At 36.7% G+C, this 72,089-nt stretch overlaps 1 long non-coding RNA gene across 1 annotated transcript; it reads left to right on the forward strand.

Moving 5' to 3' along the window:
* Nucleotides 1-27,951: 27,951 nt before the first annotated feature.
* Nucleotides 27,952-44,585, forward strand: LOC106994279 (uncharacterized). The gene is made up of 5 exons (XR_003724139.2): nt 27,952-28,084; nt 36,944-37,032; nt 37,948-38,011; nt 43,453-43,633; nt 44,389-44,585. It is a non-coding gene; the product is annotated as an uncharacterized LOC106994279 (long non-coding RNA).
* Nucleotides 44,586-72,089: the final 27,504 nt, after the last annotated feature.

Below are 72,089 nucleotides of genomic sequence, written 5' to 3' on the forward strand. Positions count from 1 at the left end.
TTCCAACTGGCACAGTGCAGCATTTTGGGTTTCTAGAATACAGCATAAGACTAAAAAAATACTGTAAATAATTTCCAAGAAATAAACCTTAATAATTATAAAAAAATTCAGTGTTTTGAGGTTCTGAGTTTATTTTAAAGAACATAAGCTTACAAAAATATAAGAGAATACAATAAGATCTGAACATTTTATAAATATGTATGTAATAGAATACTATCAAATTATTTAAAAATTAGAGATAGTTACCTAAAAGGAAATAGGCATTACAGGCCAGGTGCTGTGGCTCACACCTGTAATCCCAGCACTTTGGGAGGCTGAGGTGGGTGGATCATGAGGTCAGGAGATTGAGACCATCCTAGCTAACACGATGAAACCTCATCTCTACCAAAAAAAAAAAAAAAAAAAAAAAAAAAACAACCAGAAAATTAGCTGGGCGTGGTGGCACGCGCCTGTAGTCCCAGCTACTTGGGAGGCTGAGGCAGGAGAGTTACTTGAACCTGGGAGGCAGAGGTTGCAGTGAGCTGAGATCACACTACTGTACTCCAGCCTGGGTGATGGAGCGAGACTCCATCTCAAAAAAAAAAAAAAAAGAAAGAAAGAAAATAGGCATTGCGTTTGTTCTGAGTATGATAATTTACTCATCTGATTCATGGCTGTGATTATCAGCTTTATGGGGTTCATTACAAAATCCATATCTCTAACCTAGTTTTTCTTCAAGATTCGGGTTAATGTTTCAACTATTCCTACCTAGTTTTACTGCTATTTCTCTCATCTCAAGCACAACTCATTATGTTTTTGACATCCCAATTTGATATCCTTCCCTAATTTCCTACTGCTAGAAATGACCAAACCATAGTTTGTATTACCCAGGTTTGGAATCTTGAAGATATCTTTGACTCATGAGGTATTTTCAGCCCCACCTCACAAATAACTTACTAAGTTATCTCTAGTTCTGCCTGTAAGTATCTCTTCCCTTCACTCTTTCTCTCCCAGTGTTACTTTTTCTTTTTTTTTTTTTCAGAGCTTCCAGACTGATTAACCCGGATCAAGTTTTTCCTGTCCTTGTCTACTCTCCCACTATCTTTAATAAATGTCACTGAAACATACATCTCATAAAAAATTTCCTCCCCTCAAAAACATTCAGACATTTTACCTTGCTATTGGGATTAAGCTGAATTGGTTCTTTACTGTCTTCAAAAGCCTTAACAACACGACTCCATTGCTCCTATGCAGAGAGTAAATAAATACTAATTGAATGCCAATTTTTCTATGTATTCTCAAGATACCTGGGATATGAAAAACCCTATAGACTCTGAGATATGTCTTCAAGAAAATAAAATCTAGTTCAGAAAGTACAGAAAACATGTAGAAGGTAATTATGTCAAGAAGTATAAGGGCCAAATGAAGGATTCAGATGGTAACTACATACACATTATGATTTGAAAGAATTAGAACAAAAATCTCTTGCCCTACTAATATGTTTTTCTATCCACAATAGGCTCTCTATGTATTACTTATTTCTATCTTTAATTATTTATTGTTTTGTATGGTTATCTATTTTATATACGTGTGATTTGAATCCCAGTGATACGTAAGATCTTTGACATCCTGACTGTATACTAACTAGAGATGCTCCTTGGTATAGGATGGGGTTATGCTCAGACAAATCCATCATAAGTTGAAAATATTGAAGTTGAAATGCATTTAATGCACCAAACCTACTGAACATTATAGCTTAGCCTAGCCTGCCTTAAACATTCTCAGTACTCTGTCAGTACAGTATTTGGTGAATTACATGAGCTATTCATCATTTTATTGTAAAATTGGTTTTGTGTGGCATGTTCTGATCCAGCATAATGAGAGTACTAAACCACATATTACTAGCTCAGAAGAAGATCAAAATTCAAAATTTGAAGTCTGTTTTCTACTGAATACATATTGCTCTTGTACCATTGTAAAGTCAAAAAATAATAAGTTGGGGATTGTCTGTACTTACTAGGCAGATTATGAATTGAGTTAAAGAGCAAAACATTTGTTCATTAATTATAATAATCAATAATTATAATAATGTATAACACAATACTTATTCATGAAAATTGCCATGAGTCTTCAGCACCCGACTGAAAACATTGTGTAGCCAATCATGCTGTAATTACGAATTATATATAACGCTATAAACAAGCCCAATAGCATACTTGTTAAGCCTTTTAAGGGTATATTTATACTTTTCCCAGATTGTATATGAGGGGATTTGATGATGGATAAGAGAATATTTGGGAAACATTTTGGGAAGATGATCCAAAATGGGGATTAAAAGCATAGGCTTTGGTGTCAAAACCATTCAGATACCATGTTTCTATTTCTTTGGGGAAGTCTAAACTTTTCATTTGCTCTTATGTAAAACTGGGATAAAATAGTATGTATTATTAGTGTATGTTTGCATGGTCAATGAATACACAGTATAAATAATAATTTATTATTATATTCTCTTAGATTATCATCAAAGATGTTTACAAATGAAAAAGATAAAGTAGTTGTTAAGAGAAAAGTGATTGAAAACAGGTAATTATATATACTGTTATAATTTTGTCTATGACTATTGCGTACAAAAAATGGTAGCAAAATTAATAAATTCAAATGGAAAATGACAGTCATTAAGTTTTAATAAGTTTTTATGTTATTAAAACATTATAGGAAGATTATTGCTTTGCTAGGCAGATACTGTTTTTTCATACACTTCATTCTTTCATATATATTTATACATATTCAGACATATTGATTGATTACCAACTATGCGTAAAATATCCTGAACAGTGCCTGCCTTCAGGAAGCTTATAATTAAGCAAATACTTTTTAGATAACAATTCTGGTTAATATATGAGAAGAAATGCTAGTTTCTATGAGAATGTAAATGAGCGGAACCTCTGTAGTCTGAGGGAATCAGAGAAGGCTTTTCAGAGGAACTAAAATTTAAGCCCAAAATAAAGGATTTGAAGCATTTATTAAGAGATAGGTAAGTTATCCAGGAAGAGAGATCCATGTATATGGATCCATAATATATGCAAAGTGGCCTGGGTGAGAGAGGACTTAGAACTCCAAAGCACTGCTAGCTGTGCAATGTGGCTGGAGGGGAAGCAGCAATAGGGAGGATAGACTGAAAGAGGTGAGAGACTGAGGCAGAGGCCAGTCGGAAAAAGCCTCCTCATCTAAGTCAAAGTTATTGGGCTTTGTTCTAAGAGCAGCTAGAAGACTATGAAGGGTTTTAGGCAGAAGATAGAGTAGACTCTTGTTTCAATGTTTCTAAATGAATGAATGAATCACCATGTTACTTTGGATAAGCCTGTACATTTCAGTTTTCTCATCTTTAAAGTGGAAGTTGGCCAGGCATGGTGGCTCATGTCTGTAATCCTAGTACGTTGGGAGACTGAAGTGGGAGGAACTGTTGAGGCCAAGAGTTAGAGGCCAGCCTGGGCAATATAGAGAGACTCTATCTCTGTGATCTTTTTTTAATTAGGTGGGTGTGGTGGCACATGCCTGTAGTCCTACCTACTTGAGAGGCTGAAGCAGGAGGATCACTTGAGCCCAGGAGTCTGAGGCTGCAGCAAGCAATGACTGTGGCACTGCACTCCAGTCTGGGTAAAAGAATGAGACCCATCAATAAAAATATAAAAAATAAATAAAATTGAGGTAATAACAATGAATCTTGGAGTTGTTCTAGGCAGTAAATGGTATAATTAGTGGAAGCATTTGTAAACAAACAAGTTGAGTGAGAAAAAAAAAGTGAAAGCAAGAGAGAAAGAGATAGAGAGAATGAGAATGAGAATAAGGATGTGTAAAATGCACTGTTCATAAAACCTGGCCCATGGCCTCAAAGTATTTAAAACTCTCACCTTCCACATTGACACTATTCTGTAGGGCTTGTGAGGTAAGGAGTGGGAAGACGAGTACAAAAAATCGTGAATGATAGACAGGGATTAAATTATTCTATTTATGGAAATAAGAAGAAGAACCTTTTGTGTTATTGCTGCAAAAGATTTTAGATTTCTGAGTTAGTTCATTTCAGTTACAAAGAGAGAACAAAATATAACGTTAAAAAGATAACTTTATTATTTTCTTTTTTTTTGGAGTGGCATTAAGATACTTCTTAATATATAAACCAGAATCTCTGTACAGAGTGACTATGTCAGGCCCATTGAAGGGTCCACTTAGAAAAAGCTTCTTCTAGAACGTTATGTGTAGATTTTGAAATCAGAAACTTAAAAGATTATAAGGAAAAGCAATAAAAATATGTTTACTTTGGGTATCTGACCTGCAGTAAAGACAGCACGTAACTATTTTGGTCAGATGGGGTTTTCTGTCCAGTTATAAAAGATCTCCAGGGCAAAACCTGTTTTATTGAAGAATTTTTGGAATGAACTGCCAAGTAAAAAAAAAAAAAAAAAAAAAAAAAGCACTAAGCCAAAGTTCAGAGTGATTAAGGAAACAATTCCCACTCTAAAAGCAAGAAAGACCCCAAGACAACAACGTCGAGGATCATGCTGATACATTGACTTGTCCTAAAAAGACTGTAAAGGATTTGACTGGAATAATCCTAGATGTATTTATCGAGCACCCATTAGGTGACTGGCACTGTTCCAAACAAACCTTCTGGGTGATGGAAGACTGGTCATTTTCTGCAGAGAGGAAAATTGATTTCCTACCTAGCATCACCTTTATGAGGAGCAAGCTATTTGTTTTATTTATGGCTTGAACTCAGCTCCCTGCTGTAATAATTCGAATTCTGTAGGTACAGACCTTCTTATTTAAATATTGACTGGCAAGGGAGTCACCTTAGATCTACCCCCACAGTTAGTTGCAGGGGTTTGATTTATGCTAATGAATGGGGCTGAGGCTTTCAAGGATTTGCTTTTATTATTAAATCCTCGGGACGCTACTTCCCAAGACTCTTGTTTGGGCTTTATAATAAGAGCAGAAGTCTATATGCTCCACGCTGAAGGCTGTTTATTGGGCTCAAAACGAAATTAAATAAAAGCAAACTTAATGGAAGTTCGGTTTCTTAATATAAAGTTTTGTATCAGAGTAAACAGAAACTAACAAAGATCAGGAAGCATATTCATCGAGAGGTAAGACCATGATAGTGTCTTGAGAGTCAGAAGTTCCCACTTAACCTCAACTAACTTGGAAAATTTATAAGGTTTAAAAGTTAGTGATAATTGAATTTTATAGTCCACATAGTTAGATTTAAGAAAGCACAATCTTGAAGTGTTTTGATATTTTTCTAAAGTGAAAAACTTACTTCAGCCTTTACTTTAATCATTCCTGGAGCTTATATGTTCTCTTTCCTGACAGCAGGAAGCCAAAGACCTTTGTACAAATCAATTCTCAATGGAGACAGCCACATTGCTGAATTACAATAAGGTTATGGACAAATCTACTTGGACATAAATCATAAAATTTGAGAGAAGCTACACAACTAGATGTGATATGATTGGCATGCCCCATGAACCATAAAGTCCTTCAAAAATGTAAATAATAAGTACCATTGTGATGAAAACAAGTATTTCTTTTTTTTAAGACATAAGTTGTTTATGTAATTTTTGAATGACTTTCCAATTATTTAAACAAAGCCAAATAACTGGTGATAATTGCTATAAACATACTACTCTTTCTTTCTTTCTTAAAGAATTTATTCACTTCAATTTTTTTTTTTTTTTTCATTTTTAGATAGGGTCTCCCTTGTTGCCCAGGCTGGAGTGCAGTGGTGCAATCTCAGCTCACTGCAGCCTCCACCTCCTAGGTTCAAGCCATTCTCATGCCTCGACCACCCAAGTAGCTAGGACTACAGGTGCGTGCCACTGTACTTGGCTGATTTTTGTATTTTTAATAGAGATGGGGTTTTGCCATGTTTGTCAGGCTGGTCTCAAACTCTTGGCCTCAAGTGATCCACCCGCCTTGGCCTCCTAAAGTGCTGGAATTACAGGCATGAGCCACCACGCCTGTCCTCACCTCAGTTTTAAAATCCTTTCTTGGTGTGTTTTATAAAATGGTAATTTATACCTTTAAATTTGTTTGCACATCTGCAAAACATATGCAAATTTTCCAACTTTCTAAATTTTGAGACTATTAATACCTTTAATTTACTCTCATTTTTCTCATGGGTTTTTTTGAAGAAGGCCATGATATGTTTTCTTCTAACTCTGTCCTTCATATATTTGGACCCAATTAGAAGCTGGAAATGTACCAAAACTATCTTATTCTTTTTTTTTAATCTCTATATTATTCTTGAATATTAAATTAGGAATCTCATCCATTTTATGGGGTGTTGGTTATTTAATTTTCTCACTGCCTTTAGATCGACCAACCATCTTCAACAATCTGTTGGAAGACTTACTGCTAACAGAAAGGCTAAGGAATGAGTCATCACAAACATTTATTTTTAAGACCTGGTTTTACATTTCAGTATTAAAAGTAGTGAGTGAAAAGAATGTAAATGGGCATTACCTCTGCCCCCAGAGTTTTAGTACATTAGATAGAAAATGACACCAATATCCAGCTTCTAAGAAGGCATAGACAGAGTATAATTCTTTTAAAGCTATAAGTAAATTCCAAGCAGATATTTTCAGATTTTATAATTTACACCTAATGTGATATAACAGTGGTCAGGGAACATTTCCTCTTTTTTCTTCTTTGTATTCTTTTTCTTATTTTTATAAATTTAAGGGGTATAAGTGCAGTTTTATTACATGGGTATATTGCACAGTGAAGTCTGGGGTTTTAGTGTAAGTATCACCTGAATAAAGTACATTGTACTCATTAAGTAATTTCTTCTTTCTCACCCCAATGCCCACCCTCTCACCCTGCTGAATCTCCAGTGTCTGTGCCATACTGTATATCCATGAGTACACATTATTTAGATGCCCCTTTTAAGTGACAACATGTGGCATTTGATTTTTCAGACTTCTTTCTTTTTTATGGCTGAGTGGTATTCCATTGCATACACACACACACACACGTATGTATGTGTATATATATATATATAACATTTTCTTTATTTAATCATCTGTTGACAGACACTTAGATCAATTCCAAATCTTTGCAATTGTGAGTAGTGCTGTGATGAGCTTACAAGCACAGGTTATCTTCTTGATATCGTGGATTTCTTGTCCTTTGGGTAGATACCCAGTAGTGGGATTGCTGGATCAAATGATAATTGTATTTTCAGTTATTTGAGGAATCTCCATACTGTTTTCCATTGAGGTTGTAATACTTTACCTTTCTGCCAACAGTATATAATGTTCCCTTTTCTCTGCACCCTTGCCAATGTTTATTATTTTTTGACCTTTTCATAAAAGTCATTCTGAGTGGTGTAAGATGTTGTCTTATTGTGGTTTTAATTTACATATCTCTGATGATTACTGATGTTAAGCATTTTTTTCGTATGCTTTTTGGCCATGTATGTCTTCTTTTGAAAAATTTCTGTTCATGTCCTTTGCCCATTTTTCAATGGGGTAACCTGTTTTTCGTTTTATTGTTGATTTGGCTTAGTTCTTTGTAGATTCTGGATATTAGTCCCTTGTAAGATGCATAGTTTATAAATCTTTTCTGCTATTTTACAGGTTGTCTGTTCACTCTGTGAATTATTCTTTTCCTGTTGAGAAGCTTTTTAGTTTAATTAAGTCCCATTTGTCTATTTTTGTTTTTGTTGCTTGTGCATTTGTGGTCTGAGTCATAAATTCTTTGTCTTGGCTGATGTCCAGATGAGTTTTTCATACGTTTTCTTCTGATATTTTTATAGTGTGAAGTTTAACATTTAAATCTTTTAACTATCTTGAGTTGATTTTTTAATTTTTGTATTTTTATTTATTGATTGATATATTTATTCATTTATTGAGATGGGTCTTGCTCTGTCACCCAGGCTGGAATGCAGTGTCAGTTGTAGCTTACTGCAGCCTCAAACTCCTGAACTCAAGTGATCCTTCCGCTTCAACCTTCTGAGCAGCTGAGTTTACAAATATATACCACCATACCTGGCTATTTTTTCTTCCTCTTTTTTTAAATTTTAATTTTAGAGATGAGGTCTCGCTATATTGTCCAGACTGGTCTTGAATTCCTGGCTTCAAGTGATTCTTAAAACACGGCCTCTCAAAGTGCTGGGATTACAAATGTGAGCCAGCACACCCAGCCCTTAGTTGAATGTTTTATATGGTGAGAGATGAGGGTCCAGTTTCATTATTCTGTATAAGGCAATTCAATTTTTCCAGCAGCATTTATTGAATAGGGTGCCCTTTCTTCAGTATATGTGTTTGTTGGGTTTGTCAAAGGTCAGTTGGCTGTAGGCATGTGCTTTTAGTTCTGGGTTCTCTATTCTGTTCTATTGATCTATGTGTCTATTTTGATACCAGCACATCACTGTTTTGGTACTATAGCCTTGTAATATAATTGGAAGCCAGGTAATATTATGCCTCCAACTTTGATTTTTCTGCTTAGGATTGTTTTGGCTATTCAGGTTCTTTTTAAATTTCACATAAATTTTATGATTTTTTTTCTAATTTTGTTGAAAAATGATTTTGTTATAAGCTTATTAAAGCTTTATTAAGCTTATATTAAACTTTATTAAAGCTTTGAGCTTACCTACAGATTCAATGCAATGTATAGCAATATAATAAAATTGCCACTTTATGATATGGATTATTTTATTCCATAAGCATGCGATGTTTTTCTACTTGTTTATCTACAATTACTTTCACCATTGTTTTGTAGTTTTTCCATGTAGAGTTCTTTTATCTCTATGGTTATATATATTTCTGTGTTTTTTGTAGTTATTGTAAATGAGATTAACTTTTTGATTTGATTCTCAGCTTGATCATTATTGGTATATTGAAATGTGACTGATATTTGTACACTGATTTGGTTTCCTACAATTTTACTGAATTAATTGATCAAACGTAGGAGTCTTTTGTAGAAATTTTTAGAATTTGCTAGTTATAAATATGATTATATTATCAGCAAAGAAATAGTTTGATGTCCTCTTTTCCAATTTGGAAGACTTTTATTTTGTTCTCATATCTTATTGTTCTGACTAGGACTTCCAGTACTATGTTAAACAGGAGTGGTAAAAATGGGCAACCTTGTTTAAGTTCTTATGGAGAATGTTTTCAACTTTTCCCATTTCAGTATGATGTTGGCTATTGGTTTGTCATATATGGCTTTTATTATTTTGAGGTATATTCCTTCTATGCCTAGTATGTTGAGAATTTTTATCATGAAATGATGCTGAAGTTTATCAAATGCTTTTTCTGCATCTATTGGGAGGATCATGTAGTTTTTGCTTTAAATTTTATTTATAGATCAATTACATTAATTGATTTGCATATATTGGAGCATCCTTGAATCCCTAGAATAAAACCCACTAGATCATGGTATATATATTTTTTAATGTGCTGTTGGATTCAGTTTGCTAGTGTTTTGTTAAGGATTTTAAAAATTTATGTCCATCAGGAATATTGATCTGTAGTTTTAATTTAATTTTGTTGTGTTTTGTCTGTCTTTGGTATCAGGGTGATACTGGCTTTGTATAATGGTTTAGGGATTCCTTCCTCCTCAATTTTTTAGAAGAGTTTCAGGAGGATTGTAACCGCTTCTTTGTATGTTTGATAAAATTTGGCTGTGAATACATCTGGTCCTGGACTTTTATTTTGTTGGGAGATTTTTTAAATTACTGATTTAATTTGCGACTAATTACTGGTTGTTTCAGGATTTTTATTTTCATTTATTTAAAAAAATTTAAATATCCTTCTTAATTTTATCATTGATTCCCAAATCCTTCATAATTATGCTATTTAATTTCCGTGTATTTGTATAGTTTTGAGAGCTTCTCTTGATATTGACTTCTGATTTTATTCTCCTGTGGTCTAAGAAGATACTTTATATGAATTTTATTTTAAAAAATTTGTTGAGACTTGTTTTGTAGCCTAGGATATTGTCTATCTTGGAGAATGTTCCATTTTTTGAAGAAAAGAATGTATAATCTGCTGTGTTTGGGTAGAGTGTTCTGTAAAGGTCTAGTCTATTTAGTCAAAAGTCCTAATTAAGTCCTGTGTTTTTGTTGATTTCCTGTTTTGATGATCTGTCTAGTGTTGTGAGTTGGGTGAAGTCCCCCACTATTATTGTGTTGCTATTCATCTCTTTCTTTATGTCTAGGAATATTTGTTTCATGAATCTGGGTGCTGAGGTGTTGGGTGCATAGATATTTAGGATTGTTATTTCCTCTTATTGAATGGATCCCTTTATCATTACATAATAATTTTCTTTGACTCTTTTTTACCGTTGTTGATTTAAAGTCTATTTTATTTTATATAAGTATAGCTAATTCTGCTTGCTTTTGGTTCCAATTGCATGAAATATATTTTCCCAACCCTTACCTTCACTGTGTATTTTTAGCAGTAAAGTCAGTTTCTTGTGAGCAGCATATAGTTGATTCATTTTTAAAAATTCATTCTGCCAGTTCATATCTTTTAAGTGGAGGATTTAGTTCATTTATGTTCAAGGTTAATATTGATATGTGAGGTTTCATTTGTATCATACTGTTAATTGTTATCTAGATGTTCTATGAATTCTTTGTTTCTTTTTTCTCTCTGACTTTTTTTTGGGTGACATTATGACATGTTGACCATTGATTTATTTATCTTTTACCTTTATGTAATTATTTATGAGATTTGTGAGTTTCATGCTTTCATTTGTTTTTATGATGGTGAATATTGATTTCTCATTTCCATGTTTATGACCCTTTTGAGCATTTCTTGTATGACCAGTCTAGTGGTGACAAATTCCCTCAGTGTTTGCTTGTCTGGGAAAGAGTTTATTTCTTTTACATTTATAAAATTTATTCTGACAGGATATAAAAATCATGATTAGTAGTTTTTTCTTTAAGAACTTCGAAAATAGAGACCCAATTTTTCTGGGTTGTACAGTTTCTGCTGAGAAGTCTGTTGTTAGTCTGATGGAGTTTCTTTATACACGACAAGACACTTTTCTCTTGCTGATTATAGGATTTTTTTCCTTCATATTTACTTTAGATAGACTGATGACTGTTATTGCTAAGTCCTTTTTGCAGTGCACTTCCTGGAGTTCACTGGGCCTCTTGTATCTGGATGTCCATATCTCTTGCTAGACTAGGGAAGTTTTCATCAATTATTTCCTTAAATAGGCTTTTAAGATTTTTGCTTTTTCTTATCCCTCAGGAGTGTCTATGATTTGTAAGTTTGGTTACTTTAGATTGCCTCATACTTCTCAAAGGCTTTGTTTATTCTTTTTTATTTATGTTTGTCTGACTGGATTAATTCACAAAACCTGTCTTCAAGTTCTGAGTTTCTCTTTTGTGGTCGGTCTAGTCTGGTTTTGAAACTTTCAACTGTAATTTGTATTTTTTGCTATTATTTTGTTATTTCTAGAAGTTCAGTTTGGTTTTTCTTTAAAAAATATTCTGTGTTGGTTTTGTACAGTGGCTCATACTTCTAATTCCAGCAGTTTGGGTGTTCAAGGCTGGAGAATCACTTGAGCCCAGGAGCTCTAGACCAGCCTGGGCAACATAGGGAGACCCTGTTTCTACAAAATAATACTAATAATTAGCCAGTCATGGTGATGTGCATCTGTAGTCCCAGCTACTTGGTAGCCTGAGGCAGGAGGATTGTTTGAGCCTGGTAATATTATGCTGATTTTTTAATCTTTATTTTATTTTTGTATTTGGAGAAACAGTAACTCCTTATTTTAAAATTAACTTTCTTATTGAGGTGGGGCTGTCTTTCTTTTTGAGGATGTAATTATGATGTATGTTGAGGATGGCCATTTGGCCTTCGTTCTGGGTGTCTTCAGTAGTGTAGACTTTGTATAATAACCTTGGTTATAAATAGCTTTAATGTGGTGGCTTTTTGAAATGCTGGTTGTAGCAGTGAGTGATATACCAAGCGAGTGAGCAAACTCAAAGTCTCCTGAGTAGCTGAGGTGGCATGGGCAGTGGTGGTAGCAAAAATTACTCAAAGCAAGTGGGAACCGCTCTTCTCTCACTCTGTCAACCCAGCAGAGCTCCCGTCCATGGCCTGATACTGGTAGCAAGTTGATACTATTAGCCAAGTCACATGCAGGTTGCCTTCAGATCACAAAACCATTCCAGGCCACAAAACTTGCTACCTGGGTAAAATTCAATCCTTTATGCTACCCCTTCCCAGTCTGGTCCCATGAAGGGGGGTGCCCAACTCCAACACCTGTGGCTAAAGCCTATGCCACACTTGCCTATCAGTTCTGGCCTTTGGGGTTCCTATATTGCCTGAGACCAGATCACTAATTCCCAGCCCAAGAAAGGCATGCTGGCTGGCAGGTTCTCATGTAGCTTGCTGTGAGTTAGGATCAGGAATGGTCTGTTGGCATCTATGTCTGGGAGTGCACATGGGGTATGTCCCAGTGCCCTTCCTCCTTACCGCCTCCCGACTATCTGCAAGTCAGATCCAGGAATTGAGAAGGTCAGAGAACTCCCTTGTGGCCTCAATTACCTAACTCCCCAGTGGGAATATGTATTATGGAGGCACTCACTTCCCCTCTCACACACCCGGGATTCATTGATGGGTTTCCCTATACCCCACCATGTGGGCTGCTGCCTCCTTTCTTTTTAGCAGTATTTGAAGTTTTCTTTTACGTTTCTGTTGAACTTCCATTTCCTCTTGAATTTAACTTCACAGTATGACTCTCTACACACTATTTTGCTATTTCCAAGTGTGTAAGGTATGCTGGGAGAGCCTCTATTCTACTATGTTGGAAAAAAAAATAGCAAACAGTTCCTTACAGGCTAGATAGTAAATATTTTAGGCTTAGACGACCATTTGATCTCTGTCACATCTCATTTCTGTCTCTCTAGCAGGAAAGTAGCCATAGACAATACATAAATATATGACCTTGACTGTGTTCTAATACAACTTTATTTATAAAAATAGGCATTGGAGTGGATTTGGTCTGTGGGCAGTAGGTTGCTGACCTCTTCAGAACTGACTGATGGGAGGCTGAGGCAGGAGAATTGCTTGAACTTGGGAGGTGGAGGTTGCAGTGAGCTGAGATCATGCCACTGCACTCCAGCCTGGGCAACAGTGTGAGACTGTGTCTCAAAGGAAAAAAAAAAAAAAAAAAAGGACTGAAAAAAAAAAAAAAAAGAAATATTGTCCTTAAATAGTTTCTGCTGGATCATGTTTATGAAGCATACAGATTAACCTTTAATGAATAGTTTGAGTATTGTCTTTGCCACAACTTCAGTTTCTTTATTCTTAAATAGCACTACTCCTTACCTGTTTCAAATGTGGTAGTATGTCGGAAGGGCACAGAATAATATAATTACATAAAAGACACTCAGCAAAAGTGTATCGAATGAGGAAAATGCTTATTGAAGTTGCTTGCTTTGTAAAGTTCTACTCAAATATAGTACTTCTCTACAGTATGTTTTTTATATTTTTATTATACCATTTACCATATTGTCTTATAAGTTATAATTTGACTTTCTTCTTTAAAATATGGGTTCCTCAAGGGCAAGTTCTATGTATGTTTATCTTTGTATCACTAGAAACTAGCACAATGTCTTCCCCACTTACTGCCTTTTAAATGAATGATCATAGCTCATAACTCACTGTGACAGGCTTAAGATTTTTCAGGATAGCATAAGTTCATGGGCAACATTTTGTTCCATTTTTTCCTCCAGATTTATTAAGATATATTTTTTAAATAAAAATATATGCATCTATGATCTATATGTGATGTTTTCAAATATGTACACATTGTAAAATAATTAAATCAAGCTAATTAACACATCCGTCACCTCACAAACTTATCTTTTTTTGTGGTGAGAATATTTAAGACCGAATCTCTTAGCAATTATTTTATTTTATTTTATTTTATTTTATTTTATTTTATTATTTTTTTGAGACAGAGTCTCGCTCTGTGGCCTAGGTTGGAGTGCAGTGGCGCAATCTCAACTCACTGCAAGCTCCACCTTCCTGGTTCACGCCATTCTCCTGCCTCAGCCTCCAGAGTAGCTCGGACTACAGGCATCCACCACCACGCCCAGCTAATGTTTTGCATTTTTTTTTTAGTAGAGATGGGGTTTCGCCGTGTTAGCCAGGATGGTCTCGATCTACTGACCTCGTGATCCGCCCGCCTTGGCCTCCCGAAGTGCTGGGATTACAGGTGTGAGCCACCGCGCCTGGCCCAAGTTCATTATTAACTATAGTCACTGTGCTATACAATAGATCTCTAGAATCTATTTATCCTGTCTAACTAAAAGTTTGTATCCTTTAACCAACATCTCCCCAATCTCCTCCCTTTCTCCTTCTACCAGCCCTGGGTAACTACTATTCTATTCTTTCCTTATGAGTTTCAACTTTTTATATTTTAAAGGTAAGTGAGATAATGCATTATTTATCTCTCTGTGACTGGATTATTTCACTTAAAATGATTTCCTCCAGGTTCATTTATGTTGTCTCAAGTGACATAATTTTCTTTATTTAATGGCTGAATAGTATTCTATTATGTATGTATACCACATTTTCTTTATACATTTATCCACCAATGGACATTTAGATTGATTCTATATTTTGGATATTGTTAGTAATGCTGCAGTGAATATAAGACTGCAGATATCTCTTTGACATACTGATTTTATTTACTTTGGGTATCTACCCAGATGTGGGATTACTGAATCATATGGCAGGCCTATTTTTACATACTGTTTTCCATAGTGACTATACTAAATTACATTCGGATCAGAGACGTCTTTCTCTTGTCTTCCTTCTCTGATCGCTAAAATAGTGACTGAAATTATTGGCTGTAATTCAGCCAGTTTGAGTAAATATCTTTAACAATAATTTAAAAGACTATCTAACTTGGAACATTATAAAAGATTGACTGAGAATGATGACTGTCATACCAGGATACAAGGAATGGGGTGTACTAAATGCTTTTTTTTTTTTTTTTTTTTTTTGAGATGGAGTCTCGCTCTGTTGCCCAGGCTGGAGGGCAGTGGTGCCATCTCAGCTCACTGCAAGCTCCGCCTCCCAAGTTCACACCATTCTCCTGCCTCAGCCTCCCGAGTAGCTGTGACAACAGGCGCCCACCACTACGCCTGGCTAATTTTGTTTTTTTTTGTATTTTTAGTAGAGATGGGGTTTCACCGTGTTAGCCAGGATGGTCTAGATCTCCTGACCTGGTGATCCACCTGCCTCGGCCTCCCAAAGTGCTGGGATTACAGGCGTGAGCCGCTGTGCCTGGCTGGGGTGTACTAAATATTTAACAAACAAGAAAGTGTACATAAATGTGTAACAAATATATAGCATATTTGCATATTAATTTGCAATTCTTTGTCACTTGGTGTAGTGAACAGTTACTGCTCCACTGTGATCCTCTCAGGTCCCTTCCATAGTTTGTAGGCTTCTGTCTTGATCTGTATACTTTAGCTTGTAACAGCTCACATGACAATTCTCTTTGGAGGACTGTCCTCAAAATATTAGAGCTGCTTTGTCTGAAGTTGCAGCGAGTTGCAAATGCCTGGGAGCTTATGACCCCCTTAATGTTGCCCCTAGCAAGTGACCAACTAGTAGAGGAGTATGGAAATCCAGCTCCCTTGCCCTGAGTAGAGATGAACCCTAAGGCACAATTTATACTATAGGGCTCCTCTGTGGGATCAGGCTGAGGCTGGGACTGTGCCTAAGATGGCCACCTTGCTTGAATTGCTGCCCTTCACTGTCCTATTACTCTCTTATGAATCACTTATAAATCACAACTCCCTTACTCTCTTATAAATCACTTTTACACAAATCCTGCCTCAGAGACTGTTCTGGGAAATGCTAAGACATGAGTGAATATTCAGCTAAAGAAATAATATTTCAACTTGGTCTTGATCTTATTTCTCCTTTTTCCCCCTTTTCTCCCTCCTCTTCTTTCAACCCCATCTTTCTTTCTTACACTGCTCTGCATCCTTCATTGATATTTTCTGGCCCACACACCATTCATGACCTATGCCATTTTGGGTTGAAATGGCCTTTCAGCCCCTTAGCAGCAGGGAGGGTTTCACTGCAGCTGTTTCTCTGGCAGGAAGAGTGCAGCCTCTGTGTTGAGTTCAACCTGAAAAGTGCTTCCCTACTGGGTAGAAGCCATGAATTGTATAGCACTCCCTGTTTTATACTATTAAATAGCTGCTTGGGCTGAGTCGTATCTCTGGGTTTAAATTTTTTTTTCCCTAAGTATATATTTTTATTGAAGTATAACGCACATATAGAAAAGCATACAAATCATAAAAGCACAGCCCAATAAATGTAGTAAAATAAACAGAGTTGTGCCACCACTGTCAGGCCAAGAAATAGAACATTACCAGGACCCTGGAAATGAGATCCTGCTCCTCTCTGGTTATTACATGCCCTTAAAGGTAACTGCTTTTCTGACCATCATACTGTGTAGTGAAGAATTAATATTACCCAAAGAGAGGTCTGCATGTTACCCTTGGTTACTTGAAGCTGATCTCTAGGCCTCTGAAGTGTCCCATCTGAGAGCAGGGTCTTTGCTTGCTTGGGGATTTTGGCCACCAAAAATTCTAACAATATGACTGTGATTTAAGGTGGGACTTAACAGATCAATTCTGATCTCTGGAAAAGCTGGAAACTAAAGGCATTAAGCCAAACCTATGGGACAGGCTGAAACTATTGCAAACAGTAACTAATCAAGCCCCAGTAGAAACTTTGGACCCCAAAGGCTCCAGTGAACCTCTTTGGTTGGCAATTCTCTATGTATACTGTGACACATCTCTTCCAGGACAGTAATGTGTCCCTGTGAATAAGGAAGTTTCTCATTTGCAGTCTTCCCAGATTCTTCCCTATGCTTCCTTTCCTTTGCTGGTTCCAATGGTATCCTTTCACTTAATAAGAATATAATCATAAGTAGAGTAGAATTTCCTGAGTTCTATGATTTTTTCTAGCAAATTATAGAACCTCAGGGCAGTTGTGGAGACCCACAAATTTGCAGTTAACTGGTCTGAAGTGAGGGTGGCCCTGAGGACACCAAGCTTGAGGCTGGTATCTGAAGAGAGGGCAAGCCTGAGGTGACTATGCCCTCTACCTTTACATGTTGCTTGGCTTATTGCAACCATAGGTAACTTTGAATTTATGTTTGAACTTTATAAAAATAGAATCATTATGCATGTCCACTTTCATTTTCTGGCTTTTAAAAAGCAACATGTGTTATTTGTATGTATTAGTCCATTATCACTCTGCTTTATAATAAAGGACTGCCTGAGACTGGGTATTTTATTTTTTGAGACGGAATCTCACTCTGTCACCCAGGCTGGAGTGCAGTGGTGTGATCTCGGCTCACTGTGACCTCTGCCTCCCGGGTTCAAGCGATTCTCCTGCCTCAACCTCCTGAGTAGCTGGGACCACAAGCGCATGCCACCATATCCAGCTAATTTTTGTAATTTTAGTAGCGATGGGGTTTCACCATATTGGTCAGGCTGATCTAGAGCTCCTGACCTCAGGTGATCCACCCGCCTTGGCCTCCCTAAGTGCTGGGATTACAGACATGAGCCACTGCACCCAGCCAAGACTGGGTAATTTATAAAGGAAAGAGTTTAATTGATTCACAGTTCTGCAGGGCTGGGGAGGCCTCAGGAAACTTACAATCATGGCAGAAAGGGAAGCAAACACATCCTTCGTCACATGATGGCAGGAAGGAGAAGCAGAGAGCAAAAGGGGTAAAAGCCCCTTATAAAATCATCACCCGTGAGAACTCACTCACTATCATGAGAACAGTAGCATGGGAATAATCGCCCCCATGATTCAATTCCCTCTCACTGGGTCCCTCCCATGACATGTGGGGATTATGGGAACTACACTTCAAGATGAGATTTGGGTGGGAACACAGCAAAACCATATCAGTGTACTAGTGATTCTTTCTGTCTTTCATATAGTGATTCCATAATGTGAGTATACTATACTTTACTTATTGATTTTACTGTTGAAAGATATTTGGATTGTTTCCAGTTTGTGGTTTTGTTAAAAGTAATTCTTCTCTGAACATTCTTGTGTCTTTCAGTGGACATCAACACTCATTTATCTTGGGTATCTACAAAGGAGTGAAAATGCTGGATCAGAGTAGATTAATAAGTAATTCTAGCTTTAGGAATTTCTATGAAACATTTCCAAAAACTTGTATTCATTTCCACTTTCACCAGCAGAGGACGAGACTTCCAGTTGGTGTACATTCTTGTCATCTTTGTCAATACTTAGTATTGTCTGTCTCGTAAATTATAGCCATTCTAATATGTGTGAATACACTTAAAACTGCATTAAACAAATCTTTCATTTGTTCGAATGTAAGAAGTCAAAGAAAATAGACACAGAGATGGTAATAAAATGATATGTTGCCTGAGAAAATATAGGGTGGCAACCCAGATAACTTCAACCAGTGGGTATTTGCTTGGAAATTCTTCATGAAACTGGGTTTGAAAGGCAGTCAGAGATTGCAGACAATCTCATCAGTGTTCTGTAATTGACCAAATGCTAGGATGGATGCTACTTAGAGTTATGATGCTACTTTGAGATAGCAAAGCTCTTACTTAGACATATCAATATTAATAAATATTAATATTAAATGTCAATATTTATATTTTGTATTTAATTTCTAATTAAATTGCTATTAGAATAGGGGCAGGTTACCTTGTTCAAATCAGGGATTCCAGTAATTTGAGGCAAAGTTTTGGCCTTTATGGGCACCTTTCTATCTCCTATTTACCCCTTTCCCTGCACCTAGCCCTCACTATTCTTCATTGAAAAACTGGAGTGGTTACCAGGGCTTCTTATTGGTGGTGGGTTCTGATTTCTATTTTCATTTTCCTACCATTGAGACTCCTGAAAAAGCTCTATTTTAGCTTTTCAGCATGCTAGCTACTTCTGTCTGCTTTGTTTACTGGCCTCTCAGTATCATCGACTAGGAATTTGCAGATGGCTTGAGGGAAAAATAATGATGTCCTCAATTCTCTGAGGTTATCTTTTCTCTAAGGTCTTGGTTCCTCCATTCCTGGTTGTTTTAGGCACACTGAACTGCAGTTATTTTTTTCCTCATTTCAAGACAAAGGTTAAAACTTTCAGAGCCACTGCTTTCTGCATCGAAGCCCTGTTTGCCATGGAGAAATTGGCTTATGCCTTTAGGAGAAAAAGTGGCTGAGAATTTTGGTTCAGCTCAGTGCACTTGCCCCCTCTATGACATCTCAGAACCTTTTGTCTTATCTGCCTATGTGCTCACTGATGCCCTCAAACTCTTTTGTTTTTGCTCTGTATTTTATTCAGCTTTTACAGTTGATCTCAGCAGAAGTGTGGATTGAACACACTCTCATTGTCATAGTTAGAAGTGGAAGTTGTGTCCTTTCAGGTTTATTTGTTTAACCATTTCATTTTTTTCGAAGGGCAAACTAGTATTTTTATTTCAAAGTAAGTTACTCTGCATAACACAGTGCTTATTTTTTAAGTCTCTATTCTCTAAATGATACCATCACCATTAATGAATCTTGAATTATCTCATTTTCTCCAAAATAGGCCAGAAATGAAGGCATCCAAATGAAGGCACCTCATTTCTCATCCGTTGAAGAAATGAGGTATCCAAACAAGTGACACTTTTCTGTCTTAGGATGGCCAATGATTGTGTATCTCTCTCTCTCTCTCTCTCTCTCTGTGTGTGTGTGTGTGTGTGTGTGTGTGTGTGTGTGTGTGCCCTTTTCTCTTCCTAGTTAAGATAGAGGCTTTTTGGGGAGTAGCATGTAAACCAAATAGGTGGCCAAAAAGCCAGTGTAATTTTTCACTGAAACTAATTCTTGAGTCATAACAAGATATCTTAAATACACTTATCTTTGGCTTTGTAACTTACATACATATATTAAAGCAGTATTCATTATTTTCACGTTCTGGTTGGTCTCTACTTGAAATATTGATTGCAATTAAGCCTTTGCATTAATATTCTGCTTTACAGACATAAGTTTTGCTTTACTTGTTTTAGCATTATTATTTTGCTCAAGACTAGTAATGCAACTACAAGGTCAATAATTCAAAAGATATACAACTATTAAAGTGAAAGTAACTCTTTCTCTCATCCTTGTTCCACAGACCCATGTCTCACCAGGTAACAATCACTCTTACTTGTGTCTGGTGCATTCTTCAAGAGAATACAGATATTTATACCAACTAAAAATAGTTAATACAAACTTTAGTATTCAATCACATTGTTCATCACCTTGTTTTTTCCTTTTTTTCTTTAGACTTTACAATTTATCTTGGAGAAAGTTCCATATTGATATAAATATGTGTGTATTGCCTTATTTTAACTGCTGCATAACAGTTCATTATTTCTACACACATACACATACATATATATATGATGTATTTAATCAGCTTTTTATTGAATGTTTAGATTGTTCCTAATATTTTACTGTAAAAATTGTAATAAGTATTGTTGAATTACATTTTTGTGAACACATGAAAGGACATCTGAAAGATAAATTTCTATAGGTAACTTTGCTGGGTCAAATGTTATAAATATTTATTCTTTTATTTTTATGAAGCCTTTAACTTGTTTCTCAGAGTTGAATTGCTTGATAAATATGCTGAAGTTCAGAACATGATAAAGCTGTTATTGAATTTTATTTCAAAAACTTATAATCAGGAAGTCTGTCTTATTGAGGCTTATTTTAGCAAAATCACATGTAACCTAATACTTTTTTTGCTCAAGCTTAAAATACTATAAGAAAAATGGTTGCAGAAAAAAGTAACTGTATTACATTTATTTTGTTGTTCTTTTTTAAAAAAATTATTTTAAGTTTTAGTGAATTTTAAGTTGAAATTGTACAGGCTAGTTGTATCCAGCGAGGCAACCCTGATATCTTCAAATATCTTCTCCAACTACTCGATGTTTTTCAGATCTAGTTCCACATAACCAAGACTATTCAATTTTGATCCAAATAAAGTTTTATTAGATAGGAATTGGAGAAAATAATTAGTTAGTGATTGGAAACATGGCTGAAAAGAAAATGGTTCAGCAGATCTGTATACCTCACCAAAAATTGAGGACAATTTATTTCCAAGCTCTGTGGTAGACAGAAATTCAATCAAGAAATACACCCTTGTTTAGAACCCTCTGATAGACTTTTAGCTTTCAATTGCACAAGAGCCTGCAGACAAATAACTGATTGCAATTTTTATGGTGTTAAAATGCTATGGTTCTCTCGCTAGTAGAGAGTTACCCATGGGAAAAGAGCAAGAATGGAGTTGGCTGTGTGCTAACCAGCATTTTACTGCTGGGATTTCTCTATCATAGGGAATTCCTATATCTTCACTTGAATAATAATGAAAGCAACCATGCTTCTGTGTCCCCTCAGTCACACAGTGGCTTTCATTATTATTTTCATTCATATTTTTCTGAATTTTCATTCATTCAGCAAATAATACAGTATTTTCTTGTGTGGTGATGCTTTGTCAGACTCTGCAGTTGATATGCATAGGATATAATGATGAAGAGAAAAGGCAGTTTCTGCCATCAGACAACTACCTTCTAAAGGAAGTCAGGGAGTTAAACAAAGAAATACAATACAATATGATGAGAGCCAAGGCTGAAGAATTCAAGAGTGCTATAGGGATGTATAAGAGCCTCAGGGGATTGAGTGGGGGTTTCCCAGAGAAACAGAGGAAAAGTCTAGTTAGTAAAATTAAAAGGTGCCGGAAGAGAAGATTCTAAAGAATTCTAACCCTATCCTTGCCCTGACTGCATGCAAATGCCTGCAAACCTTGAGACTTCCAAGATCTGCTGTTTTGTTTCTTTTTACAGTAGCAGTGAGACAATCGTAACAATTAGCAGATGTTGTGGACTGATTTAAAAATTACCACAATTCTTTACTCTTTTCAGTATCCATTCTCTTTGTAATGTGACTTTGCAGTTCTTCTCATCAAAAGATGGAATCTTTTCCCCCGACTTCCTGAGTCAGTGCTATGGCAGCACATCATGGTAGAAGAAAAGATGTGCCAGTACCAAGCCCATGCTTCTGTTCTCTTGAATCTGTGCCTATACCATGAGATCAAGCCTGGCCTCCTGGAGAATGAGAGATCCTGTGGAGCAGAGCCACGTCAACCCAGTTGTCCCAGACGAGGTTCTTAATTACTTTGATCCAGAGCAGTGTGGTCCTATACTGATGGGAAATAATAAATGGTTTGTTGTATTAAGGCACTAAGTTTTAAAATGGTTTGTTATGGAGCCACATGTAACATCAGAGGATGGTTATGAGGTAAATAAAATGATACACACAAAATATTTCATCTACTGTGTATCACATAGTAAATAGTGAAAATTGTGATCATTATTGTCCTATGTCTCCTGAAGTATTCTTTAATTTATAGTTCCCCTCCTTTATACACATGTACATTCCACCTCTCTTCAATTTTCATAAGAAACTTGGTTAGTTGTCTGGTAGAGTTTCCCATGGTCTATATTTTGCTGATTGCATACCTGTGGCATTGATAACATGTTTCTCTGCACCCTCTATTTTCTGTTTTATGGTGATAAAAATTATTATTTTTGAAGACCAATTTAAAGTCTGAAAGTTAGTTTCCTTCTCTTGGCTTGAATATGCACAAAAATACCTGGGAAACATATTTTACTGGATAAATTAGTGTTTTCCATCTGAAAAACTGCTGACCATAGTTTTTGTAAGAAATTTTTATTAAGGTAGTAATAATTAATAGTGAAAATAGTAGAATAATTATCCTTAGCTTCAGTTCCATGATGAGGGCCCACATGGCTCAGGGCTAGTTCACTTATTTTGTATACTGTTCTAATTGGCTAGAGTTCGCTACCATTACTACCCTACCCAAAGGGGAGGCTTGACATTGTCAAGGTAGCTGGTTGTGAATGTAAGCTTCTTACAAGCTTGAAAAATCCTTGTAAGTCCACAGCTTCCCCCTCATTGATTAGCAAAGCCTTCTCTAGACCTAGCACTGCCATGAGGGTGCTTAAATTCTATAATGTAAACTTACATAATATATTGCATTTTTATACGGTTGGCTATCCTGAAATATTGGAAGACAGAAAGAGGGGCCAGTTGCTACCAAGTTTGGAGTATTAACAGGAGTCTGGGCTGTCTCCCAGAGGAAGCATCATCATTTTGCTTTTTGCAGCTTCTTTAAGCTCCTTCAAATAATTTATGGATGCCATCTGCTGCTATCTTCAGGTCTTTGCTTGGCTTTCTTAACAGTCCAGATGACTTGTGCTTTGAATCTAGTTACCTTTTACTTTGCCCATATAACTACCTTTCTATTTGTACCAGGAAAAAGTAATAAATCTTTTTTAGTTATTTTGTGCTAGAACAATTTTTAGAGTTCTCCTAGAAACTGAAACAATCTTTAAAGTCTTAGAAAACTTATTTGCTTTAGTAGATATAATGGATTTCTCTCTTAAACATAAGTCATTAATAAAATATTTATTAAGTGCTTATTATATGAAAGATATTGTACAGAGTCGTAGTTTGGGTTCTTCCAGGAGTGTACCCTGAGATGAAGATTCAAATGCAAGTGGTTTATTCCATTTGGGTGGGTGGAGCTTAATTCTATGGGAAAATCTGAGAAAAGGAGTAAAACCCAAACCTCAGAAGTAATCCATTTAAAGGGCTAAGAAACTGAAGCATTCATGTGCAGTTTCTGAACCATTGCCTAATGGCTGCTGTGGAAGGGAGGCAGGTGTTAATTTTGCATGGGCAAAGTGACTTTTCAAGATTTTGGAGACAATGTCCTGAGGCACAAAATGAAGTTACTGGCAATTGGAAGTCTGTCAGGGAACACTGGCAGCTACAAGGCATATAGGTGGAGGACCAACAGCATCTGCTACAACTAAGCACTTTACACATATTATCTCATTTGATCCTTACAGTTCAAGGAGGAAGGGATTTTTTAATCTCTATTTGTTCAAAGGGATTAACTGAAATTCAGATTAGTTTTGTAATTTGCCCAAGATTATATACTAATAAGGGGCAGAGTCACAATTTAGACCCAGAAAGGTGATCATAATCTGTGGACCCAGAAAGAGTAATGTCTTCCCAAATGTCAAACAGCTGTTATTTAACAGAGGCAGGGCTATGACCCGGGTCCCCTGATGTGCAGCCTGGTGACCTTTCTGTAGACCTATCTGGTCATTCTCATTCCCTGTACAGCCCCAGTGCCCTGGGAGTTTGATCCCTGAGCTTAGTTCTCACATGTCCTTCTTTAAGACATTCAGTGCTACTGCTTGGTTTTGATGCTGTGGATTGTCACCAAGGGGAACTCTGTAAGTTCCCCCTTCCAACTTGTGAGATGCTTATTACCAAGCCCAGTATTATTTCTGAGATAACCTTTCTGGCTGAAGATACTTTGTTATGTTTATTGATAGCTCTATTGCCTTGAAATTGCTTTGTTTGCTCCCACAACAGCATCTTTTTACATGTTTCTCCCTCCTTCTGAATGTACTTCTTTCCCTTGGTTATGGAGCTGATTTCTACACCTTCTTCTCACAGGTATCATTTACCCAGGAATATCTCCTTTGACCTTTCTGACTACATAAAATTGAAGCACCAAGAAGCTCTTCTCTATAGCACCTGTTGTAGTTGTAATATAATTTTTATTTTTTAAGAGTTTCATTAAAGCCTGAAAACTATAAGAGGGACCATGTCTGCTTTTATCACTGCATCCTCATCACCTAAAACATAGAAAATCCTCTGTAAATACTGTTGAATCAGTGGATGAATAAACAAATGCATTTTAGTTACAAAGCACTGTCCATCTTTTTTTGTTGTTTTTTAACTTTTAGTTTCAGGGGTATATATGTGGGTTTGTTATATAGATAAATTACATGTTGCAGGGGTTGGGTGTACATGTTATTTAGTCGCCCAGGTAACATAAGCATAGTACCTGATAGGTAGTTTTTCGGTTCTCACCCTCCTCTCACCCTCCACCTTCAAGTAATGTCTATTGTTCCCTTCTTTGTGCTCATATGTACTCAGTGTTTAGCTCTCACTTATAAGTGAGAATATGCAGTATTTGGTTTTATGTTCCTGTGTTAGTTTGCTTTGGATAATGGCCTCCACCTTGTTCCATGTCGCTGCAAAGGACATGATTTCATTCGTTTTTATAATTGTGTAGTATTCCATGGTGTGTACGTACCATATTTTCTTTATCTAGTCTACCATTCATGGGCATTTAGGTTAATTCCATGTCTTTGCTGTTGTGAGTAATGTTGCAATGAATATTTGTGTACATGTGCCTTTATGGTATAATGATTTGTATTCCTTTGGGTATATACCTAGTAATGGGATTGCTGGGTCAAATGGTAGTTCCAGGTTCTTTCAGGAATTGCCAAACTTCTTTCCACAATGGCTGAACGAATTTGCCTTCCCACCAGCAGTGTATTCTTTTGTATCTGCCACTTTACCAGTATCTGTTATATTTGACTTTTTAATAATAGCCATTCTGATTGATGTGGGATGATATCTCATATAACCTTGGATCCTGCGTTAGTCCAGACTTAGCTCTTGGTCACAGTCTCTGTCTAGCACTTAAAAATACCTCCTGTTCCAGAGGCCACACCCTCATATGCCAGCTAATTAAGCTAAAAGCAGCAAACCCAGGGGAGTCTGTAAACATTTAAAGGATACTCTGCCTATTTCAGTTGCTTTGTTTATAATAATACAGGCATACACACGAGGAAAGAACATGATCATGCCATACACACCATTTAGCAGTAAAACTGCTAACCTCCATTTTCTGAAATGCTCATTCGGAAGCTAGAGGTTAGAAAGTTACTCTCTAGTATGTCTCCCCACTCTGGCAGCCACTAGTTGAAATTTTATCTCATGAAAAGCCAGTTGGGCTCTTCCCAAGCCTGTTTTTGCCACTTGCACTTGCTACAGCACTTGCATGTTTTAATATATCATTATGTAAGCCATTGAAATATAAGCTCAAAAGGAAAGACTGTGGTTTCCATAAACTAAGTTGAATGCTATAAAAGGACTCAATAAAGTCCAAATGGTTAAATGTTTAAGAAATGTTGCTGAGTTAATTAAGAATGAGATGATTATAAAAGATGGAGATAGAATCATAAATATCTTGTTGGCTTCTAATCATCATAAGTCTTTTTAGGAAATAGATACTGAGATGATGGAATGATGCATTTTGTTGTAGTTTACACAATAATCATGAGGCTAGATTTCCTTGAGGAGATGTATATTCTGTTTTCTTCATGTGTAAAATGGGAATAGAAAAACCCAACAGAGTTTTATAGATTAGGTATAGTAATGTTTTTCAAGTGTCTTGCCCAGTGCTTGGCTCACAGTAAGTGATTAGTCTATTTTGCCTCCCATTCTGTGTGTGGAAGTCCTTTGTAAATGTTGGTGCTTAAATGCCAGTTGTTGTTCCAAGGGGCCAGGGAGGAAGCAGCCAGGAAAGGAGCCAGGTTTGGAAAGTCTGGAGACGAAACTACACAAGGGAAAAAGTCGGGTTAGGCCCAGGGCTGCAGAAGGTTGATTTTTCCTTTAATCAAGGGGCTGCACTCAGAATTGAGATACTGGAAGAAGATGGGCTTGATCAGATTCATCAGAAGAAGCAAATGCTTCAGTCTCTGCTGGGTAAGGTTCTCAGCAAAGGCTATAGCCACAGTGGTTTTTATTTGGAGGGCAAAGTACAACACACAGCCCTTGATTTAAAAACAAAAAACAAAAAAACAAAATAACAACAGGAGAAGGCTAGTGATGCATCAAATGAAACAATTCTCTACAACAACAAGGAAAAAACTTTTTTAAAAATGAAGAGTTTGAAAGTAAACTTAACAAATTCCTATGGGTCAAAGGCTCATTCCCAAGCACAGATCGCTGACTGAGAGGTTTCACTTTTTGCAAACTACTTATTATTTCCGGAGTCTCAATGGGGAACAAATCCTATCCTCTCTTCCTGCTAAGAGCATTTAAGCACTCAGTGAAAGCAGAACATTCTGGCATGAACTTCGCAAAGTGTAACCTCTGGAGTATGGCAAGCAGGCTGCATTGGGGACTGAGCATTTTTTGCATAGTGCCTATTATGCAACATCAATCCTTTAAAAAACTGCCAACAGTGTTGTCTCTGAGGAGAGTATGGATTGTGGGCAGAACAGTGACAATTCAATGGTCATGCCTGGCTTGTTGGTGCAGTGAAGAGGTTAAACCCTGCAAATACACAAATATGAACAAGTCAGCTGACTCCAGCTGTCTGCTCCATGGGGTGGAAGGAGTAAGATGGGGGAGATATGTTAGGCAGATTTTGTTGAAAAATTTCTTTTGTGTCTGTTGTCTTAGAAATTTCGTGAGTACTTTCTTAATGAAATCAGGCTTTTAGTAGAAAGCAATGAGAAAAACTGAATAAATGATTTGAAAGAAAACACACCCAACTGAACTCTTATTCTTTGCCAACTTTTACATTTTTCTCTCTCTTTCATCTGGTAATTTTTGCCTTGGCAGTGAATTCCTCTGCTACCCCGTCAAGGCTTTCTGAAGGCAGGGTCTTGTTTTACTTACCCATGTATAGCCCTCATCCACTGAGGTACCCAGCACACATTAGGTTTTCAAAGAAAAATGAATGGGGAAAAATATCAAAGTAATTCTAAAGAGGAAAAACTCAACCAACACAGGAGTTATGTGCAAAATCTATGTGTGTAAATCAGTTGTTTAGAATACATACCACTCTGGACATTAATCTTTTGTCAAATATATGCTTTGAGAACATCTGCTTCACGCCTATGGCTTGTCTTGGAACACAATAGCTTGTAGAAATATTGGTGTAGGTTAATTTAGTTCTGTGTTTGGCAGCCAAAGCATCTCTAATCCTGGCATAACAGAAGGACTGATAGCAGAGCCATAAATGCCATCGCCTGCTATCAAGAGCCATGCAGTTCGGGAGGAGTCAGAAGAGAGAATGAGATAACTCCTTTTTTCCTGCATCTTTTAAACATATGATCTGAGCTTAAAGCAAGATTTGTGAGTAGATGAAGTATCTTTGGCACCTTCTCCTTTCCTTTTGTCTTTGCACCCAGTTGCCTAATTTCCCATCACTTTCATTTTCTGTGCACTCACTCCTTTCTTTTCACTTTCCAAAATTAGTACTCCCCTCACCCTCTCCCCTCTAAGCCCTCCACATATAGCAGAGAATTTCCATCAACCCTGATGTGTTCGTATATTTAGACGCTTAACCCATATGCATCTCTCACTGGTGGAATTTCAAACCATGAAATCACATGAAAATAGTGTTTGTGTGTTTGTGTCTGTATGATTCTGGGCAGAAGGATTCAGGATATTGTCAAGTCAGCCCTGCCTAGAATATTGTCCCCAAATTCATTTTCTTAAGGTGCTTCTGGTTTTTTAATATTTCATTTTTCATTGGTAAATTAATTTGAACAAATATTTACTTGCTTCAATAATATTTGTTCAAAATATTTACTTTCCTTCTTCTAATTGTGAAATTACAGATTCTCCAAATTCTCCAATGCTTTTTCCACATGGTTCCCAAAAGTGAGAGAATTGACTGTCTGAGGATGGGAGAGCTGGCAGTGGTGCACATTTTTATTTATGTGTGTGTGTGTATATATATGTATATATAAATTTTTTTTTTTTTTTTTTTGAGATGGAGTCTCGTTTATTCACCAGGCTGGAGTGCAGTGGCGTCATCTAGGCTCACTGCAACCTCTGCCTCTCAGGTTCAAGTGATTCCCCTGCCTTAGCCTCTGAGTAGCTGGTACTACAGGCGTGCACCACCACGCCCAGCTAATTTTTTTGTATTTTTTAGTAGAGACAGGGTGATCTCGATCTTTTGACTTTGTGATCTGCCTTCCTCAGCCTCCCAAAATTCTGGAATTATAGGCATGAACCACCGCACCTGGCCATGTGTGAATATTTCTATGTCCAATGTTCAGACATTCTTTATCTTCGACTATTTATTTCTTCAGCCTTGTCAAATTGGTTTTAATCTCCTTATATTTGAAACATTATGATGTGTTGTAGCCATTTTATATTGGTTCTCTTTCACTTAGCTTTTTTTTTTTTCCATCTCTTTGACAAAATTGTCTTGATGCTTTTTTCCCATTAGCTTGGAAGATTTAAATTATTTTCATTTTCTTAGAGATTACTGTTACATTTCTATCATACATATTTAATATAGTTTTTAAACCATGACTAAAGGATCTTAGAAACTCTTCCTACAAAAATAAGACAAAGAAATTAGCCTTTCTAAAATTTTGTTGTGATAGAATTCTATTTCGAGTATTTTTAAACTAACGAAGTATAGTAATAATGGCTTCTTTTAAAAAAAATGTTACTTAACAGATTTGCCAACATTTTCAAACCAATTTATTTAATTTATTGACTACATTGCTTTCTTTCTATATTCATTTTGTTTCACTGTGTATTCTGAGAAGCCTTATTCCCTTCTCTAACCCTTTCATCTTGTTCCTACTCACCAGTTCTAGGTGACCTGTTTGTTGTTATTTTTGTTTCTGTTTCAATCTGTCTTGTATTTCTTTTTGCCAAAATAAACATATGTGCATACATATTTTCAGACTTTCTAACAGAAAACACTGCATATTCTTTATATTTTTCTGTGCTTTTTTCATGTAATGACGTATCCTCTAAATCACTGTATGTGAATTCATAGTGATCTTTCTCAATCCGTTTTAGCAGCTGTATAATATTCCATTATGATGATAAATCAAGTTTATTCAATTGGCTTTCTATGGATGGGCATTGAAGTTATTCTAATATTTTGGTATAATAAAAGTTCCACCATGAATAAACTTGTGCATATATTGTTTTAGTTTATTGATGTGTATCCTTAGGATAAATTTCTAATAGAAAGATTGCTGAGTCAAATAACAAATGTATACCTTACCGTTTGCTTTTGTTTTTTGTTTTTATTTTGTAATTAACCCAAGGTTGCACTGTGTCTTTTAAATGTGAGTTTTCCTGTTTTTAATTTTTTCCTAAAAAGTTGTAGTCATTATTTCTTCAAATATTGCTTCTACTTATTCTTGAATTTATAGTTGGAGTTTCTTAATACTACAACAGGTTTTATTTCACATTTTTGTGTTCATTATAATGATTTTGGGTAAGTTTCAGTTTAATGATTCTCAATCAATTATGGGAATCGTATACCGTACTATTAATATTACTACTCTATATCATCTATTGCAAAAGTTTTTCAGTGGCTACACTTTTTTATTTTCTGAATTTCTAATTGACAGCTTTTTTCATATTTATTAATATTAGATTTATATCTGTCTCTTTTGTTTCATAATCTCTTGTTCTTTTAAGAATGGTATTTTTGTCATTAACTCTTTCAGATTCATAAAATATCTATTTTAAGTCTGGGCATGGAGGCTCCTACCTATAATGCCAATGCTTTGGGGCAACAAGGTGGGATGATCATTCGAGGGCAGGAATTCAAGGCCAACTTGGGCAATATAATGAGGCCCCATCTACCTGCATGCACACGCACACATACACACACACATACACACACACAATTAGCTGGATGTGGTGGTGTGCACCTGTAATCCCAGCTACTTTGGAGGCTGAGGTGGGAGGGTCATTTGAGCCCAGGAGTTTCAGGCAGCAGTGAGTTTCAGGCTGCAGTGAGTTTCAGGCTGCAGTGAACTAGAATTCTGCCACCAGCTCTCCAGCTTGTGCTCTCCAGCTTGGGTGACAGAGTGAGACCCTATCTAAATTAATTAATTAATTAAATTAAATATATACTTTGAAGTTATTTATGAAATCTCCAACATTTTTACATCCCAAGACATAGTCTTTCATTTCATGAGTAATTTGGTTGTTTTCTATAAAGTTAGTTTATTTCTGTGTTTTGAAATATCTGTGGTAGCTATTCCTGAGTAGAGGTTTTATTGTTATTTGTTTTCTTTCCTCGTCCCCACCCATCTTTGTCTGAAAGTTCAGAGAAGTGTCAAGTCTTTTGGGTTTTCAGTACCAAACTATGTCTTATATTGCAAATTGGGGCTTCATTATGAGAGGATATTCTAGAACCCATCTTTGAGCCAACATGCAGCAAATTGCTCAACATAAGAGTCCCTTTCGTATCTCTAGAGTATATTAATAACATATAACTCATAGGATTGTTGTGAAGATTCTATTTGTTATGATATATAAAGAACTTAGAACAATGCCTGCACATAAGAATCACTATATAAGCATTTTTTCATTGTTAGCATCATAATCATCATTGTCACAATCACTGGTATATTTCTGGCATATATCAGATGCTTCACAAATGGGTTCTGTGGTTATTGTTATAATTTTTTGTACTTCTGGTGTCTTTCTCACTTTCAGGCCACATCACAGTGCCTTTATAATTCCTATTACAACATACTTCCTCTCTTCCTTTGTGAATCTTTCCCAATGAGGCAGATTAGGTATTTTTAGAGGGCTCATCGCAGAGCAGTATTCCCTTCTCTTCTGTAAGAGAATCCCTGACTCCAGGAATGGGACAATATTCTTGACTCTACTGAATCAAAACTTCCTTACCTTCTGAGCCAGCATAAGTCAGGATCCGTGGATCAGTTGGTGGAAGAAGCCAATGATGGTAGTTAGAGATGGGTTTTTGGTTGGCTTCATGTACCTTAAAGTAATGACTGAGTGCCAATTTCATAATTAGAACTCAAAATACATTTTCACCAAGGTAATTAGGAATCAGAAGCTCAAAAGTTAAGAATCAAATATGTGACCTTACTAATAACGCCAGGCTGAGAAAACAAGGTACTGTTTCTGGAGAACAGTAAGGGTAAGAAGATGCTAAGCCTAACTTTGTGGGACTTAGTCTTCTGGAGTTCACATTAAATGCTTCCACCAGTCTATGCCTTCATTTCCTCATGAATAAAATGGAAATGGTAATAATATCATTATTTTGAGTTAAAATATATAAAGAATTTGGTAAATTGGCCAATATAAGGTAAATACTCAATTGATATTGACTATTATATTAACATGGATCTTGGACCAAAGAAGGGCCTTGAGAAAAATATATGGTTGGAAGAGGAATTCAAGGGACAATGGTTTTATTGACAAGAAAGATAACCTGTCATATTAATTTAATTGTGAGTAAGACTGTGAAGTCTTAAGATGAGAGCATAAGATGAGAAGCTGGCTGAGCACAGTACTGCTTTCTGATTATAGTGTATGATACAGATCTACCCCAGTCACAGAGAAGTTAGGGGGAACATTAACAGGTGCTGCTCACATCTGGTCAGTCTCTGGAATTTTTGTCTTCATCCCCAACTTTCTTTTCCTGGCAATGGCTCTCAAAGACTAAAGTTGGAAACCTCTTGTGTGTTGAGGCAGTGTTTCTTCTTCTTAAGTCATAAAAATAATCATGGCCAGATTATACCAGATGGTGTGAGAAAAAGAGGAACCATTGAAATCAGTGGCAAATGGGGAGATTGAAGAAAATACAGCCAGGGGAGTCCCTGCACAGTTCTTTGGAGGTCGAATCACACAACTCTTTCCCTTGGTTACAATGTCATTGGGGGCAAACAGCATTTTGCCTATTCTTTAAATTTATGGCATAGGGAAATTTGTCAAATATTTATAAATACCAATTTTCTATGCAGCTGAAATGCTTTTATAGAAAATATCTGATAAGCTGTAAATTTTAATATATAATTTGCATATCTCCAATGGCAAGTTGAATTATCTTTGGGCTTTATATTTTTGGCACTTATAAAGTTTTCAATATCAGAATTAAATTTGGCTTGTTCAACGGTTTGCTTTCCAGTTGGAAGGCATTAAGGGAGGAGATCATGTATAAATCAGTATGACAACATTATATGTGAAGAAGTATCATGAAGAATGCTTGTAAAAGTTAGGTTTAAATAATTCCCTAATTTGTAGCTAATTTTAAGGTTTCCAAGGCCAAGATGCTAAAGATATCAAGTACTTTATATGATACAAGTCCAACATCCATACTTAAATGTAAGTATGCTTGTAGCTTAGGACCAAATGTAAATACTTTTGGATTGATCGCTCAACCAGAGTTGACCAACCTTTGCAAACTTTCATGCAATTGATAATCTATTGAAATTAAGTATCCTTTCTCTAAATACTTGGAATCCCAGATTGTGTTTTTGAAATTCATTAAGTCAAATGGACTTGATAGTCAAATGGACTTGAAAATAGCAGTAATAGCCACCAAAGTTTAATGCTGAAAAATTGGAGTTAATGTTTCTTATTCAGGAGAGAGAACCAAAACAATTTCCTTTGGCAGATTTTGCTTTAGCTTGTCAACTGGAGAACCTGATGTCTTTGCCAAAGAAATATGCAAATATGTGTTTGATTAAATAAGATGAAAACTTTATTGCTGAGATATGGCTTTTCTTTCCATTTCTAACTTCATTCATTTCATGCTCACTGAACCAAGCCTAACTAAGACTCCATGACTTTCAATAGGACAGTAATCCTCTGCTTCTAAAAGAAACTTTTAGTGCTGTGAGCTCCCTATAAGTTCAAGGTAGTGTGGATGAGTGAATCTTCTGTCATTCCCTGATATGTGTGTGGGGCTTTTGGAGGTCAGATTTGGGCATGGGTCTATGCAGAAGGAGATTCTTCATGACAAACAACAACAAAAAGTCTCATCCTGTCAAAACTGCACGTGCCACTGCTTTATCACCATGATTACACTGAGGTTTTATTTCAGAGTGTTCTGGATTTTAAATTGAAAGTCAAATATAATTTGCCACGAGAAGTATGAAGTGAGTGACTAGAAAGCTGCTAGCAAGGCCCAGCATGACAAATCAGTGTCTATGATAACGAGCCTCTGCAGGAGGTGGGTCACTGTGCTGCAGTTGAGTGGTAGAAGTAGGCTGGAAGGCTCTGGGTTAATGCAAAGGCCACATATTCTAGATTGGTTCAACTGGTGTGACGGCCAAAACCAGGCAGACACCATTCACTTCTTTCATTGCTCAGGAATAGCAGCAGTATTTTAACTCCTATGATTCTGTGCAAACTTTGAGCAAATATAATGCAGTATCTACTAGTGCAGCTGAACAGAAAGTCTGCCTGGAGAAATAGCACTGGAGGGATATGAAGTAATATTTACTGAGTGCTAGACTTGTGCCTGGAATTGTGATTCGTACTTTACATATATTCTCTTGTTTAATGCTCACAAATTTTATTATTTACATTTTGCAAATCAAGAAACTGAAACTTTGAGGAACTGAGTGACTCACAGAAGGTCACACATTTAAAGCAATGTAAGGAAAATTAACCTTCACTAAGCCTCTACTACATGACTCCATGTTGTCTTCTTTGCCTGGTGTGCACATATATGATCTCTCGGGTTAGTTTTTACCACAGCCCTTGGAAGTCGGTGTTAGGATCATGTTTTATAGAGGAAGCAACTGAGTCTCACAGATGATAAACTAACCCAAGCTGAAAGAAGCCAGTCAGTCCCAGAATTAACTTTTTAATCCAACTCTGCCTGAAAGCAAACCCATGGTCCTAATCTCATCTCATGTTCAGGAAGGTGACTTCATAAGCTGAAGGATGAACTAATTTTCAGAGACAGACCTCTGCTTTCGAGGGTGTCCTGGGAATATCTATTTTCCCTCAGAAAATAACTCACTGTTAGACTTTTTCTAGTCTTTTCTTTAGGATTACCTCACCTGTATCAGGCTTTGACAGTATGCTTAACATGATCCTAATACAGTAATAAGACATGTTACAAAAACCAACTCTATTATATTTCCCTTCAGGTCACCAGGGAAGGCAGGCTGAGGCACTGTTTCTCTAATTTTTGCACACTTCCTGACCACCTTCGATTCTTTCTGGCTACTCACAAATTTAGATAGCTTGTATGCACACCGTTCATCTACTTGAGGGTCGAAAAGGATTTGCAGCTACATGTCCCAATGTTGAAGAGATGGAGTGTGTAGTTACCCTGGTTCCATGTAAGTCATTTGAAAGGCCTGGATATGAGTCAGTAAGGATGAGTGCATTCTGTTCGCTGTGTGCCTTGCAGGAGGCTATCTGGGAACACTGCACATAAACATGATTCTCTCTAATTTTGGTAGCATCTTAGTGAGATTTGTTCTGGTATGGAGAGCTACGGGGTTTATGCCTCATTTGTGGTGCTGATAATTTAGTATGGCTTTTTTTTCTAGGCATCTTAAACAAATGTATCTTTGACAGGTACAAAGCTCCAATGATAAAAGTAATGGAAAACCTGAAGTTCATCATCGGCTGTCTGTTCACTCTGTTTTTTTTTTTTTTTTTTTTTTTTTTTTTTACCAAATTGGGCTTCAGCAATTAAAGACTGAGAACATCCCCTTTCAGCCCCTTGAAGGGCCGCATGGGAAGCTGAGAACCCTATACATCAGGTTCAGAGAGCCCTGGGTTCAACTTGGACTTCTGCACTTCCTGGATTGGCTGAATTTGAATAACATAATAACTCCTCTGAAATGTTATTTCTTCATCTGTAAAGATACATCCTTACCCACTTCTCAAAGGTTAAGTATTAACATGGCATATCAAATGTGGAAACAGCTAGCAAAAGACTTCACGTATATTACAGGCTTGATAAAATCTTCTCTTGTTGGATCAAAGCTGTGTGACCTTAGGCAAGTTACTTAACCTTTCTGAGTTTCAGATTCCTCTTCTATAAAACTGTGAAAATAATACCTACTTGATAGGGTAGCTTTGAGGATAATATGGAACAACATAGGTAAAACACCTGACATTGTAGGCACTTCCTTGCGACAGCTTTTATTGTTACGAAGCCTGTGGTTGTGAAAATGAAAGGGCACAAATATTGCTAGGGTAACCATGCCTTCTTGGTTGCTCCAGACAGAATCTGTTTATTCCTGGTTCTGGCAAAATCATTAGTAACATACTCTTTACTCTCAAAAGTTTCCAAATAAATTCTGTGGTCACTGTAAATATAACTAATATGTAGGAAGGAGGCTGACCTGTTGAGGAGAGAGAGAGAGAGCATAATAGTGATTCCTTTCCCATAAGTAATGTTTATCTAGTTCTTCCAACAGGGTAGTTTAGTTCTTACTAGTTAGCTATTATTAAGTTGTTGCTTATTATTGTTAAGCAGATAAGCATTGGCAATTCAGAAACATCTAAATGTACAGAAAACACATGGGCAGAGGTTTTGATGAAGTGGTTTATTCCCTTTTTCTGGGCATTTTCCACTTACTAGTATCCAATTTTCAAGAGCACACAGCTTTCATGCTGCCATCTGGCTGCCCTCAATCACTTTTTACTGTTAGCTCTAAGGGGTGGCCCATTAAGTGTCCTGGCTGCCTGGACACCCTCCTGCACCTACTGGTGATTTTAAAAAGGCTCAGTTTCTCTTCACTCAGTGCTTTGCTCCCACAAGCGTACCTCCTCTTATTTTTGCTGTATGAGTTTTCCTGCTATGCCAGACAACCTTTGGATAGGGATAGCAACGGAGGCTAACTTATTCCTCGTGACCTCATTGAACTCCGCTGGCTCACTCTGGGCCCACACCATAGGTAAAGAAATGCATGGATCTGTGCCTTGAGCTGGGAGTAAGGGCAGGGAGGAATATATTCCTGAGTCCTGCGTCTTCCTTTGGCACTGTCTGCAGTCTGCTCTTCCCACCGCTCTGTTTTCTCCCAGTACACCCCATCCAATGTCTTTCTTGTCTATGGAGGAGTAAATGAGAAACAAAATGGTGGTCTTTTGTGTCCCAGGGAACCACCAAACTTTGAGAAGGACCTGAAAGGCACATCCTAGGAGAGCTGGAGTCATCAAGAGGAGCAAATCTTTTGTTTTCTTCTCCACAAATCCCGACCCTCTCCCTTTCCTTTTCAGTTCACTTCAACTTCCTCTTCAGGAGAGAGGAGAGAAATCAGCTGTCCTGGGACCTGCTTTTATTTCCAATGATTATTGTCTCATACCTGGTATGTAACCTTCGATCCAGTCCTTTGGAATGTAGGTCATCTTTCTTAGCAGTGAGTATGTGGAGCTGGTAAAGGAAGAAAATGGTATCCTATTATTTCAGTGTTTGCCCCAAGCAAAGATTCGCAGATCACTGTTACATAGGTAACTGACTTTTCCTTTCATTTCCTCCAGCAGAGGAGAGACTAGGCAGTCAATTTAAAAAAATATTATAAAATATATTTTAAAAATATAAAATAATGTATATGTACATTATAAATTGAAGGTTATGTTTTTCAGAAAAGGTGCAGACAATGAATATTTCAGACTTTGTAGGCCATATACACCTCTGTTGCATTGATTCTTCCTCCACTCCCTCCCTCGCCTCTTACCAAAGCTTCAAAAATGTAAAACAAACAAACGAACAAACAAAACAACAAACAACATTCTTAGCTCACAGGCCAAACATAAGCATTCTACTGTCACAGTTATATTTGTTTTATTATTAGGCAGGACATACGCCTTCTCATTACCCTTCTTTTTCAAGGTTTATTTTAAGCTTGGTATCATACATGTTTTTAAGATGAACTTTAATCTGCTATTTTATTTCCAAAACCCATCATCATTTGTATTTCATGGAATCTATACATTTATATAATCCTGTAATTTATACTTTCTGTCCTCCTTTTTCCCACATGATGGATCTGCCTTCTCTCTCTTGACAATTAAGTTTCTGTACCAGGAGTTGTTTCATACACCTAAAATTATAGGTCTCTTAGCCTGAGAGTTAAGATCACCCTGTTCAGAAGGTCTTATGGGAAATGCTCAATGCTGTTGCTCAACATCAATAAACTCTGATTTCTCTGTTTTACTGGACTCAGGGTTTGGACTAATGCAATCAGTTTCTCTCCAACGGCTATTTGTTTTCTTTTTTCTAGATGACTGGGTAGGGACCATTTCTGGCCTGGGTGACTTTGGCATCTAGACCCTGGCATACATCTGGTAAGAGCATATTGAGTCAATTTTTTGTTGTTATAATTCCAATATTAAACTCTGCCTAAGATAGGTTTGACTTTTTTTCTGGAAGCCAAGACAATTATCATTTAATTTTTATTAGATCCAAATTATTATCACTTCACCTCCTCTCACATCACTTTGTTTCTTTGACATTTGCTGTCTAAGAAGTTAGGGAAGAATGTGAAGATTTGAGATCCAAACCCTGCAATAAAATGACTGCATACTCAGGAAAACACTTTTCTCTAAGCACTGGAAAGGAGACATCCTACTTACCTCAGCCCATGCTTATGCTTGCCTTTCATGCATTTTCTATTACTAAGATAGCTAATGTCATGATGGACTGAAATTCAATTCTATATCAAAATAATACAATTAAGAAACAGATGTGAAGAAAATACCTATAGTCTATATTTACTTTTCAAATGTAGGATTTTTTTTTTGTATTAACATTTAAACATCTCTTTTGAATTCCTTCTCACCTAATATTGGCAATAATTCAAACACCCAAGCTACCTCAGCAACCACAGAATAGGCCAGTGCCTGATATTATAGCAACTACATATGAAATCCTTTCCAGTGTAAAGGCTTATTAACATTTAAAAAGAACTAGATCCATTCATACTTTGACTATAGCGTCAACGCCTGCTGAGCAGAACTCACTGTCTGTCATTCCCAACCTTTTCCCCTCTTTTGCATTTACTGAAGTCCTTAAATATCAGCAGCACACTAAAAGTTCTCACATAAATGCACCAAATGAAATCCCATCTTTAACTCTAGCCCTCCCAACCCATTTCCTCTGTGTTCAAATAACGTTGAGGGACTAATTTTCAGTGAATTGTTGAAAGGAAAGGTGACAGTCCATTTAGCAGTCAGCTAGTTGCTAATTAGTACCCAACTAAAATGCATCAAAATTTGAGTACTCCCAATTGAACACTTTGAAAGATAAGCATTCTACTAATTTAACTCTGCTGTAGGTTGAGCCCTGATTGAGTGTTTTCACAGCAAGATGAGCCATGTTCCAGCACTTTCCAGTAGTGATTTTTAGCCCAGAGCTAAAAATGCTCATCTAAACATGTCATTTTTAAATCTTTGATTGCCTGCTCTATGGGGTACAACTTATGAGACTCTATGTAGTGGGTAATAACACTCTGACAGACGAATTAAAAAGAACTTTCTCATATCTTTTTGAGACTCCCCAGATTTTAAAAAAGAAATGCTGGGGAGGTAGAAGAAGAATAAACATGGAAAAGACATAGTTGTTTTAAGAAGCAGATTCTCAAAGTGGAGATTTGTCATCAAGAGAAGCTGAATTTAGTTTGGTCTTCCCAGAGATAGTTATGCTCCTTTTCATACATTGCTGCATTCAGGCTGGGGACTGTAGCTGCCATTGGAACTAGACACAACACTGTTTCTGCAGAATCATACAGAGCTTGACAAGACTTTGCAGTCTTTTTATTCTGAGGAGTTAAATTAGCACTTTTTTCAGAACTCAATTTAAGCCAAAATAAATAAAGGAAAAAACAGAAAGGGGGTAACATTTTTAAGTACTTACTATTAAACAATTTTTCAAATGGATTATACATAATAAACAACCTTGAGACAGAGGTGATGGTTTGTCTGGAAGCCTGGATATAAATCATGTATTCTGTCCCCCAGTTCCCATGCTCTTTCTACCATTGAACAGAATATTGAACTCTCCAATTTTTAGTGAGAAGAAACCCAAGAGTACTAATGATGTCTTGGAAGAAAATAGCATTGTCCTATTTTTTTCTTAAATAAAAATAGGTCAAAATGAAGCTTCTATGATTACTGAATTGTAACTGTTCAAAACTTTTTGAGAAATGTATGGAAAGGTACAAACTGAACTAGGTTTAATGAGGCTAAAGTGACCATGTAAATCTCATTTGCCAGAAAGCTTGTATCTGATCTGGGAAAGGTGCATTACTTTCTTGCAGTTGTGGTTCTTTCATGCCATAGCTGCTGTGGCAACATGGTGGGTGAGGCTTAGAAGGCAAGGCTTTTTGGAGTATTAACAAAATCAATAGATGTTATAGAAGAGTTGGATTGAGTTTCTTAAGCACCTCAGGGTTGCTAGAATAGGTACCTGGGGAAGGAAGATGTAGACCATGTCAGAGGCAAAGTCTTTGGAGACTGAGAGAAGAAACAAACTTTGTACCTTGGTCAGTTGTCTACTTCTTATTTTAGCCTTTAAAAGGGAGAAGAAAGGGAAAATAGAATCTCAGAAACAGTTGAATTTAATTAATATGAGCACACAACTTTCCTTTCCTTGACCCCACTCTTCCTTCTCAGAAAAGATTTCTCTGGATCTGAGAACCAAGAGACCTGGATCCTACAGCTCTCTATAGACATTGAATAAATTCCTTTCCTTCTCTGTGGCTCTGAATTTCATTATTTAATAAATGGCCTCAACTATATTATCTCTTTTCAGTTATACACCTGCTGCGATTCTGTGATTCTTATTTTCTATTAGAAAGCCCTACTCTGCAGAGAACAATGCAGGCTCCTAGCACAGTATGTAGTACATAGCTAGTATTCAATGAAAAAAGTCAAATGAATGAATGAATGACTTTTGTTGGTTCTGATTTAGTCACCATTTGTGAGTTTCCCATTTGCAGGTCTACTATGGTACATTGCATGAGATTCAAGATAATTATCAGTTGGATGATTCCTGATTTCAAACTACTTGTGTATAGTTTCCATAAATGTCTGTAGGTGTGAATAACATAATGGACTTACTTGTCTACACTAACTTGACCATATAGGCCCTTAGTCTATCATGACCCTCAATTCTATCACTAGGTATATATCTAAAAATGCATGCCCACCTGCCTCAAAAGACAGGTATAAGAATGTTCATAGCTGATTATTTATAGTAGTTCTAACCCAAAGCCCATCATCAGTTGACTAAACAAATTGTGATATAGTCATGTAATATAATATGACAGCAATGAAATGAACAAATTACATTTATAAACAAAAACACGAACATCATAAACATAACTTTGTTCTGAATGAAAGAAGCCAGATACAAAGGAGTTCATGCTGCTTAATTCTATTTATATATAATTCAGAAACAAGCACAACTAAACCAAGCCTTTATAAATGCATGTTTACAAGGAATATATATGGTAAAAGGAGTGACATAAATGAGGCTAACCTTTAGGGGAGAGGTGGGTGATTCTAAGGCATGGATCTGCAGAGGCCCTCTGAGTGCCTAGCAACATTGTATTTTATGATTTGTGCAGAGTGACAGAGGAGCTTGCAGTTTCTATATCTTTCTGTAATGTGTGTGAGATCTCACAATTTCTTTTTTAACTTTTTGTTTTTAAGGAGTATATGTAAAATTCCAGGTTCCTAGTAGGCGCTGAATACATAGTGGTTACCTAATAAATATTCTACCTTTCTTCTTCCCCTGATTAGCTCTGCACAGCTAATCTTAAAAAGTAATGAATAATCTTGGTGTGAGTGCACAACCCAGACATCCATTCCCAGAAGAAAAGTTGCCCAGAGCATGAGCAGATTGCAAAGGCAAAAGGTGTTCATTCCTGCCTCATCTGATTGCTTCTTACACCAGCACCCGAGTTGTCATACTTGTGACTGTGTTTCAGAGCCAGTGAGCACTCCGACGCTTCATAATTACTGAAACACATGTGCTAAGTCACTTTTTGCTAAGCCACAATGAGAATTCTCAGTGTTCAATTGCCCTCAAAATTTCTCATCTCTTCCCTGGGGTGAGGTGCTTTGGTTTAGCAGCTGCACATGGGGATTGCATTTAAATCATTTAAAGTTTGGAGTTCAATATCTCCTAAAAGCAGCCTCTCTTCTTTTAGCATTCCTCTTCAGGTACGCCTAGATTTTTTTCTACTTCAAAGTGAGGAATATCTTTCTAAGGTGGAGGAAACCTTCAGAAATACATTAACTCTTTGAAGGCACAGGTGTATTTCATGATGCTGTCTGCTTGTGTCTTTCCAGACCGTTAGTCACTTCTTGGTAGTAGCTTTTTAAAGTCATTAGACATCCATTTCGCCTTTTAGCATCAAAAGCATTAACACGGTGAATCAGGTGTATAGGTAGCTAAAGGTCAAAAGAAGTAGTGGAGGAGAGTACACAAAAAGTTAAGGCCTATTTTACTTTTAGGTAACATAGTCTCTATGTTGCACTGCATCGCATCATTAATCATTGTGAATAACAAACAGGGCCAGCCACGGTGGCTCACGCCTGTTATCCCAGCACTTTGGGAGGCCGAGGCGGGTGGATCACGAGGTCAGGAGACTGAGACCATCCTGGCCAACATGGCAAAACCCTGTCTCTACTAAAAATACAAAAATTAGCAGGGTGTGGTGGCGCACACCTATAATCCCAGCTACTCAGAAGGCTGAGACAGGGGAATCACCTGAACCTGGGAGGCGGAGGTTGCAGTGAGCCGAGATTGTGCCAGTGCACTCCAGCCTGGGTGACAGAGTGAGACTCTGTCTCAAAACAAAACAAAACAAAACAAAACAAACAAACAAACAAAAACAGAACCTCTCCCTGAATTCTCCCAACTGAATTGCTTATTTGGTTGGCTAAAGTTTTCATGAAACATTTAGAATTATGCCTTAGGATGTAAATTTCCTCAGAATTCCATCACATTGACAAACTTATGCTATGGTATATATGATGGATGTGAGAGCATTTTCTGAAAGCAAGTTTTTGAAGAGAAGTGAAAAAGAGCAGCCAGTGGTATTTTGGCTGGTGCAAAAAGGAAATATTTTGGATGCCCCAAACAAATTTCGCCATTTAATGGCTAGGTCAAGCCCTAACTCTGTTATTGTTAATTTTAGAACTTCTCATTACCCCAGCTGTGTTGGATGTAAAAGAGGTCAATTTCAGTTAGCTCAAAATTAAAGCAGGAATTTGGGACAATGGAAGACGGCTTGGAATAACAGCGACAATCAGATAGAATCAGGCTCAACCTCGTATGCTTAAATAGCTTTATTTTCAGAAAATATTTGACAGAGGTGAAAGAACAAGCTCCATCTGTAGTTTTCAATGATAGATGTGAAGGACTTTTCAATGTAATACATTTGGATAAGTATCCTGTCAAGCACCTACTGTGGGCCAGGTACAAACTGCTATTTTATAGGGACTTCTAGAATGGGTGGATGAGTCTGAGGCACTGCATCGCATCATTAATCATTGTGAATTGAGTACATGGGGGCTGTGAGGTTGTGCAGTACTAGACACCACAGGCCTGTGGGGAGTTTGGATGGAGATTGTCAGAAAATATAGAGGAGGCTGGACTCTCCCCAAAGTGAATCTCCAGGCCTAGCTCCCAGTTAGACAGAGAGCTCATTCATCTCTGGTGAAGCTGTTGGGTGCGATTTGCCAGTCACTGAGATGCCCTCTCTTTTTTTTTCTTGCAGAGCCATCTGCAGCTGGTGAAAAATAACCCACCACATAAAACACCACAGCTAGTGAACATTTCCCACCTTTTATCCTCTGGCTTCATAGGGCTGTGACAGACGGTGCCCCAGCAGGGACTATGCAGCTCAACTGCCAAAGGGGAGCGCCAGCCATCGTGATGGTCCTGACTTCAAATCTGGGGTTCGGACTCTGTTTGTTCTAACACTCCTCGCTCAACCTAAGGAGCTATGCACAGTTAGAACTTGGCAATAAAAGTTGTTGACTAAAGGACTGGAGAATCTTTTCTAATATTATGAATCTGAAAGGAGCATGAGGGTTTGTCCTTCTAAGTTAACCTTTGTATTTTAGGTAGAGGGAATCTAATGTGCAGAAATTTAAGGCCATACTCCTTGTCAGTAAGGAGTTAAGAACAGGGTCCAGATCCCTGCTCAGTCAGTGCTATTTCCATTCTGGGTGCCTTTCTTTCCTTTGTATGTCATCTTTTTTATTGGTTATCTACTTAATATGAAGAAGCAAAAGGTATCTACTTTCTTACACTATGCAGAAAGTTTCCAGAAAGTTTAGTTTTATGTAATACATATGTTAGCTAATATCATTGATCTTTGACTCATCATATCAAATATTTCCTAGGCTTCTTTAGATACATATGCTGATATATGCTGTTTATTTCTGACCAGACTACCTTACTCTGGAGTGAGTACCAGAGACCACATGGAGTGGTGAAAAAGGCTAGGGTTTTAGGGTCTAAGATACCTCAAATGGAATTCCAATTTCCCATCTGCCAGTTATATGATCTGTAACTGTCTTTCAAAGAGAAAAAGGTTTTAATTTTTATGAAGTTTCGTTTGTCACTATTTTAGTAGTCTTTTGTGTCTTGTCTAAGACATCTTTGTGTAGCCCAGGTTGAGGTTTATTATTATTTTTTTTTCCTACAGATATCCAGTTGTTCCAGTGCAATTTATTGAATAGACTTTTTCTTCATTGAATTACCTCAGTGCCTTTGTTGAAAATAAATTGGCCATAAATGCATGAGTTTGTTTGTGGATTGTCAACTTATACCAATGCCACACTGCTATGAGTACTACAGCTTTGTTTTAAGTAATGAAGGCAAATAAAGCTAATACTTCAAGCTTACTCTTGAGTTCATGATTGGTTTTGGCTATTCTAGGTTATTTTCTCTTTTCATGTAAAGTATAAAATAACTTGTCAATTTATTCAACAAAGCCTCTTAGGATCTTATTAGAATTACATTGAACCTATATATCCAATTTGTGGAGAATTGCCATCTTACTAATATTAGTTTTCTGAACCATGAGCATAGTATGTCTCTCCATTTTTTTAGGTCTTTAATTTTTATTTGCAATTTTTTGTAGTTTTCATCACTCAGTTCTTATAAATCTTTTGTTAAATTTACTTGTTTTTCCTGCTATTGCAATAGTTACTTTCTTTTTAGATGGAGTCTCACTCTGTTGCCCAGGTTGGAGTACAGTGGTGCAGTCTTGGCTCACTGCAACCTCCACCTCCTGGGTTCAAGTGATTCTACCATATCAGCCTCCCAAGTAGCTGGGACTACAGGCATTCACAACCACGCCCTGTTAATTTTTTTATTTTTAGTCAAAATGGGGGTTTCGCCATGTTGGCCAGGCTGGTCTCGAACTCCCGACCTCAAGTGATCCACTCGCCTTGGCCTCCCAAAGTGCTGGATTTACAGGTATAAGCTACCACACCCAGCCTAATAGTTACATTTTTAAAGATTATTTTTAAATTTCTTATTTCTAATATGTAAAACTTAAGTTGATTTTGCTGTTTGATCTTGTATGCTGATATATTACTTAAATCACTTATTTGTTCCAGTAGATATTTCTGTAGATTTTTAAAGGGTTTTCTATAAACACAGTTATGTCTTCTATAAACAATGTGATTCCATTTTTCCAATCGTTATTCTTCTTATTACTTTTTCTGGCCTTACTGAGTTGGCTAGTGCTTCCAGTACAATATTAAAGTGAAGTGGGGGAGAACAGACATCCATGCTTTTTTCCTGATCTTGGCTAAAAGTTTTTGAACATGCCACAGCTGTGTATGATATTAGCTGCAGATTTTCATTGCTGTCTTTAAATAAGTTGGGAAACTTGCCTCCTATTCTTCATTTTCAGATACTTATTATAACTCATGTCAAATACTATTTCTGCATCTATTGAAAGGTTCATGAAAAATTTCAATCACAAATTCATGGACATTCTTAAAATAACAGGCCAATGCTCCCTTCTCAAAAGTGTCACGGCGATGAAAGACCGAGGAACTGTACTGAACTGGAAGGAACTAAGAAGGCATGGCAACCAAATGCATGTGGGACCCTGGGTGGTGTCTCCAACCAGAGAAAGGACATTTTGGGGGTAAATGGGTGGAACTCCACTGGCATCTGCAGAGTAGTGAGTTAAAGTATGTCAGTGTCAGTGTACTGTGGTTACGTGCAATGTTAACATTAGGAGAAGCTGGGTGACATCGTATGAGAACTCTCTGTACTAGTTTTACAATTAAAATTATTTCAAAATAAATTAAAAAGGAGAAAAAGATGACCAGGGTCAAACATCTCATAACCTCTAGTTGCATACCTCCACTGATGAGGAACTCACCACTGATGACAGTAAGCATCGGCTTGTACCTCCTGGGCCTGTTAAACCTCACCAAACCCAGATACTCTAATATGGGGCTTGAGTTAATTGCTCAGCAGCATCTTCTTCATAGCCTGTCCATAGGAACACCTGTGGCACTCCCAGTTCTGATAGAGGCTTGTTGATTGGGTGAACTCCCTGCCCTAGTCCAGCCCCATTCCCAAGCCTTTTCTTCTTTGGAGCCCCTTGAGAGAAGTATGGTGGTAAACATAATAATGACCTCCTAAAATGTCCATGCCTGATCCCTAGAGCCTGTAATAGGCACCTCCCACAGTAACAGGAATGTGCAATATGAATGATTAAGGATCCCGAGATGCAGAGATGAGCATTTAATTGCAAAGGTCCTTGTAAGATGGAGGCAGGGTTGAGAGTCAGAGAGAGACATTTGGAGGTGCTGTGCTGCCAGCTTTGAAGATGGGGGAAGGGGGCAGGAGCCAAGGAGTGCAGGTGGCCTCTAGGAGCTAGAAAAGGCAAGGAAATGAATTTGCCCCTGGAGTCGTCAGAAGCTATTAGACCTGGTGACATCTTCATTTGAGCCTAGTGAGACTCTGACCTCCAGAACCATAAAATAATAAATGTGTGTTGATTTAAGCCACTAAAAAAAGATAAAGTATTATATAGTTTTTCTCCTTTATGCTTTTTATACGGTGAATTACATTGATTTTCAGATGTTAAACCTACTTAGCCATTCCTGTGATAAGTCTCACTTGGTCATGATGCATTTTATCTGTTTTTATACTGTTGGATTTGATTTGTAAATTTTGTTCAAAATTTTTGCAGTCATGTTCATGATGGATGTTGGCTTATACTTTTATAATTCTTATAATATTTTCTGATTTAAGGATCTGGGTAACACTGTCCAGATAAAGGAATTTTGTAAGTGTTCTTCACTATTTTCTGACAATTTGTCTAGAATTGGTTTAAAAATATGTGATAGAATTCAACAGCAGAGCTACTTGATCCTGGAGTTTTCTTTGTGGGAAGATTTTAAAATTATACATTCATTCTTTAATTTATATAAGGTATTCAAGGATTTTGTGTTTTCTTTGGTTGAGTTAGGTACTTTATGACCTTAAGGAATTTATTTCATCTGGGATGTTAATATGTTACATAAAGTTGTTTATAGTATTCCATTATTGTACTTTCATTGTATGTAGGATCTGTACTGATGTACCCTCTTTCTATGTTGATATTCTGACATGTGTTTCTCTTTTCTTCTTTCTTTTTTTTTTTTTGAGACAGAGTCTTGCTCTGTCACCCAGGCTGGAGTACAGTGGAGCAATCTCGGCTCACTGCAACCTCCATCTCCCAGGTTTAAGCAATTCTCCTGCCTCAGCCTCCCCAGTAGCTGAGATTACATGTGTATGCCACCACACCCAGGTGATTTTTGTATTTTTAGTAGAGACTGGGTTTTATCATGTTCGCTGGGCTGGTCTAAAACTCCTGACCTCAAGTGATCTGCCCACCTCAGCCTCCTAAAGTGCTAGGATTACAGGTGTGAGCTACTGTGCCTGGACCCTCTTTTCTTTATTAGCATAGACAAGTGATTTTTAATTTTACTTATATTTGAGATAACTAGCTTTGGTTTTAATGATAATAATCTATTGTTTTTCTTCTTTTGCATTTCATTGATTTCTTCCTTTATTATTTTCTTCTTCCCGTTTCATTTAGGTTCATTTTTCTCTTTGTCTAGTTTTTAAGATGGGAATTAAAATAATTATCTTCTAATATTTATTTCTAGCATAGACATTTACATGTATAAATATCTAAGTAAATGCTGCTTTAACTATATTTTGTAAATTTTGATATGTTATATTTTTATTGCCATTAAGTTTAAATGATGTTATAATTTCTCTTGAGTGTCTTCTTTAATGCACCTATCACTTGAATGTATGTTCTCTAATGGTCAAATATTTATATTTCTCCTAGTTATATTATTGCTATTGATTTCCAGTTTAGTCTCACTGAGGTTCAGAAACAAATTTTGTGTGATTTCTATATTGTTAAATGTATTGAGACTTCTTTTATGGCACATTATATGATACATTCTGGGAAAAGCACCTTAAGTACTCTAAAAAATGAGTATTTTGCTATTGGGTATAGTTCCTTTTTTCCATCCTTCCTTCCTCCTTTCCTCCCTCCCTTCTTTTATCTCTCTCTCTCTCTCTCTCTAATCTATCATCTATCATCAGTTGTCTATTAATTTAATGTTGTAATAATGTTCAGATCATTTATATTATTGCTATATTTTTGTCTAGTTGTTTTATCAAGTGAGAGGAGGGTCTTTAAATAGCTAACAATGATTGTGAGGTTGTCTATTTCTACCTTAAATATGGTAATATTTTTGTTTTGTGTATTTTAAAACTAATTAGTACATACATATTTATGATTATCCTGTCTTTTATGATAAATTGACCCTTTTATTATTATGAGTTATACATTTACTCTCAGAATACTTTTTAAATAATAGATGTATTGATATATAATTCACATATGATAAATTTTTCTCTTTTGAGGTGCAGAGCTCAGTTTTGGTATATTCACAGAGTTTTACATCCATCAATAGTATCTAATTTCAAAACATTTTGTCATTCTCAAAATAGATTCTGTACCTATTAGCAGTAATTCTCCATTATTTACTTTCTCAAGCACTTGGAAACCATTCATTCACTCTCTGTCTCTTCAGATTTGCCTTTTGTGGACACTTCATATAAATGTAATCATATATTATATGGCCTTCTGTGTCAGACTTTCTTTCCTCTAAGAATAATTTTTGTCTTTGAATATATATTTTATCTGGTAAAAACAGTCACTCCACTCTATGCTTACTGTTTGTATGTCCTTTCCTCTTTATTTACTTTCAGTCTGCTCATTATATTAAAAATGCACTTCTTACAGGTATCATATAATTGTTTTTATCTTTTAAATTTTATTAGGAAAATTTTTGCCTTTGAATTGGTGTGTGTTTAGTTCATTGTACTTTAATGTAACTATCAGTATGTTTGAATTTTATTTTCACCGTTTGTTACTATTTCTCTTTGTCTTTGTTTTTGGTCCTCACTTCCTCCTTTCTTGACAGACTTTAAAAAATTTGAATTTGTTTTACAATTCTTAAAAATTGTCTATAAAATTTTAGCTATATTTTTCTGCAATATTAAAAAATGTCTTTGCAGTTGCATTTTTTAAACTTTTTATATTTTTCTTACAATTAATATTGTATTACTTTCTGTAAAATATTTTAAAATTTCAATGCTATAGTTGTATATTCTCTTTCCCCAAATTTTAGTACTTTTGTGTGATAAGCAGAACTATAGGCTCCCAAAGATCCCCATGTCCTAATTTCTGGGAGCTTGAAAATATGTTACCTTCTATGGGAAAACATATTTCACCGATATATTTGAGATGGGGAGATTATCCTTGATTATATGGTGGACCAAATCTAATCATAATGTCTTTAAAGGAGGAGAGTTTTGTTAGCTAGGTTACAGAGATGAAATGGAAGAAAGAGAAAAAGATTGAAAAAGGGATTTGACCTGCTATTTGTTTGAAGCTAAAGAAAGAGGTTCATGAGACAAGGAATAAGAGTATCCCATAGAAATTAGGAATTCCCTTAGTTGACAGCCAGAAGGAAATAGAGATCTTAGTCCTACACATACAAGAGACTACTGCCAATAACCCAATGAGCAAGGAAGCAGAATCTTCCCTAGAGCCTTAAGAGAAAAACACATACCACCTCCTTGATTTTAGCCTGGTGAGATTCTAATCAGATATTCTGACCTAGAGAACTATAATATAATAAATTTGTGCTATTGAATCCATTAAGCTTTGGTGATTATGGCAGCTATAGAAAATTAATGTATATCATAATATTAATTTCATCTAAATACATTTATAAAGCCCATAAGATAATACAATTTTAGTTCTAAGCAGTTGTATAGTTTAAGAGGAATAAATCAAAAAGAAAAAAAGTCTTCGACATTTACCAAGATATGTAAGATTTTTGATATTCTTTCTTCTGCACTGAGAGTCTAAGTTTTCACATTACATCGTATGCCTTTAACCTGAAGAACTTCCTTTAGCATTTATTTTAATGGAGTAATGTTGACAGCACATGTTCTTATCATGTGCTGTTTTATCCAAAATATCTTTATTTTCTGTGAGTCTTCACAAATATTTTTACTAGTTAGAAAATTCTGGTTGGCAAGATTTTGTTTGTTTGTTTCAGCTCTTTAAAGATGTGTTACAATTTCTTAATGGCCTCCATGGTTTTCATGAGAAGTCCTTAAGGTAATTTCTATTGATGTACATTTAAGTTCATGTACTATTTCCTTTGTAATATTTATTTGTCTGTTAAGTCCATCCAATGATTTTCAAATTTCAATATTGTATCTTTTCAGTTCTCACCTTTCCGTTTGGTTCTTCTTTATATGTTCTATTTCTTTGCTGGATTTTTATATATTTAAAAAGGTATTGTACACTTATTTTACTTTGTATTATTTAGAAAAGTTCTAACAATTAGATTAACTGCTATAGCACTGAAATATGATGTGATAGTATTGTTAGCATTAAAATGTAATCATTAGCTCATTATTTGGTAGTTCTAGCATTATGTTCATTTAGGGATTGAGGAAGGTTGATTTTCTTTTGTCTTGCAAATATTTTCCATTTTCTTGGTTCTTTAGACATCAGGTAATTTTGGATTATATCCTAGACATTGTGAATGTAAAGTTGTGAATATTCAGGATTCTATTATTTTTTCCAACTAGTATTGTTGTTTCTCTTCTTCCTCTTCCTTCTCCTCTTTCTGAGCAGGCATTTTAAAAAATCTGGACACAAAGGGAAAACCCAGACTTTTGGGTGGTAGCTCTGATTTCAGCTCGGAATTACATGAATTGAAATTCTGCTTTAGCTGAAATTCTGCTTTGGTTTGTTCTAGATATTTACGGCCCAGTCCTCAATCAGAGATGTGGGGTAGACACAAACGGGGAATCCCCCTTCTCTCTTTTCTTTCTGAGATTTCATTGCTGTCTTCAACAACCATGTTTCACTTTGCTTCAGTTGTCTGGTTACCTAGGCAACAGAGACTATATTTTTTCAATCAGCATCTCACTGTACCAACTGTACTTTCCTAAGCTAAAAGCCATAAAGATGGGAACTTATTTGTAAATCACCCCACTTTCTTCCTCTTGAGTATGTACTCATGCTAGAATCTGTCTGCTTTTTTTAACTTCCAGTACCTTTATGAAATTGCTTTTTGTATTGTTTCCAGATCTTATATTGTTATTTTCTGCAGGAGAAAAATCTGATAAGTTCTTAGACTATCATTTCTGCAAGCTGACTGGTCAGAGGTTTTTGACTGACTCATTTGTAGTTCATATTAGATATTTTCAATATCAGCAAAGATTAATATGATAATTTAGAGCTCACTCATTCATTAAATATTTTTATGCACCTGTTATGCTCCAGCTCTGCTGCTTGAATTTCTGTGTACAGTTGTGAACAATTTGACCCTGGTTTCTTCTCTGATGAAAATCAGAAGCTAGTGGAGAAGACAGACATTAAAAGCAATTAAAGTATGATGAATATTATCATAAGACAAAGTAAATAATAGGATGCTGTAAACTAATTCTACAGAAGATTATAAAGTCCTTTAAGATTTAAGCTGAAATCCAAAGAAATCATAGCTTGGCATCAGATACATGGAACTCAATTTACATATTTGGAAAGTAAATTTGGGAATTGCTAGGAGAATTAGTTCAAGTAAATGATAAGGTAGAGGGCAAGAGTAGAAAAAGGAAAATAGGACGTAAGACAAAAATCCAGGAGAAGACAATGTCCTGGAAGAGAATGATAATGGTGGGAATGGGGAGAGAATTGAGATTTATATGAAATATTTAGAAGGTAGAATTAGGTAAGATCTCGTGTTTAGTTCAATAAAGTCAGATAGAGAAGCATTAGGAAAGCCTAGATTTTTGGTCTGAGTCCCTGAAAGGAGGGTGGTACCTTTTATTGAGATGGGGCACTTTAGAGGGGGAATAAATTAAGAAATAAGATTACTAATTCAATTTCAGGCTTTTAAATTTTAGGTACTTGTGTTATATCTGAATTGAAATATTCAACATGCAATTAGGTATGCATAAGAGAGTTCTGAGCTAAAAACATCACCCTTGTGAATTTATAATGAGGAGTAAATTTCCACTCCACAGAAGAAAAATATTAAAGGAACACTTTCAGCTCTTCCTCCTCACTGACTCCTCTTTTGAGGGAATTTATTGACTTATCTTACTGATAAATCTGGTAGAAGGAGCTTAGCATGCTTGGCTTTGTGCTTTTTGGGTCTGCTCTTGGCAGAGCTCACATGTCTTCAGGACACAGGAGTAGATTTCCGTTTGGTCTAGATGCCAGTGGCTAGAGCTTATTTTACTCTACCTATAAGTAGAGGAATAATCATGCCCAATATTGGAGACATTCAAGGAACCCAACGCAGCTGCAGAACTAAAGTTATGGTCTTTGAACAGTTTTGTCAATAAATCAGGCATTTTGTTAAGGATTTACCCTTTTCTTCTCTCTTATTTCTTAGCTGGTTCTAAACTCTACAGTGGAAGATACAGTGACATTTACTGTCTCTCTCTAATCCAAAAAATTAATATCAATATTATGTGTATGCATGTATGTATATTATATATTGATGTAAATAATAAAAATATATATGTTCAAGCCCTCATTCAAAGAGTGGTGCATAATAGAGCCTAGAGTTAGGCATAAAGCCTATATATATATATGTGTGTGTGCGTGTGTGTGTGTGTATATATTCACACACGTATACATATATATATATATTTGAGACAGGGTGTTGCTCTGTTGTTCAGGCCAGAGTGCAATGGTACAATCACAGCTCACTGCAACCTGGACCTCCCGGGTTCAAGTGTTCCTCCCACCTTAGCCTCCTGAGTAGCTAGAACTATTGGTTTATGCCACCATGCCTGCCTAATTAAATTTTTTTTTGTAGGGACTAGATCTCACTATATTGCCCAGGATGGTCTTGAACTCCTGGGCTCAAGCAATCCTCCCACCTCATATATAGATTTTTTTAATTTTAACGAATATACTTATTATCTGTATGATTTGAAAGATAAGACATTAGCACTTTCAAACTTTGGTCCACCTCCTCTTTCCTTTTTATTTTATTTTATTTTTTAATCAATACATACTATTTGCATATACTTATAGGTAAATTAACTAAAACTGGGGTTGGGGGATATTTTCCCATGTTCGCACTGATAGTGAATTACTACCAGTAGACTTGAATTAGTTGATTGTTGCTTTTTTAAAGCTTTTTTTTTGTTTGTTTTCTGTACTTCACACCATAGTGACTCTAAAAAATGTGAACAGTGAAACTTTGCTCTTTGCAAATGTGTTTTGGGCAAAGTGATTGGCTATCCCCTAGCAGAGAAGTTAGTTTGAATGTTCTGTCACTGAATGAGCTGACTAGAGAAATTGAAGAAAATACTTTCAGCTGTTTGTGGAATCACAGAAAACTTTAAGGGTGTGGCTGTGAAGCATACGTGATAGACTGTCTCTGTGTAATGTTTGCCGGGCCCATCTAACAGTTCCTCTTACCTCTACCTTAGGCCACTGTCCCCATTTGAATGTCTCAGGAGGGTAATCTGAATTTGAAGAGAAGGCTATGGAGATGGTGGATCTGTTTTCCGAGTACCACAGGATATTGATAGCGGAAGAAAATTGCCTCTAGGATTAAGTGTAAGAGAGTATGTTATGACATTTATACAATTTACTAGACTATCTTTATTGAATGGAAAGTGTGTTAAAGTGGAAAAAAAATATTCAATTGATAATCAAATAGTTCAGCCATTACATACGTGACGGTGGTCAAGATATTTGAATGTTCCGAGCTTTAGTTTTCTCCTCCATAAAATGGGGCAATGCTTTCCATACTGTTACATAAAAGTTGTTGATAGCTAAACATCACTGATCATTAGAGAAATGCAAATCAAAACCACACAATGAGATACCATGTCACACCAGTCAGAATGGCTATTATTAAAAAGTCAAAAAGTAACAGATGCTGGTGAGGTTGTGGAGAAAAAAGGAACATTTTTACACTGTTGGTGGAAGTGTAAATTAGTCCAACCATTGTGGAAGACAGTGTGGCGATTCCTCAAAGACCTAGAGACAGAAATACCATTTGACCCAGCAATTCCATTACTGGGTATATACTGAAAGGAATATAAATTGTTCTTTTATAAAGACACGTGCACACATATGTTCACTGCACCACTATTTACAACAGCAAAGACATAGAATAAACCTAAATGCCCATCAGTGATAGACTGGATAAAGATAATGTGGTACATATACACCATGGAATACTAAGCAGCCATAAAAAAGAATGAGATCATGTACTTTGCAGGGACATGGACGGAACTGGAGGCCATCACCCTCAGTAAACTAACACAGGAACAGAAAACCAAGTATCACATGTTCTCACTTACAAGTGAGAGCAAAATGATAAGAACACATGGACACATGGTGTGGGGGAAACACGTGCTGGGGTCATTGGAGGGTGAGGGGTGGAAGAAGGGAAAGAATCAGGAAGAAAATAGCTAGTGGATACTGGGCTTAATACCTGAGTAATGGGATGATCTGTGCAGCAAACCACCAGTGCACACATTTACCTATGTAACAAACCTGCCCATCATGTACATGTACCCCCAAACTGAAAATAAGTGTTGGAAATGAAAAAAAAACCGTTTTGATATAGTTTACATATTGGTATGCGGGTGTCAAAGTTTCTATTCTGTTGTGGATATTCAAGCTCAGTTTTTATACTTGCCTGTTTGATAATTATACCTGCTCAATTTCTCATTGAGTATCCCTTTAGGGTAAATTCACCATGATATGCACTCAGGAGAGAATTAGAAACCCAAAAGACAGAGTGTTTGGTTACATGAAATAGTGATTTGTGGAAGCCATCAAGAATTGACATTGTAGGAAAGCTGCATGTTGCTGGGATTTAGAGCAGGGTGTCTAAATCCAGTTTTGATGCTGCCGTTATGATTTACTGTTTCTGTGACCTTGCACACATTATTTATTCTCTCTGTGCTGTAGATTCCTTATCTGTAAAATAAGGACAATACTATTACCTCCCTTGTTAACTTGTAAGGATTGAAAGAATTCATATGTGTAAAGCAGTTATATTAGTGCCTGGTACCTTTTAATACTATGTAATTGTTAGAGATGATGATAATGATGATGATGATATTTCTATTAGCTGGTTATAGATTTTTTCTTTTGTATCTATTTCAAATGTTAAGCTAGTTTTCTTTTCAATAAACTAGACCATATGAGAAGGAAATAAATAAGAAACTTGAGTGACTTCTTATAGAATCCTTAAGTGTGTTGGCAGGTGGGATTTGAGAATGAATAAAGGAAATGAAGTGCACTGGTAACATGGACAAGTCTGTCCTGACTGGTGGGAAAGAATAGCCACAAACGACATGATCAGAAATAAAATTGATAGCAGAACTTGGATATTTGAGACAGCTTTAATATTAGTCAAGAAATTCTACAGGGAAGAGAGAGAAAGGGTCTTTGTTTGCTGTAGCTCTCACTACCCCAAAGAGAAGAGCTGGGTAATAAGGTAAAAGGGCTTAAAGGCTTCCCTCCATTCCTAAGGAGTTCAGTTTCTTACTCAGCCTTAAAGTCTTGGGTCCAGTGCAATACTTGGCCTTGAGACCTAAGAGAAAACCAGTCAGCTGTGCCTGTGGATATGGGCAGCCCAGAGCCAGAGGTGACTCCTGCACAGCTATAAGGACCCTCATGGATTAGGTGCTTGCAAGAGCTTTACAGAGCCACAAATCCTCTCCATGACTTGGAGGCATGTCAGAAACCTACATAGGAATTAATGAACCAAGACAAACTTCACAGTGGCAGGCTAAGTTAGAGGCCAGGGCAGAGAAGCAAGTAGCAGAATTCTGGGAGAGAATAAAAATATTATGGTAATTATTGGTGAATGTAAATTGAAGTACAGAATGTTAGACATTGCCTAACCTAATTCAAGCACAATCCATGGTAGCTCAAATTGTGAAAGCTTTCATTGATTCAGGTCTTAGTCTAAATATAAGGTATTACATCACCATAAATTAGCTTCAAATCTTGTTTTCTTTTGAAAGCAAATGTGAAAAATCTATATATGGGTATTCATATCATTTGGTAGAGGTTTTCTTTTCCATTTTTGTTGTAGTTGTTGTTGGATGTAAACTAAGCTAAATTAAACAGCTGGAGAAAAATATTTTTAAAAAATCTACAAGTTAGGTTTTTATGGAGAAAGAACTTGGCTGCTTAATAAGTCCATCTCAGGTTAGCTCATTTCCATTTGGAGAGCATTACTCAAGATAGCTTTAGGATAAGTGTAGAATAGAAGGAATAAGAAAAGCCATACTCATTGGGGGAGAATAATACTTTCTTCAGTCTATTACTTTATCTTTGTTACTCTGGAGTTTCATGAGAACACCAAGGATGAAGTTATAAAAAAATTCTGTCAGTGCTGTGGGCAGCATGGGTGGGGCCACTTACTTTGCAGTCCTACATGTAGGTCATTTGGTATATCTGGTGCTTCAGGTGGGTCCTGCCATCTGTGTGACGTGGAGTAAAGAGAGGTATATTCAAAAGTGGCGGTGTTAGTAGACAGGGCCTATAGCTATCCCTTGACCTCACTCAACCTTCCCTTGGAGACGACTGCCAGGCTGTATTGGGCAGAAAAGTTCACACCCTCATTCAAAGAGTGGTACATAATTGAGCCTAGAGTGAGCAAGAGCACATGAACACAAATCACTTTATAACAGGAGTCCCACTGTTCACATAAATAGAGATTTAGTAACTATAAAATGTAGTGTCACACGCCACAGAAGACATCTTTATATTTGTTGTGTTATGGGCCATATTATTTTAATAATTGGATCTCCCAGGTTCCATATCTATAAAATGCATATGATGCTAATAATGACTGACAAAGTGTCTTTGAGGATTATATGACATAATACATGTTGAAGAGTGAGGCTTGTGCATGACAATTATAAATTTAAGTAATATTACATTTTGTTCATATTGTTGTTGCTGTTTTCATCACAGTTTTATTTATAAGAGTAAAAACAGGTGAAACAAGCATTTTCAGACATTTTAATAGCATGAGTATATCCTCACAATATTCTAAAGTGAAAAAGGCAGCTATGTATTTGATCATAATGTATTCTGAACTCATGAAAGAAAATATACCAAAATGGTAACAATGGTACTTGTGGTATACGGTACAGGTTGAGCATCTCTAATCTGAAAATGTGAAATCCGAAATGCACCAAATTTGAAACTTCTGAATGCCTACGTGATGCTCAATGGCCATGCTCAAATAAAATTCTCACTGGAGCATTTTGGATTTCAGATTTTCTGATTAGGGATGCAAAACCAGTAAGTATAATGCAACTATTCCAGTTCCCCTCCCCCCACCAAAAAAAATTTGAATCTGAAACACTTCTGGTCCCAAGCATTGTAGATAATATATACTCAACCTATAAAGTCACCCCTACATTGTTTGACTTTCCATTTGCACTGAATATCTTTTGTCGTCTATTATTTGCTATCCATGTGTATCCTTACATTTGAAGTGAGTCTCTTTCAGGAACCATACAAGTGGGTCTAATATTCAGTATTCTTGATTAGCAGTTATTTTTCTTAATCATTTTGAATATATCATCCCACTATCTACTGTCCTGTAATGTTTCTACTGAGAAATTTGATGCTAACTTTATTGAAACTCCCTTATGTGTTATTTGCTTCTTTTCTCCTGCTGTTTTCAAGATATTTTCTTTGTCTTTGATTTTTGACAGATTCATTGTAATATCTCTTGATGTAATCTTGTTTGGATTGAATCTGATTGGGGATGTTTGGCCTTTCTGTACTCTGTATCTGAATATTTATATTTTTTCCTATATGTGGAAAGTTTTCTGCTATTATCTTTTAAAATAAGCTTTCTATCCCTTTGTCTCTCTATTTTTTCCACAAACTCCTATAAATTAAATATTTTCTCTTCTGATGCCCTGCTATTAATACCGCAAGCATTATTCATTCCTCTTTATCCTTTTTTATTTTTCTCCTGACTGGATATTTTCAAATAACCTATCTTCAAGTTCACAGATATTCCTGCTTGATCAATTCTCTTGGTGACATTCCTATTGCATTTTTTATTTGTTTCATTGTTTTTCCGCTCCAAATTTTGTTTGATTTTTTAAAATAATTTAAATCTCTTTGTTAAATTTCTTATCTTGATCATTTATTGTTTTACTGATTTTATTTTATTATTTTTCTATATTTTATTTAAATTTTCTAAGCTTCCCTGAAAAAAATTATCTTTAAATCTTTGTCAGGCACTTTGCATATCTCCACTTCTTCAGGGTAAGCTATTGGCATATTGTGTTCCTTCGGTGGTGCTGTGTCTCCTTGGTTTTTCATGTTTCTTATTGCCTTATATTGATCTGTGTACGTTTGAAGAAATAGGGATGAATTCCAGCCTTTGTAGACTGGCTTTGTTTAGGAAAGTCCTTCACCAGTCACCCCATCCAGAGATTCAAGGCAGCCTGTCTGGCATGGCCCACAGATGGGCCAGCTGCTGGAGACCTCAGCAAGGTTGTCTTGGTGCCTGGGTCAGAATGTGAGTGGGCCAGGTGCCTGGGTCTATGTTGTAGGTCTAGAGCTTGTATCAATGGAGGTTGGTCTGAAGCCTGAGTCCAAAGGAGCTGACAGTTGCTGGGATGGGTCAGGCACCTGTGGCCACTAGGTGGGTCTAGAGACTGAATTAATGGGGGCTGACATGGCACTGAGACAGGCTTGGGACTTGAGTCCACAGAGTTGGGCCTGAGTCTTTGCTCTGCAGGGACAGACCTGCAGCCTCCATCCTTGGGGGTTGGCCTGGCAGTGGGGTCTACTAGAATGAGCCTGAACCCTGGATCTGCTAGAGTAAGCCTGGAGCCTGTGTCCATGGTTGCAGCCTGCTGTCTGAGGCTAGTGTTGTTGACTGGGGGGGAAGGGTACAAAGGGTACAAAGCCTGAGGCTATGCTCTGGGATAGTCTGAAATCTGGGGTAGGTCTGAAGCCTGGAGCTTCAGGGATTTGCCTGGTGCTGGCGGACCTGGAGCCTGTATCCATAGGGACTGGCTTGAAGACTGGATCTGCAAGTGCTGGCCAGATGACTAGAGTTTCTAAGCTGGCTTGATGCTAAGCTGAGGCCTGAGGCCCTGTGGATCAGACAGATGTTGAGAATAGTCTGGAGGCTGGGGCTGCCAGACCATCTTGGCCGTGGGATAGGCCTAGAAACCCAGAGTCTGAAGCAAAGTCTAGTGCTCATTTCCCTCTCTCCTTTCCATTCTGTGTTGCCTGGGATTTGGAGAGAGAAAACTTGGGTAATATAAAACTTTCCTTTCTAACCTCTTCAATTCATCTTTTAAAATTTCTCTGTTGCTCACAGGTGTTGTAATCTTTCACCTGGCTTTGTTAGCTCTTGTGAAGTTGTATTTATATGTGGGACAGTTGTTCAAGTTGCTGTTTCAGTAGAAGGATATGGGCTGGGAAGTCCTATTCTACCATCTTGCTGATGTCAGTTTTTGGGATAGGTTTTGAGAAACATGCTAGAAATATGAACAATAAGGGCAATTCTGATAAGATCTCAGAAAGAAATGAGACATGTATTATTGGAAACTGGAGGAAAGGTGATCATTGCTATAAAGTGTCAAAGAGTTTGTCTGAACTGTGTTCTAGTGTTTCGTGAAAGGTAGAACTTGTGAGCAACAAGATTGGGTATCTAGCTGAGGAGATTTCTTAGCAAATTGTTGAAGGAATGGTTTGGTTCCTCTTGATCTCTTATAGTAAAATGTGAAAGAAAAGAGATGAACTGAGAAAAAAATTGTTAAGCAAAAAGGAACCAGAAAATAAAGATTTGGAAAACTCTCAGACTATTCATACTGCAAAAAATGAGAACATTTATTCTCAAGAGGATACTAAGGATGTGGTTGAACATGCATTTGTCTTTTTCTGATATCATATTCCATTTTTGTGTGATCTGGTAGAAGAGACAGGGCTATTCCCTATAACATTAAACCATTAGGCTAAAGCCAGAGTTTCTCCTTCAATCCTATGTTTATTAATTGCAACTAATGCCCAAGCAGCAGATCTCAGATGTTGGAGTACACTAGGTTTGACACTATTATTATTTATCATTCTAATGTCTTGTGGGTTTTTCATCCCATCTCATACCATTTCACTTTGAACTAAAGGTAACCCAAAAGAAGGTGCATAACTTTTCTTAGTACTTCTTTATTTAAAAGGAGTTTCAGGTTGCTACAGTTACTGTGTTTACTCTTCCACTACAACTCAGAAAAAGAGTATCATGTTAACATATCACTAATATCTGTACTCCAGTATATTCAAAGTGGCTGTTTTGTCTTTTGGTTACATTTAATAACAACAACAGTTTGAGTGTAGATCAAAGTCTTATTTTCTTAAATATTATTACTGTTCCTGAGGACATTGAAAAATCTTACATTTATATGAATCCTTTTAAAGACTTACAAATATGTGTCAGTGAGGCTTTCTTCACATAATTCTTGTGCTCGACTATAATAATCAACTAGGTGCTTTGAAGATGTATTGTTATTGTGGTCTGTCTATGTGTTTTTATTTTTTCCCCTTCCAAATTTATTTTAGGTTCAGGGGTTTTGTTACATGAGTAAATTGCATGTCACCGGGGTTTGGTGTATAAATGATTTCATCACCCAGGTAATGAACATAGTATATGATAGGTAGTTTTATGATCCTCACCTACCTCCTCCCACCCTCCATCCTCAAGTGGGACCTAGTGTCTATTATTCCCTTCTTTGTGTCCATGTATACTCAATGTTTAGCTTCCACTTATAAGTGAGAACATGCAGTATTTGGTTTTCTGTTCCTGCATTAATTTACTTAGGATAATGTCTTCTAGCTTCAAGTGTGTTGCTGCAAAGGACATGATTTTGTTCGTTTCTATGGCTGTATAGTATTCCATGGTGTGTATGTACCATATTTCCATTATCTAGTCCACCTAGGACTAGATTGATGGGCACCTAGGTTGATTCCATGTCTTTACTATTGTGAAGAGCATTGCAATGAACATACATATGCATGTGTCTTTATGGTAGAATGATTTATATTCCTCTGAATATATAGGTAGTAGTGGAATTGCTGGGTCAAAGCATAGTTCTGTTTTAAGTTCTTTGAGAAGCTTCCCAACTGCTTTCAAAAGTGGCCGAACTAATTTACATTCCCGACAGCAGTGTATGAGCATTCTCTCCTCTCTGCAACCTCAGCAGATTCTGTTATTTTTTGACTTTTTATAATAGCGATTCTAACTGGTATCTCATTGTGGTTTTAATTTGCATTTCCCTAATGATGAGTGATATTAAGCATTTTTTCACATGCTCGTTGGACACTTATATGTCTCCTTTTGAGGATTATCTGTTCATGGCCTTTGCCCATTTTTAATTTTTTTTTTCTTGGTGATTGGCTTAAGTTCCTCATAGATTCTGGACATTAGGCCTTTGTCAGATGCATAGTATGCAAATATTTTCTATAATTCTGTAGATTGTTTACTCTGTCAGTAGTTTCTTTTGCTGTGTAGAAGCTCTTTAATTTAATTAGATCCCATTTGTCAGTTTTTGCTTTAGTTGCAATTGCTTTTGGTGTCTTCATCATGAAATCTTTGCCAGTTCCTATGTCCAGAATAGTATTTCCTAGGTTATATTCTAGAATTTTTATAGTTTTAAGTTTTACATATGTCTTTAATCTATCTTGAGTTTATTTTTGTATATAGAGAAAGGAAGGGGTCCAGTTTTATAGTCTTCTGCATATGGTTAGCCAGTTATCCCAGCACCATTTATTGGATAGGGAGTAATTTCCCCATTGCTTGTTATTTTCGACTTTGTCAAAGATCGGATGGCTGTGGGTGCATGGCTTTCTTTCTGGGTTCTCTAATCTGTTCCATTGGTCTGTGCATCTGTTTTTGTACCAGTACCATGCTATTTTGGTTACTGTAGGATTGTAGTATAGTTTGAAGTTGGGTAGTATGGTAACTCCAGCTTTGTTCTTTTTGCTTAGGATTGCTTTGGTTATTTGGGCCTTTTTTGGTTCCATATGAATTTTAGAACAGTTTTGTTCTAATTCTGTGTAAAATGATGGTAGTTTGATAGTAATAGTACTGAATCTGTAAATTGCTTTGGGAAGTATGGCCATTTTAACAATATGAATTCTTCCTGCTCATGAGCATGGAATTTTTTTCCATTTGTTTGCATTGTCTCTGATTTCTTTTATCATTGTTTTGTAATTCTCACTGCAGAGAACTTTTACTTCCCTGGTTAGCTGTATTTCTAAGTATTTCATTATTTTTTGTTGCTATTGTGAATGGGATTTCATTCTTGGTTTTACTCTCAGCTCGTACATTACTGGTGTATATAAATGATACTGATTTTTATACATTGATTTTGTATCCTGAAATTTTGCTGAATTTGTTTGTCAGCTCTAGGAGCCTATGGGCAGGGACTATGGGTTTTTCTAAGTATAGAATTGTATTATCTACAAACAGAAATAGTTTGATTTTCTCTCTTCCTATTTCAATATCTTTTATTTATTTCTCTTGCCTGATTGCTGTGGCCAGGACTTCAAGTACTATATTCAACAGAAGTGGTGAGAGCGGGCATCCTTTTCTTGCTTCATTATCAGGTGGAATGGTTCTAGCTTTTCCCATTCAGTAAGATAGAACACTTTTATTGAGATATGTTTCCTCAGATGAAACATACTTTAAATCAACCATGATCAAAAAGGACAATCAAAGGCATTACCTAATGATAAAAGGTTCAATTAAACAAGACTACTCAACTATCCTAAATATATATGCAACAACACTGGAATACCCAGAGCCATAAAACAAGCTTTTGGAAACCTACAAAGTTGCTTAGATAACCACACAATAAGAGTGGAAGACTTCAGCACCTCACTAACAGTAATTGACAGATCATTGAGGCAGAAAACTAGCAAAAATATTCAGGATCTAAACTTGACTCTTGATCAGATAGACCTAACAGACATCTACAGGACACTCCACCCAACAAAAACAGATTATGCATTCTTTCCATCTGAGCGTGAACCTAGATTTGAAAAAGAGATCAACCATGCTACTCATGGGTCAGTCATCTCAACAGAAGACAGGAATAAACATGGAATTATGTCAGTTAAACACTGCCAACTTGAACTAAAGGGGACAGAGAATGTTAGATGAGATAAAAGATAGCTGCTGGACTTGGATTCTATGAGACCAGACCATAGAGTTCTTCAGATATGAACGTGTGCTATCTTTCAAGGAAAGGGAAGAAGGACCCCAAAGGTGATTCAGAGATTATTAGGTTGGACACTCCTACCACAGGCTTCTTAGAGTGCACAGGCTTGGAAAGCAAGGCTCTCCTCACGTAGGTTTCAAAGGGTGGGCCACTGCCCAGTAGAGCTGTGTTGGGGTATGCTGTCACCCATATTGGGCTTGGAGGTCAGAAAGTTGAACTGAAAAAGGGGATTATTCTTCAGGCTTTAGGTCCAATAATATGTGCCTTGTTAAGTTTTTTACTTGTATGGTACCTATCACTCCATTTTTCTTTCATATTTCTTTCTTTTGGAATGGGAATGTTTATACTATGCCTGTCTCAACCATTACATTTTGGAAGAACATGTGTCTGGTTTCACCAATTCACAACTGGAGAGAAATTTTACTTCAGGACAAATCTTCACATTGATATTAACACACACCTGCAAATTAAGATAATATTTAGATGAGACTTCAGACCTTAGATTTTAGAGTTGATGCTGGAATGAATTAAGACTTCTGGGGCTGAGATAGCCCCAAATGATGTTGTATTTTGCATATAAGAAGGATGCAGATTTTTTTTGAGGGCCAAAGATGTAGTGTTATAGACTGAATGTTTATGTTCCTTCAAAATTCAAATGGTGACACCCAGAGGTGGAATGTTTGAGAGGTCATGAGTGTGAACCTTCAGGATGGGATTAGAGCCCTTATAAGAAGAGACACCAGAGAGCTTGCACTCCCTCACTTCATCACAGAGGTCACATGAGGACACAGTGAGAAGATGGCCATGTGCAACACAAAGAGACAGCCCTCACCAGAAACCAAATTACATGGATCTCGATTATGAACTTCTAGCCCCAGAACTGTAAGGAAGTAAAATTTTATTTAAGTCACTTAGTTTATGGTATTTTTGTTATGGTAGCTTAAGCTGACTACAACAGATAGTCAAGACAAGATTCCTACTCTTAAATGCTTAGAATATATTGGCATGTTGTGACACGTACATAAAGCATCTAGAGAGTAATATATAAGAATTAACAGACATAGATTTGAATTGAGAGAGATAGAAAGAAAAAACTAGTGGTATGAATGCATGAGACTGAAAAAAGCATATTCTGTCTATTGAGCTAGAAGGTTTAAGTGCTTCAGGATAAGTGGAAGATTCATGCTGAAATTATTTGCAATTACATATATCATGGCAATAATATAGTTTGAAATATATTAATGTACTTTTCTTATTTATACTTCCTTGTATTGGGCTGTCCCCTGATTCAGCCAGATATATCCACTGCCTCAGGAAGGATCTAGGCAGAAATGTTAGGGCTGGAATACAAAGAGAATTTGTTTACTTTTCAAGTTTGGACTACAAATGAAGAGTTTTCGGTCTGTGGTGAGAAAATATGCCAGGATTCACTAATAGAAAAAAGATTTTTCTGAATTCCAGAAATTTCCCCTTTTCACTTCCAGAGGCAATCCAAGGAGACTTGGATCACAGAGTTTTCTTTTAGCTATAGTATAGAAAGTGTAGAGGATATGACCAATGCCAAGCTTAATAATAGAAATGAGAAGCCTGGGGCAAAGAGGATAATAGAAACAAGATGAGGAGTGGGGAAGGAAGAGGTACACCAGAAGAGGACAGACTGGAGTGGGGTGACTCCCGAGTCCCTTGTGCGTAACTAGAATCTACACTCCTAGGTCTCAGTCATAAGATAATATAAATCTGGCCAAATCCCAGATTATTCTATCTTTTGCTTCCAGTATTGCCCAAGAGGAGTAGAAGAACAAGAGCAGAGGGAAAAGGATGTCTAGATAGACACACCTGTAAAAGGACCACAAACCACCAAGGCTTACACAGAGTTTGCAAGATACCCAAGGGTTTTCATGTGCATGGCTTTGAGGACAGAGTAGGGAGTTTAGGGAGGTTTCAAGAGGACCAGTGACTAGCAGAGAGCCTATGTGGCACATGTGTGAGACTGTGGGCCTCAGCAGGAGGTCAAGCAAAGTGCCTACCAAGACTAGGTAAGATTAAGTGCTATGTGGGCTGATACCAGGACAGGGAACGCAGGGTTCATACGGGGTCTATATATTAGTAGGCATCAGTGCAAGCTTCTCCCAATAAAAGTGGACCAAACTCATGATAGGGGAGAATAGTCAAGACTCAAATCAAAGATACATCACTATAAGGTGTCACAATTTCCCCAGTATCAATGTGATGGGTAAAGACATAATGAAGAGAAAACCTTGGTGAAAAGGGGTGAACGGTTCTCATGGGGATTTTAAATTTCAAATTGGTGGATGATTTAACCATTAGATCAGAGGCGATCAACTTTAGTTGCACGTCGGATTCACCTGGGAAGCATTTAAAATTCCGTAAAGCCAAGGCCAATTAACTTATGATCTCTGAAGTTGGCATCCTGGCATTCTTACCTTTGAGTATTCTTCATATGATTAAAAAGTACAGCCAGATTCTAGAACCACTGCAACAAGAAAAAAGATACTTGAAGAAGACTTTTAAATTGGATGTTATCTTTAATTGACCAGCTTAGTTTACTGTGTTTTCCCCTCATTACTGAAATTCTTAGATATTCCAGAGCAGGATGATATTACTTATAAGAAAAAAAGACAGTTTTCAAAACAATATTTGTATCTGAATCGAAATATTTTCAGCTCTGTTCTACAGATAATAGTAAGAACTAATATACACTTACAATTTGCAGGACGTTCGTCTATGTGTTTTGTCCATATTTTCATTTAATACTTATGACAATTTAGGAATACTAAATTGTAAGTACTATTAATAATCCTCCTCTATATCAGAAAACTGGCACAAAAAGGTTAAGGAACTTTCTAGTTTCACCTAGAGCAAGTATTCACGCAGAAACAGGCTGCCTTCAAAGCCAGTTCTTTACCTCTGCAGTGGCTTCCCGGCATTACTCAAACATTGCTTTTCCTCTCCCAAGGTCCCTGCTGCATGGTGAAAATATGCTTTACCCTCAATTTATAAAAAGGACTTAAAATTTTCACAAATGTTGCATGGCTTTCTTTTTTTTTTTTTCTTTTGAGATGAAGTCTTGCTCTGTTGCCTAGGCTGCAGTGCAGCGGCATGATCTTGGCTCACTGCAACCTCTGCTGTCTGGGTTCAAGCAGTTCTCCTGCCTCAGCCTCCCGAGTAGCTGTGACTACAGGTGCCCACCACCACACCTGGCTAATGTTTGTACTTTCAGTAGAGATGGGGTTTCACCATGTTGGCCAGGCGGGTCTCAAACTCCTGACTTCGTGATCTGCCCGCCTCAGCCTCCCAGAGTGCTGGAATTACAGGTGTAAGCCACTGTGCCTGGCCGAAATCAAAATGTATTTTTAATAACTTTCTGATATGGTTTGGCTCATCTTGAATTTTAGTTCTCATAATCCTCATGTGTTGTGGGAGGAACCTGGTGGGAGGTAATTGAATCATGGGGGTGGTTATCCCCACGCTGTTATCATGATAGTGAGTGAGTTCTTATGAGATCTGATGGTTTTATAAGGGGGTTTTCCCCTTTTTGTTCAGCACTTCTCCTTGCTGCCACCACGTGAAGAAGGATGTGTTTGCTTCCCCTTCTGCCGTGATTGTTCAAGTTTCCTGAGGCCTCCCAAGCCGTGCTAAACTGTGTGTCAATTAAACCTCTTTCCTTTGAAAATTACCTAGTCTTTGGGTATGTCTTTATTAGCAGTGTGAAAACAGACTAATACTCTTGCCTTTGGTTGTAACAACATCGAAAAGTTGGTCCAGGTTCTGGAACAAACTTTCACATATCCTATTCTGGTCATCAATTTTATTTTTGCTAATATTTTCCCTTCTTTCCAAATGTCTCTCACTATTCTTAGCCTGTTGACTTTACCTTTAATAGGACACTCAGTTCAAACACTACCTCTTTCTTGAAGGCTTTTCTAATTCTTCAAAGGGTATATCTCTTTGCTGTGTTGAATCCCACAACAAACTCTGCTCCATTTTCTTTTACCACATTCCAAAACCAGCCCATATGATGGAACCAGTCGTGTGCTACATAATGACGATTTGGTCAACAACTGATTGCATATGCAACAGTAGTCCTATAAGATTATAATATCATACTTTCACTGTGCCTTTTCCATATTTACATATACAATACTTATCATTGTGTTACAGTTGCCTACAGTATTCAGTACAGTAACATGCTGTACATGTTTGTAGCCTAAGAGCAATAGGCCATACCATACAGGCTAGTTGTGTAGGAGGCTATACCATCCAGATGTGTGTAAGTGCATTCTATGATGTTCACACAAGGACAAAATCACCTAAAGATGCATTTCTCAGAATGTATTTCTGTCATTAAGTGACTCATGACAATATATAGTATTACCTATTATAACATATCTCCCCATTTTTTTTTCTAAGTTCTTCTAGTATCTGTTCCTTTGGGCAAGAACTGTCTTATTTACCACTGTATCTCTTGAATTATTAGCACATCTTTTCTTTATGCTCAAAACCATGCATTTTAATAGAATTTCATGCAAATTGTCACAATTCAAATCTAACATATACATAGGAAACTGGTTCCCCCCAAAATCAATACATTCTACCAATATAAAGAGAACGAAGAGTTTCAAGTAGAATACATTGAATAGTAACCTCTAAATAGAAAAAGTATAAGGCAAGTAAGTGAAAGTATTTCTATTTTCATTTCTAGAATAATTGAGGTATCTACAGTTATTTAAAACTTGTGTATCTCTCAAAATAGCATGGCTAAGACTATTTGTTTAAAGCTGCCATTTGGGAAAAGACAATTTTAGTTTAAGTTCCTTGTCCTTCCATATTCTCATGACTTGTTCTTTTGGATTTCACGTGCATCACTGTAGAATTTTACAAGTGGTTAAATACATCTGAAAAAAACTTAGTGATAAACATACATATTTGTTTTTTAAAAATTAAAGGGTAGCTGGCGCGGTGGCTCACGCCTGTAATCCCAGCACTTCGGGAGGCCGAGGTGGGTGGATCACGAGGTCAGGAGATCGAGATCTTCTTGGCTAACATGGTGAAACCTCGTCTCTCCTAAAAATACAAAAATGTTAGCTGGGCATGGTGGCAGGTGCCTGTAGTCCCAGCTACTCAGGAGGTTGAGCCAGGAGAATGGTGTGAACCCCTAAGGCGGAATTTGCAGTGAGCCGAGATCCCACCGCTGCACTCCAGCCTGGGCAACAGAGCGAGACTCCCTCTAAAAAAAAAAAAAAAAAAAAAAATTAAACAGTTTATCTTTAACTTAACTGTTATTTTACTTACTACTGGCATAGATTTGTTTGTCCATGAAATTTTTGTACCAGCTTTGCTTAGGGCACAAATACTGCTCCTTGTGATTTCTAAGACGGTGGGATCCAATTATTCCCTTTTGATTTTATGTTTTCTGGTTCTTTACTACTTAAACAAGTAACAAGAAAAAACACATTTTTATTTTCCTTTACTTTACCTGTGGCTTTTGAAATTAATGTGAAAAAGATATCAGGCTTAACAGTAATTTCTCCGGCTGTTGTGCTTTTAAAATGGATAAAGTTATATTGAACCAATTGGCACTGAATTGGCTGGGAAAGAACACATTTCAAATGTAATATTTACATGAACTGACAAATGTTTAGTAAAAAGACATATCAAAGGTTGCAATTAGAAGAAACAAAATTTTCTTTATGCCTTATGGTACAGGCCAAAAATAAATTATTTTAAATTCTGCAAATATCCACACCACTTTAAACAGTTTTAATCTTCCTCTAACTTCTTCTTGTACTCCTGATGTGCTGTTCAGAGATAACTATGCTAAAAAAAGAAGTTTGAGACATATTTTCCAACTCTCTGAGGAGGGCGAGGGCTTAGTGGTATATTTTGAATTCTAGTTCAATTACTTTATGATAAGAGATTTTCTTTATTCACAAATGAATGCTGCTAGTTGAAGGTAGAGTTCGGCTGTTTATATACGAACATGCAGCAATTATGATGAAACAAACTCATTCTAAAACTCTGTCGTAACTATGGAAACCAGAATTAAATGAATTCTATTAGAAATACAAAAAGCCACCCCAGCAGGATAGAGTAAATATTATCTCTTATTGATTTATGAAGGTTCCAGATGATGAAAAGTGGTTAATATATTTCTGTCATGAAACACATTTGTTAGGGCTTCTTTTTATTGATAGAGCCATTGTCTATTTAAATAATGTCAGCCAGATATCATTAATTTTTACATCTTTTTTCGGTCACTTTGCTTCACTACAAGAAGCTATCAGCTTTTCTATTATCTTCTGTATTTTATTTTGGGGTAACAAGGAGAGCTTGACTTAAGAACCATTTCTGATTATGTTTGGCTAAAATACGGATTGACCAAAGATTGTTAGTATAAATGGGTTGCATATTTGTTTTGAGGGAGAATTAGTTGATTTTAATATTTAATACACTAGCATTTGGACAAAACTGTACAATTCACTTGGCTTCAGGTGGCTGGTGCTTGTAGTGGGATTTGTTGAAACAGGAAAATTAAACTTTCGGTAATTTGTTCTTAAAGTGGACTAATTTAAAATTCGATTCAAGTAATAATGTGAGGCTGAAATGAAAGAGCATTATGTAGCAAGATTAGAGTTGTTAATGTCCCAGAGGGTTTGGTGTGCAGGTGTCAGTGCAGTTTTCTGCATGTAAAATGCCAGCATGTACTGTAACCACTTCTACCCTTTCCCTAAAATCAACTCAACACTTTGCATCTTGATTGAAATGAAAAGGTCACTCTGACTTTTCTCTTCCAAAATATTGACAGTAGTCCTAAGAATTGAGTATCTACAAACCAGGATGAAGCAGATAAGAGATACACTAGGCATTGGCCTTGGAATCTTTAGATCTTTGGGTTTCATCATATGCAATTCCTCATGACTGTTCTGATTACTTTATGTCTCAGTGGAAATGCTGCTGCAGTGAGTTAGGAAATGTGTTTTTCTAAGACAACCGTTCTTAGTCACAGAAACAAAACAGAGAAGTAGGAAAGATCAAGGGCTTCAAGATCTTTAAATAATTTCCTATTCTCGTGTTTCCTTAAACTCCAAAAATATGGACTTGTTAGGTTAAATTTTGTGTGTTATATATTGTAAGAATTGAGGTTTATGTAGGTTGCATACTCTGTTTTATTTTGGGCTAGTTTTGTCCTGTAATTTTACATATGAAAATTTCCGAAACAAAATACAGTCAACCCAAACTCTTGCCTAAGAAAGTGAGTGATAGAAGAACCATAGGCTTGCCCTGCTGTGGTTCAGGTGTGTCATTTTTTGAGAGTCGCCGTGTTTTACCAGGGCCTAGGTCCAAAGTTGAAGTAGCCTCCTAAATGCCATTGCAATCTTATACTTTTTGCCTGCAGCTCTGAGGATCCTGAAGCTTCAAGGTTTTATAGGCATTTTTATTACATCTCACAGCATTCCCATGTCAGGTCGACAGTCTGCTTTGAATCACAACATACGAGAATTGGAGGGGATTTCAGGGATCACCTCATCTAAGCTGCTCATTTTGCAGATAAGAAATTTAGACTCAGAAGAGTGAAGTGAATTGCACAGGGTCACACAGCTCATTAACAACACAGCTGGAATAAGACCTTGGTTTCCAACTTCTAATCCAGGGCTCTTTCCATTGTACTGCACAACCTCATGTTTTCTCTTATGTCCAGAGGAAGGCACGTCCAGCTTTTCCTTAACATATAAAGCCACAGACAGAAGGCAGGATTAGCCATTCCCAACCTAATGCTCCATCCATTACTGCCCATTATACATCTTCTCATTTCTAAAGGAAAAAAAATAGCCTGAACATTCTGCTTTTATATTCATTATCTACTCTGTGCCTGTTAGTTGCGTCGTTTTTTGGTAATGCTTTTACTGATTAACTTGGTCTCTGTGATATAAAATGGTGAAATGCATTATCCTGGGTAAATGTGATGTTATTAATGTGTTTTATTCTAGTTATGGGTCATTATTTCCGATAGATGTAATCGTCCCAGCACTGAGACCTAGCAGGTGGTCTCACTAGAAGTTATAACAGTTTTCTTAATGGTCTGGTAAGAATGTCATTTGCGGGGCAGCAAGGGCAGAGAGAAATTGGTCCCAGAGCTAGCTTGCTTCTGCTCTCATTCCCAAGCTTGAGCAAGCAAAAGTAAATACATATTTTGTTACCGATCAGCTGGGTATTTTTTTCTGCCTATTCATTTTCAGTAAAAGTGATGAAGACCTATGTATATTTATTTCCTATTTACAGCCTGCCCCCCAATAATACTGCTAATGACCTTACAATGCTTTGCTTTTCTAATTCTTAGAGGAAACAGTCCTTATTGACTCCTGAGAGGAACCAACATTCATTCACGCAATGAAATATGATGAAATCCAGTTGACCAGGCAAAACACAGAGACTCCTGGGAAGCAGAAATCAACAGAGAATTTTTCCATTAGAAGTAGCTCATTCGTGAGAATGTATGATGGGAGAAATGGA

Source organism: Macaca mulatta, chromosome 17, assembly GCF_049350105.2.
Source record: "Macaca mulatta isolate MMU2019108-1 chromosome 17, T2T-MMU8v2.0, whole genome shotgun sequence".
NCBI classification, from domain to species: Eukaryota; Metazoa; Chordata; class Mammalia; order Primates; family Cercopithecidae; genus Macaca; species Macaca mulatta.